The sequence below is a fragment of the Juglans regia genome, chromosome 16, assembly GCF_001411555.2.
Source record: "Juglans regia cultivar Chandler chromosome 16, Walnut 2.0, whole genome shotgun sequence".
Classification (NCBI taxonomy): domain Eukaryota; kingdom Viridiplantae; phylum Streptophyta; class Magnoliopsida; order Fagales; family Juglandaceae; genus Juglans; species Juglans regia.
The window spans coordinates 12,832,510-12,904,598 of record NC_049916.1 but is presented as its reverse complement, the minus strand read 5'-3'; the positions used below and the strand labels follow the sequence as shown (position 1 = coordinate 12,904,598).

The 72,089-nt window shown below is 35.3% G+C and overlaps 1 protein-coding gene across 1 annotated transcript; it reads left to right on the top strand.

Moving 5' to 3' along the window:
• The first annotated feature begins 15,546 nt into the window (after positions 1–15,546).
• LOC108997261 (myosin-1-like) lies at positions 15,547–58,938 on the top strand. The gene is made up of 24 exons (XM_018973453.2): positions 15,547–15,877; positions 16,697–17,066; positions 19,386–19,487; positions 19,567–19,710; positions 19,816–19,966; positions 20,072–20,099; positions 20,718–20,883; positions 21,073–21,136; positions 21,262–21,275; positions 21,358–21,442; positions 21,826–21,929; positions 22,065–22,203; positions 27,282–27,400; positions 29,726–29,878; positions 29,971–30,060; positions 30,527–30,604; positions 32,094–32,252; positions 32,752–32,958; positions 34,616–34,821; positions 34,956–35,091; positions 43,107–43,236; positions 43,338–43,484; positions 57,463–57,530; positions 57,970–58,938. The coding sequence occupies exons 2-24, from the start codon at positions 16,701–16,703 to the stop codon at positions 58,621–58,623; spliced, it is 3,510 nt and encodes a 1,169-aa protein (XP_018828998.1). The 5' UTR covers positions 15,547–15,877; positions 16,697–16,700; the 3' UTR covers positions 58,624–58,938.
• Positions 58,939–72,089: the final 13,151 nt, after the last annotated feature.

Sequence of the window (72,089 nt, the reverse complement as noted above, 5' to 3'; positions counted from 1 at the left end):
AAGTCCTTCAGTAGCTACTGTCAGCTTCTGAGTAGTCAGGGATGGTCTCTTCCATTCCTCCTTCACTAAGTGCAAACATTCCTCCCTTAGAGCTGAATTAGCTTCATACCTTAATGGCTTTTCTCTATTAATGGCAGTTTGCTTTTGTGAGGTCATAGAAATTGAAATAGGCATGTGATTTAAAGTTTGATTTGCTTCAACATGGACAGAAAAATAAGCAAACATGTCAATCCAGATTTGATTCCCAAAGGGTCGATCCAACCTTTCTTTAGTAAATTGTCCCCCTTCTCTATTATTACTCCAACTGAATAAGTCCCCCTCACAGCCTAAATCACTCAGGCCACTATCCTTGGTTGCAATTCAGAGCTCTTCCATCTGTCTATAAGACCTCAATGTTGCATCATATTTCTCATGCTGGTGTAATATCTCGTTGAAATATCCCATACACAGTCAAGCTACACCTGGATGAGGTTTGAGAGCTTTCAGGAGCTTCCAGCTATCAGACCTTTTGGCTATCAGTGAATGTCCATAAAAACCAATTAGAATCCAATCTTTCTCTAGAGATGGATGAGTAACTTTCAATGAGATATGGCTTCTGGTGTATGATTCCAACTTCACATCATTAACCCCTTTTCCACAAGAAAGCAATACCTCCACTAAGGCCTTTGCTGTCAATTAGGGGTGTCAAATAGTATTAACAGGTCATGTTCGTGTCGTGTCAATGTATGTACATTACACTTAATGGGTCAACACGAACACGACCCGTTAAGGGTTTCGTGTCAAAATTTCAAACCCGAACACGACACAGTAAGATAATGGGTTGACACGACAAGACCCATTAATGAATAAAAAATAAATTGACACGACCGACTCGTTTCAATCTGTTTACATTAATTGGTTGAACAGACACGATAGTGACCCGTTTGACCTGATTGATTTTATATAAATATTAAAATATAAATTATATCTATAAAAAATAAAAAACTAATTACAAGTCTAAAATTACAATCCAAACAATATCCCAACAATACTAAACATGATAAACACACAAATACGATCCACACACATTGTAATAATATTAAAATTACAACCCAAATATAATAAACAAAACACACAAAACATATTAATATTACAATTCCAAATATAATAAAAGCACATATATAAACAAATTTTGAACTTGAAGAAGGAAGTGAAGCGTCCTCATTGCCCTTGTTGATCTCTAATTCCATTATATTTTCGGTTAACTCATCCAATTTAACTTCTTGTATTTTTATTAAAAAAACATCAGTAAAGTTTTATATCAAATAATATTTCAGTTTTTACAAATTTAAAAATGTAAATAGCTAAAATACAACGTCTAATGAAAAACATAGAACGCTTCAAGAAAACTGTCAAAACCAAGCAACAGACAACATAGAAGATGTCACCAGGGGAACTTCAAATACGTTATAGACAACCCCCATTTGCTTTCATTCTTAAGTCTCATATAGTCAGCTACAGTACACCAGCAGATAAAGCAATGAAATCATGCAAATAAATCTCAACGAAGCAGAGTTCATCAGAACACAATAAGGTGACCAAACGAATCTACACTTCCCAATATTAAGTAGCCAGAGCCTAAAAATTAAAATTATACAGACGAGCATTTAAAGAAGCAGTATGGAGTCACATGCATCCGACATGTCAAGTAATATCAAGCCTATATGAAGATGGCCAATAGCAAATGATTTCATACCTGTGTATGCACAGGGATCAGAAGGCTTTCCTTTCCTTTGCTCACAAAAGTATCTTCCAAATGTATCTAAAAAAAATATCAATAATAAATAAATTCCATAACAATCATTGTTAGAAGAGCTTCCCTACTCGACACATCAAAATTCCAAATGAAAGAAATTACTTGGAACATATCCATCAAATAATCCTTAAGGTTCCTCGTCCAATGACAAATATCCAGTCCAATGGCCTCGTGTTTCCATCAACAGAGACTCACAGCTCCTCTGCAGAATATATTACTGATATTAGAACGAAAGGCATGCCTCAGAAACTAAATATCCAATAAATCAACATAATAGCTCTCAATCGAACATAGCAACTAAAAATTATTAGCCCCTGTGCCAATTCAGGAGTATTTGCCGGTTATCCACCATGTATTTTCTATCATTATATTCTTTCACGTAATGTAACACCTTTGAAAAAGTAAGATTTTGGGGAAACAAAATGCTACGCTTACAGTTTAATTGATAGATTCTTCAAATCCTAATGATTGATTGTCATGCGTACTTTCATCATTTATCACTTAGGTGGAAGCATGTAAAAGACTAAGAAATAGATTGAACCAATCAAGATTAAATAGCAGATAAAGAAACCCAACAGAAAATGAACCAAGAAAAAGTAAACCAAAAAAAAAAAAACATAAGAAACGATTTCTAGGTTAAAGAGGGGCAGCGTCGCTATGAGAAGAGATTTTGATTTATGAGAGGATTTGAGGAAACAAACCCCCAATGAAGTATCTTCAAGATCTGTTTGGATAAGTAAACTCCAAAGCTCCCAATCCCTCTTTCAAAATTTAAAATCTCAAAAACTAAAAAAAAGAAAAGAAGAGAAGAGAAAGAAATTTGATCACCTTTGGGCTTCGTGTGGCGGAGCCGTGGGCGACGGGGTACTAGGCTGAAGTCAACGAGGGGCGACGTTGGGGGCGCAGTGTGAGATGAGAACTGAGGGCGGAGGGAGTCGCTGCAGGGCCATGGGTTGAAGACGAAGAGATGAGGGGGGCGCGGCATGACTGTGAGGAAAAGAAAAGTTAGAAAACTAAGGGAGGCGGCGTGCGTAGTTTAGGGTTTTTTGAATTTTAGGTCTAACGGTATAAAGGTAAATTCAATTTTCTCAACGGATTATAATGAGTTATAACGGGTTGACCCATTAGTGACCTGTTAAGCAATCGTGTCTTAACGGGTCAACCAGTTTTCCCGTTTTGACCCGAACCCTTTAAAACTAAATCCTAACTCGCTTTTATCATGTCGTGTTCGTGTTGGGTTAACAGGTCGTGTCATATATTGCCACCCCTACTGTCAATCACAAAACTGCAGTCATAACCTGTAACGGCCCGTTCCCGGAGGTCCAGAGAGTTAACTCTTAGTACTTAAAATTAACTTAAATAACACAACTATAAACTCCAGAAAATCCCATAAAATATTAATACACTTAATCAAACCAAAAATCTAAGTTCCTCCATGGCGACAATAAAGAAAATCCCAATAACATAAATTAGAAATTCTCCAAAAACTCGAAAACATCCTCAACTCATCAAATTAAATACCCGAAAAATAAATCAGTTTACTAACTACGACTCTCAAATAAGCATTTGTACCCTCAGGCACTTATTCCACTACGATCATCACACCTTGCTAAACTTTCTACTCTTGCTCTCTAGCTGAACCATCAAAATTATCTGAAAAAAAATACGGAGATAAGGGGTGAGTTATCAAAAACTCAGTAAGCAGAGAACATATACCAGTGTATAAACATGAGCATTTATAGAAATCAGAATGTAGAACAAAATATTTTCATTTTCAGAGTGCGGAAGCAGAACATGTTATCAAAATATTAAAGCGAAGATTTAGAAATAATTTCAATCAAAATACTTTTTGGCATAGCATAAATGATCATCATCATCATCAGAATATCATATCAGAACAGAGGCCATGTATAACCTCCGTGGTAGGGTTGTGCATCTACGGATAGCCAAGTAGAACATAAAACACTCTGTCACCAAAGTGTGCACTCAAAACAGAGACCACTATTATTACCCGTGGTTGGGCCGTATCCACTATTATTACCTGTGGTTGGGCCGTATCCACTATTATAACCCGTGATTGGGCCGTATGCCACTATTATCACCCGTGGCAGGGCCGTAACTGAACAGAACGGAAACAGAATCAAATTCAGAATCAGAGAGTCATGCCAAAGGTTTTCAAAAATCACGTCTTATCCAAACAAAGCACTGAACAAAATCTTCGGTACAGAACAAAATCATATCACAACATAATTTATGCACAAATTTCATATTCGCTCTCATTTTCAAAGTTCAGAAACAGAATGTCAAAAATAAGCTTATGTCTACACCAGTCATGACAGAAAATACTTTTTCTTAAACAGAATCTCATGAGTAATGCAGAACAAATAACTGAGGTAGTTCAAATTTCTTTTCTTCACAAAACATGCATATTTTCCAAAAAGGACATCAGTTCATTTTATTTAATGCAAAGTCTAGCATAGGAACCCCGCTTACCTGGACTTCTTAACTTTTTCGAAATTCCTCAAAACGTCGAACAATAATTAATCGTCACCTATAAAATAATCACGTAATTCTCATAAATTTTCAATTAATCACGTATTTCGATATTTAATCCTAAGCTTATAAAATAACCTATTTAATTCCTCAAAACCTAAAATTACCAATCATCACTTTCTAAAATCGTCAATGCTAATTTAATATTATGACTAAAACATTTAAAAGTCAGATCTATTTACTAATGAAAACAACTTATGAAGCTTAATACTAAGTAATATAATTATCCCAAAATATTTTAAAATAAACCATAACTATTATTAAAAAGACTAAAATATATCTAAAATGTAGAAATAACAATACACCAATATTGTTTACTCTTAAAATAAACATTTACTTAATAACATGTTAAAATACTTAAACGATTTAAGGTAAGTACAAGTAAAAATTTCGTTAAATAATAATAAACAAAAAGCTTTAATTGTAATTTAAAAGTTTAAAAAAAAAATTCACAATTACTAAAATAATTTGCTACCAAAGTACAAATTGAAAATCCTATTTATTGTATGCAAACTTTTCTTATACCACCCGTATAAACCACGTAGAAACATACCAAAATATATCAACTTGAACACATTCTAAAACTAAGGGTAAACTGTAATTCATTTTCAAATACCATGCAAAAATATAAGTTACGTAAACTGCAAATGCATTCACGCAGTCTCGGTGCAAAAACCGTAAGAACAGGGGCGCGAGGCACTCACCGCCAAGGGAGGAGCTGTGCACGACGCGGCGAAGAAGGTGGCACTGTGAGAGAGAGAGAGAGAGAGAGATGAGTGAGAGACCTCACGCAGAAAGAGAAAGGGACAGAGAGAGAGCTCGGCGTGAAAGGGGACGAAAACTCACCGTGGGGCAGCGAGGCTTGCGACGGTCTGGGGGCTAGGCGTCAACCTGGCAGTGTCCGAAGGTGGAGGCTTGTCCTCCGGCATCTTTTGATGGCAGTGGCGTCGAAGTTGAGGGGCTGACGACGTGGCTTACAGTGGGGATGCTTCCCCTGTTTCGGCGTGCAAAAACAGAGTCCTCCACGTCCCAATGTATCAGCGGCTTGGTGCGGAGGTTCAGGGCAGAGCAGCATCAAACATGGTGGTTTCCATCGTGCGAGATGTGATTCGAGTGTTTCAGGTTGGGATGCAGCGCGGTTGCCTTCGCGTTGCACTACGGTGCAGTGGTGATCTGTGCAGCGGCGCCACGGATTAAACCGTGTTGCGATACGGGCTTGGTTCGTTTGGGGCAGTGGTTCAGGCTTACAGTTTCGCGTGGGAAGGCAGCGGCGTGAGCTTTCTTCGTATGTATATATATAGACGATTGAACAAGAAAAGAAAACCCTAGAGAGCCGAGAGAGAGACGTGCACGCGGATGTGCCATGTGTGTGCATGGAGTGGGCGAAAGGAAAACTACGGGAGTAAAGAGAAAAAAAAAAGACGGAAATGAGAAGAAAACAAACAAAAACAAAAAAAAAAAAATAATTAAACATGCGGGGAGAATAAAAATAAATAAACGGCCAAGATCTTCAAATTAAAAGAAAATCACTACTCAAGTTCGTAAAATAAAAACTTAAAAAAATATCAAGCTCCAATAAATAAATAAATAAAAATCTAAAGTCCAACTATACCAATTTTGGGTCCGGGTGTTACATAATCCAGTCTTGTTCTTATCTTTTCAACTTTCTCTCTATTACACTTGTTTTTTATAAGGAAAATAAAGCTTGGGCTCTTGTTCTTCACCAAAAGATGAAGCTCTCTAACTGTCTGAGGGTTCCTAAACCTTTGGCAGTTCCAGCTAAGGCAGATCATGATTGTTGGTGGGGCTGCCTAGCAACCTCCACCTTAGAGTCCTAGTTATCATTCCCTCCAGGTAAGTTTTCGCCTTCTTAGAACTACCTCCATCTTCCTTTCCCTCTTCCAATTCTCCCCCCTCCCTCCCTCCCTCCCTCCACTCACCACATTACTCTTATTGTCATTATTAGAAAACGCACAAGCTTGAAAGAATTTATCACGAGCTTTTCTCTTCCAACTGGCTTGTTTCTTATTCTGTGCTAATGTTTGAATCTAGGCAGTGAGGAAATGATCCATGAAACTTACATGATCCGAGATGGACAGATCTTGTTTGGTACTATCAAAAAAGGAAATCAATTACATCCAAGCCTTGCCTTCACTGGGTGTCCATAGGATCTTCCTTAGTAACGTCCGTCTTCTCCTCCAATTTTGGTTTGTCCTTATTAAAAGTAGTATCAGTTAAGGAAATGTCTTCGTGTACAGGCATTGACACCTCTTCATTAAGGAAAGATTCTATTTTGGAATTGTGCTCTTTCCAAAGTAACTGTTGTCCTCTTGAATTGCCATTGAGACTTTTTCTGGCCGCTTAGGAGAGATGCTTGAACTTCAGAACTTTCCAAATTGGATTTCTCGCCAGACTTTGCCTGTTGGTGTGTTCCTGATATGGCTGTTGGACTCTTCTTCCTCCATACTTTCTAAGGGAATCCCCATCCATCTTGGTTGGATTAGCACAAAGCCATGAACTAGACTAAGGTTGATTAACCTCTGATGAAACAAGACCATCACTTTCCACAGAGTAGCCTTTCTTTGCATGTTTGATAATTCCACACTAAAAACAAAATAGAAGGGATCTTTCATATTTAACAGGAAGCCATATATGTCATCCTTCAATGGACAAGAATCTCCTATAATGGATGAAGCATGCTTTCACACCATAAAAACTTTAGTAGCTGCTTGGATTTTGGTTTTATTTTATTATTTTATTATTTTTTGGAAAATCACACTTTTTCTCTCAAAACTACCATTTCTTAAGCAAAACAAGAAGTGTCACTTAAACGTAAAGGTATTTACTTTTCGATTGAAATTGATGAAAAATAGATGATATAACATAATCTTTAGCGGTCGAATTTTGGATGAACAAGATTGCAAAAGATGAGATATTTCAAGGGTAAGATGATAACTTAGTTTTCACTTAATAATTTTATCAAACAAACAATAATGATACTTATATTGATTAGCAAGACACCAATTCATAATCAACATAATTGATTGACCAATATTACATGAAGGAGATTGTTTTTAAAATAATATTTTGTCGAAAGAATAAGCCTGGTTTGGATGGCAAGATATTCTCATCTCATCACATCTTGCTTCATCTCATCTGAGTCATCTCAATATCCAAACAGCACAAACACAAACACTTATTAATTTCAATTTTTCATTTAATCATTACCTAATCATTATAACTTTCTTAAACTTCTAAAAGAAATATAAAAAACAAGTCAAAAGTTATATTCTAACAATATTTTAATTTTATAATATTTTTATTCAACTTTTTCTCTATCATTTTTCAAAATCTCATAAACATCTAAACTCAAATCATTTCATTACTATTCACAAATAATTTCACTATTATTTACATCTCATCTCATCTCACTATCTAAACGAGGCCTAAAAGCATGGCTGTGGAAATAACACATACTTTCAACTATTTTGAAAGATGATTTCTTTTTAGTTTATAATGAGAAAGAAATGAACATATAAAGTAGGTCTCATAATATTTATTGAGTATTTAATATCGTTCAAGTTACTAATGCAGAGAATAAGAAATACAATGAGACGTATTTTACGTGTATAAAGTATCTCGTTCAAGTTACTAATGCAGAGAATAAGAAATTGAGACGTAACGTGTTTATCTTTCTCTCATTCTAAGTTTGAGAGTTATGAAAGGAGGAACTATAAGTTATCGAAATTCATGTTTTTACTTTATTAGTCTCTTACTAATAAGCTAGGCAGTTTCTTATATATAGAACTTAGGTCATGCAAAGTATCTCAAGGAAGATTAAAGAGAATGATGAAGATTGGACCCAACTTAATTATCTTCGACAGCAAGTATGGCCTAAAGCTGTTTGTTGGGTCATTGGGCCACCCATTAAGGTTGGTGCAGAGGAAATTTAGTTTAGTTTTCATGCTACCTGCAAATAGATAGACATGCCAACAAATATTCAGTCCTTTTTATTTTTATTTTTTTAAATTGTTTTGGTGCATGGAGGTTCACATCATCTACGTTGTCACATCTATGAAACCCACTAATTATGAAGTCTGACCACACCATCCAAGCTATGGAATTAGAAAATTTCAAACATATACAGCCATTCAGAAAAGCCAATAGAGCCACTGTGCTTCACATGATTGGTTCAATCATGTCGGTACAAAAATAGGGCAGACAGATCATTCATGTTGGGGCATATGTAGCTAGCATGTGGGTTTATATATAAATATATATATATATATATATATAATTAAGTTGATTTTCTGAGGCTCCTCTGTGTTCACAATATATATATATATATATATATATATAATTAAGTTGATTTTCTGAGGCTCCTCTGTGTTTGACTATTTATGTGTAGGTGAGGAGGTTGGTAAGGAAAAAATTAAAAATAGGCATATTTTGGTGTAATATTACCATTACAAGCTGTTGCTGCATCTAATCTTTCCTTTTTCTTTGATGCTTCACTAGAGTGCATCTGATGATAGGGAGGTTTTTTTATCTGAAAATTTTATTTTCATGTTGGCATGGATGACTACTCTCTATTGGTCTCGTTTGTTTTCGTAAATGAGATAAGATGAATTGAAATAAAAATTAAAAATTGAATAAAATATTGTTAGAATATTTTTTTAATATTATTTTTGTTTTAAGATTTAAAAATATAGAATTTTTAATATTATTTTTTTAATATCATAATTAGCGATGGAATGACTTTTCTCTTTGACATATATTTATTGGTGGTTGTATTTGGCAATGTTGTAATAATCTCAAAAATCTTTTCTCCTTTTTTTTTTCAGTATAAGTTAATAATATTATATCAAGTAATACTACTCATTACTATAAAATATTTATAATCCTCTCGTTATCTCATGACATGGCATTCAACGGTTGAAAAACTATTTATTTAGTTTTATATGTCTACTAATTATTTGATTTTCTTGTAAAACAATATTGAAAGGATAATAGTTAAAAGAACCATTTGTTCTCATCTAGATTTTATGAACTAAAGGTCTAATGTAATTATGTAAATGACTGATCTCCCATAAATCAGAATGATGTTGAAGTTGCAATCCTTGTCAACATTTATATTTCTGGTTGTTGATTGTCTATTGGAGAATTGATTGCTTTGCATTTGGCGCATGGAATATGCATGCTTCCATATTAAATTGAAGATAAATTATGTATTTACAGTCTCTTTATTAAATGAAAAAAAATATCATTTTAAAAGAGATAATTTTATAATTTTTAAAAATTTTAAAAATAAAATTAGCTAAACTTACATTGTAATTTCTAAATGGAGACTGTAACTCACATTACTATAAATTGTAAGGTCAAGAGGCCACCTTGGAAGGTAATAATTAATATTTCATGATAACTAGACCTATAAATTTAAAGGGTAGAGTGGGAAATCATTGCAAAAAAAAGTATTATCTACTTTTTGTCTACAATTTTCTTATTCAGTATTCCAGATGGTTGTTGTTGTTGTTTTTTTTTTTTTTAATTTTTTATTTATTTAGTGATTAATGAGGTATTTTTTAATGATGTTTTGAATTATTTTAAAAAAATATATATTTAAAGGTGTTAAAAAAATACATAAGAAAAAAAGTAAAAATATAAAAAAAAATGAAATACACTTATCGGACCCAAATTGGGTCCTGATGTTGTAGTGCCGCCCAAAATATTAATATAGAACATATTTACTACGACCAATCAAGAGAGGATACTTATCATATTTATAGACAATCAGCATTTAAAAAATTAATAAAACACAATATCATGTTAGAATAATTATAAAAAATCATAGACTAAAAAAGCCCCTACAGTGCAGCACTTAGGAGTTGGGCCACCACAGTGACCGCCCTTAATTATCTGTGAAATTATTATATAGAGAAATGATTTGTACAAATCTCAAATAGACAAGTCGCATATAAACATTTTGTAAAAAAGTAGATTTCATTTAAAAAAGTGTAAAATGAAATTATTCTTTATTAGTGGGATTCACTTTTTTACAAATGACTTGTATAAGATTTGTCTATTTAAAATTTGTACCTAACATTACTCGTATGTATATATTTTTTAGAAAATATAATATGTTTTTAGCTAGTAAAATTATTTGTTTGGTGTCGTGGAAAACTTTATTATACTAACAATGTGCCACGTAGTTACCCTCCATTTAAAATATAGTTGTAAAAAGAATTATAAACAGCATTGTTATGTGTATCATTGCTTAAATAAATTGTTACTTCTTAGGTGTGAACTATCCAACCTCCACAACTTGAGTTTTAATTTGTCAATTTTTTTATGATGATCCAAAAATGATAAATATTATCAAATTTATGAAATAAAACGATAAAATTAAACTTTCAAAGAATCCTATAAAAAGAAAATGATGGTCCAAAAATGCTACTTCTAGTTAAGAAGAGGTAAGATACTATTGATCCAAGATTTCAAATGATTGGGACCTTTAACTTTGAAAATGCCCTTTTAACAAAATTTGGGCTGTATTAAATGGAAGAGGAGGTGGCATTGTTAATGATGGCTAATGTATAACTGTCAGATATGGAGCGTGGGGATTAATAATGGCTAATATATAACAACTTTCAATGGAAAATCATATACTCCACACTCATATTTCACTTTTATCTCACTATGACGAGATAACATTGTTCATCAATTTTCATATTTCTTGTTTAAAAAAATAAAATATCATTCAATGGTGAAAAAAGTGGTACATTTTTTTATATAATAAGATGAAATTGAGATAAAAGTGTAGTGTATAACATTATTCTATTTAAATTATGATGAGCTATATCTTTCACTTTATTGGTATCTCACCACTAGGACCTTTGGCTTTATCAACCTTCTTATAAAAGAAAAATGATCGTTTTTAAGTGTGAGAGATAAACACATTAAGTAGATTCTATACGAAAAATAGATAGAATCAATTTAATATAAAATAATGGATATTTTAGTAATTTAATTAATATAGAATCAATTTTTTTATTAAGTGATTAAAGAAGTATTTTTTAATGATATTATAAATTTTAAAAAAATATATTTAAAAGTATAAGAAAATAATAAAAAAATAAAATAAAAAATTATTTTACTCTTACCGGGACCATGTCGTGCCGGTCCTACAACCTCGTGCACTGCTCAAATTATTTACACGCAGGCAACATTAATTATTTTCCTGCTTTTTCGGAGGGGTATTGCATCAAAAGTTCTGTGATTGGCAGGCCTAGTATAAGGAACAATAAGACCGAAACATTGGATTTCAACCCTGTTGGATACGACAAACGAAGAGAGTGACAGCAAACAATTGCCGGCCAAAGGTTTGAACTTGAGGCGCCATAATCGCATGCTCTCGCTTCCACGTGTTCCTCACCTCCGGTAGGCCAATCGCTATCCACTTTTTTAAACGTCTTTGACTTCATCCAAAGGCTTTTGTCCTTTTGTTTCTGTCAATTTCGTCAAGCCAATCATTAAGCGTAATTATTTTTTTGAAAACAATTACAATTTTTTTAATTTTTAATATAAAATAAAATAAAAAATTTAATTTTTTTAAATTTTAAAATAAAAATAATATTAAAAAATATATTCTAACAATATTTTATTTAAATTTTTAACTTTAATTTCAATTTATTTCATCTCATTTTATTTTATCTCTAAAAAAAATATATTTAGTAAATGACTAATTTGTACATCTAAGTCCCACTCGTTACTTTTTTTTTTTTGTCCTTTTAATTTTTTTTAAAATTTTTTAATGCATCCAAGCTTTCATTTTGCTCCGTCTCCCTTTTTATTTTTTTAATAAATGAGCTGTTTTTATGGCACAATTCAAAAAATGAATAGATAAAATACCGTACAATATATAGGCCTAATTTGATTATATTCAATAAGATGAGATGAAAATTAAAAATTAAATAAAATATTATTATAATATAAATTTTTAATATTATTTTTATTTAAAAATTTTAAAAAATAATTTATTTATTATAATTTATATAAAAATTTGAAAGAATTGTAATACCAAATTAAACCAGGCCATAGTGATGTTGGTGCAAGAGTTTGAACAATGTGAACTCCACATGATGTTTGAGATTTTGGTGCAGTTTGGATAGTGAGATGAGAATAGATGATTTTAGATGAAAATTGAATAAAATATTGATAGAATATTATTTTTTAATATTATTATTGTTTTGAAAATTTGAAAAAATTGAATTGTTTATTATATATTGTGTAAAAATTTAAAAAAGTTATAATGATGAGATAAGATGAAACACTTTTACTATCTAAATGAGATCAAATGTCTAATTGGTTTCACATCTTTTAAGGAAGGAGGTTTGCGTTCACTATTAAGTGTTTTTTTTTTTTTTGTACAATAATGAGGAAATATGTAACAAAATATTTCATGTATTTCGTTATCTATATATTTAGAATAATACTATATACAGTCGTGAAATATACAAATATCGTATGGTCGTTTTGAAAAAAAGTGGGATTCATTATTAAAAAAATAATTTTCTTTTTATATGAGTCTCGTATTTATTCAATTTATTCAAAGTGATTGTGTAGTACTTACATATTTACGACTGCAACTATTATTTCTCATATATTTTTATTGAGCGTGGTGGACGAAATATGTAATAAAAGAATCAAATTTAAGTTTATTATAGCACGTGGGTTATTTTTAAACAAATAAAATTACATAGGGATCAAATTTTAGGCCTCGTTTGATTACACAGATGAGATGATATAAGATAAAAATTAAAAGTTAAATAAAAATTATTAGAATATAATTTTTTAATATAATTTTTATTTTTAAAATTTAAAAAAATTAAATTATTTATTATATTTTATATAAAAATTAAAAAAAATTATAATAATTATATTAGATACACCTTAATTACCAAACCAAGCATCAATCGAGACAACGCACATGAGTAATATATGAAAAGTAAATGCCAAAAATGATTGCCACGAGTGAAATATATGCACTCCATAAAATCAGTGCATATATATATATATTTTTAATATTTTTAATTTAATTTCTACTATTACCTTCAAAACTAATGGATATATTGTTATGATCAGATCAACATCAAACTAAATTTAAAATAAATAAAAAGTGGAGGAACATTCCTTCGATTCTAGCCGCCACATAAGATAATCCCCCCATCCAGATTGCCGTACGAGCCACCCTTTACGAAGTCAAAGTTCATGGGGTTATTTTGTCTTTTCACTTTTTTTTTTTTTTTTATTTAAAGAAGATGCCTATGTGACAAAAATCTATTTACAAATGTGATGATATGCTCATTAGCATTTTAGAGATTTATTTACATGGAAAGATTAAATAAACAAAAATTCTATGTATGGTCATTTTTGTATATTTTTTGCACATTATTTCATTAATATGATCGACTGTATATTTTTTTAATATAAAATAACTGTTTTGATTAATCAAATCAATAGAATATATAATAAATACGTAAAAATGATTGTATGTAGTATAATTCATAAATAAATATATCCAAAAAGTATAAATATCAACTTTTTTAAACAAATTTAAAATCGATTTTTTTTTTATTCTTACGATAAAAATGACAAACCATAGTGAATATTTTAGAATTTCACCTCGAAACATAAAAAAAAAAAAATGAAAAATATATATGAATTATCAATCAAACAATCCATACATAAGCCTCTGCTAGATAAGGTGTCAAAATCAAATTGCTTTGTACTGGAAGGCTTAATTTTAGCTTTGTGTTTTTTAAGTTTTCAGCTAAAAGGAATTTTCTATTTATTTTTTCTTTTCTTTCCTATTAAAGCCATCATCAATTTGTGTATATAGGCTCCGTTTGAATACAGAAACACTTTCAACTTATTTCATTTCATTATAATTTTATCAAATTCTTATATAAAATATAATAAACAATTCAATTTTTTCAAATCTTAAAATAATAATAATATTAAAAAATAATATTATAATAATAGTTTATTCAACTCATCTAAAACTATGTCAACTCATCTCATATCATTTAATAATATTTTTTTAAAACCACTTGAGTTTGTAACCTTTTTTTTTTTTTTAACTTTTAAATTTCTCTTTATAATCTAGAGATTTACATAAGAAGTCTTTACTACTATACAGCTACAAAGCCAATCTCCCACTTCCTTGTAATTAAATCTAAAAAATTAAAATTTCGTTTGAATTCAAAACTCACTTTAATTAATTTTATCTCATCATTATAATTTTTTTAAATTTTTACACAAAATATAATAAATAATTCAATATTTTCAAATTATAAAATAATTCTTCTAAATTTTCACACAAAATAAAATAAATAATTCAACTTTTATTCTACTATTCATAAATAATTTCAACTCATTTATGAATCCAAACCATTCTTAGAGTGAAAGAACATAATCTTGTCAATATATTCGTGAGAGAGTCGTGCTATTAGCTACATTCATATCGACTATATTAATAGAATTTTGTCTATTAACTATTGAAGTTTTTCTTTAATCCGTATATATTAATTTTAAACGAGCACGAATTATAGATATGTTAATTATTGATATGTTAAAAATTATGAAATTTAAAATTTAAAATTTAAATTTTTAAAAAATAATAATAAAATAAGTGTTATAAATAAGATATTAAGTAAATTATAAATATATATAGTCCTACTCGTATAAAAAAATGCTTATTGTGTACACTTGTGTAGAGAGAGAATTTAGATGGCACAAATATTAAAATATAAAAAATATTACTTATCATCTTCACATCACATACCTGATATCACACGTAATTTTTTGATTTTTGATTTTTTTCTTATAAAATGTGTAGTGTATAGATGATGAGTAAAAAAATTTAATTACTTTAAGAAGAATAAAATAAAAAATCTAAAAAATAAAAAATATAAATAAATATAGTATATAATATCTGATATGTGATGACGATGATGCATAGTAAAATTTTAAAATATATAATAAAGTTAAAACCAAGGATCCTTTTATTTTTTATTTTTAATTCTTTAGCCATTCAAAATTTTAATTAAGAAAAAGCAGTTATCTCTAACAGTAGCATTTTCCTAAAACGAAAATGATTCAAAAACAAAAATGCAGTCTCATACAGTCGTAGCCTGTGTGTGCAGCGGAGAAAAAAGGCAAAAGGCAGAGAAAAGCTGCATCCTCTCCTCACGCCTCGAATTTTTTTAATTTCTTTCATTTTCTCTCCCACGCTTTTTTGGAATCTAAACCAACATCCCTTCGTCAGAGACCCATCGTGATCATCTTCATTGTGCTTCGTCTTTCTCTGCACGCTTCCAAGATTTCACCTTTGTGAGCCGTCACTTCCACGTTCTTTATCAAAGTTCACATTTTTGTGAACTTGTTTCGTTGAGTTCTTTCGGGTTTCTTTTTGGTTTTCTATCGGAGCTTGGAGTGAAAATCTGCAGTGACTTTGACATCTTTTTGGAGGTAAGTACAAGATCGGTTTATGGTTTAGGAGAATTTACGTTCTTTTCAGCTTGAGCTCCCTGTTTCCTCGCGGATAAAATGACGGAGCGGAAAAGAACCTGATTATCGGGGTTCTGTGAGGTTTTTTTTTTTGGCGCTAGTTATAATTTTAACTCCCATTTTGGCTGCTGTGTAAAATGAGTCTCAAGATAAGCAATTTAGAATCTTGTTTTCATGGGTAGTTTCTTTTTGTTTTATTTTTTGGTTTGAAGAATTTGCTCTCTTGAAGAGGCTTTTCTTTTGGTTTCGTAGATAATGAAAACTTTCTAAATCGATTTCTCCACATTTTGTCACACGTCAAGTGTTATTTTCTTTGATTTACGTACTTGTTCTAGGCAAAAGAATGATGCACTAAACTGAAAAGATCTGTTTGTACAAAAGGGCATTGCCAAATAAGGTTAAGTTTGGTTATCGATTTGGCTGTCAAGGATTCCGGGTTTTTTTGTTTTTGTTATCCTAATTGTATTAACCACTTCGAAGTGTTTGGACTCCAATATTTGACTGAATCATACTGCCGGAGATCCGTAGAGTTAATTGAAAATTTAAGAATTTCTCGGGATATTGAAAATGTCTATGGTTACTGAAAACTCAGGAGCACTAGAGTCTGTATCTTAATCCATGGTCCATTATGTTCGTTGGATAAGTCACTGAATGGGACCTTGTTAAAGTTTAATTGGCCTTCTAGTTTGAAAGTAAGCCTTTTGATCTCTTTTTTCAATCCCAATTCTTCCAATAATCTCAAACTCTTGAGTGTTTTTTTTGGTTGAATAAAATTGGCAGGAAGATGTCGCTGAACTCTCGGGTCCCGCCTTCTTTCCCCTCTATCAATTCCTTGCCTGGGGATTTTCGATTCATGGGTTCTCCAGCTTCTGATCAACTTGAAAAATCAGATGATGGGGATTTGGGAAACGATTATGTGAAGCCATTGACTATTTCTGAAAATGGTGATTTAGGGGCTAAGGCTGTCGAGGGTCCTGTGGGTGACATCGATCAGGTTGTTGAGGATTCACCCTATGGTGGGAATGCAGTTGAATACAGGCCTTCAATGGGTGATGGAGAATTGGATTCAGTAGCTTCACATTTACCTTCAATCTCGGCATCTCGTCGAGAACATAGGTGGGATGACACCACCTCCTTTGCTGCAAAAAAGGTATTTTGTGACATCTAGTTAATATCTTCTTTTCCAGCTGAGCTCATATATCTCTTAAAGAAACATGGTATTATTATATTTTATTTGCTTGATCAATTGAGTTTTTTTAATTTCTAGGAAAGGATGTCATAGAAATTCTTGTTATTCTGTGCTGTCTTCATTGCTAAATTCTCAGTTTTTTGCTTAGTCTAGCTTGCCCATTGTGTTATACAATACATTCGTGTAACAATGTATTTCTGAAGGAAATAACTGTCTATGATAAGGGGCATTTGACATGCTAAAACAGATTGCTAATGAAAACTAAAAGAAAACGAGATGCATTTGTGGCCTAAGATGGTAATGTTTTTGATGCATTGTTTTTATTGGTTTGAAAAATAGAAGCTTTAGTGAAAATTGTCTTCTGTCTTTGAAGGTAGTATTTGTAAAATTTTTCCATTAATTTAGAATGTAGGAAGCAACATGAATAGTCTCACCCCTTGAATGAAGAGCAATCATTAATTTATTTCTTACGCGTTAGTGATAAGTAGCAGTTGGCTTGTTGCAAATGTTTAATTTGATCCTACCATCCTATCTCAAAAGTGGCTTTGAGAGTCATTGATTTTGTAAGGGGGATCAGCATCTTGGGGAGTTTTCTAACAAGACCATAATATAACTTATAGGGATACCACTCTATCTAAAAGCTTAAGCCTTTGGGTTTTGGCCGAACTATGTATTTTTCACTTGCTTTTGTGACATCTTTCCAATGTGGGACTTAACCTTTTTACAATAATACTTCCATACTCAAAACCTGTCTTTGTTCCCTTATTTTTATTTGTTACATAGAGACGTTAAAATTGGGCAAAAACTCTGACATTAAGTGTTAGATACATAACTTCCAGATACAATGAAACTTAGTTTGATTATAGAATAGGATGGAAACGACAGCGCTGGTAGTGTGTATTTTTCTCTGAAGGAACAGTGGAGTTAACAAACAATGAATTGCTTTGAGCTTGGTTGCCACAACTAATTAAGTAATTTTTGTGGTGTTTTTCAAAGAATCACGGGGTTGGCACAGCTACTTTTCTCTTGTGCACCTCTATGTGGTTGTCAAAGAATCATGTGGGACAGATATATGGAAACTGTCTATATGTGCTTGCGGTGGGCTTACTGCTTAGAGTCATGGGAGTTCGTGGATAGGGTATAGAATTTTAGAAGGAAGGGTTATGTTTCAAAGATTCACTAGGGTTTTTAAAAGATAGGGAAAAAGAGTAAGAGCATTGTTCTTTTTTTGGGTAAGTAAAATGAAAAGAGCATTGTTTCTTGAAGCAGACAGTTCCCTAGAGAATTCCAGACAGTGACTGTGTTTGGGTACTCATTGCTGGTTTTATAGGCTATTTGGTACAGAAGAATGTGGGGTTTATTTGGGGTTGGAAATCAGAGAAGAAAAGAACAAAGTTTGTATGTTCCGGGGAGTACCCGTGAACAGTATTGTACACAGTAAAGAAGAAGAAGACCATGCTAGGCACTTTTAGAAACACTCAAAAACTCAAAATTCTATCATCAATGTCTTTTTTTCATACTCTAATGAAGCCTGAACATATAGGATTATCATCCATTTCATAGCCTACTAGAACTAGGACTCTTGATTTGAGTAATGAACTATATCTCTAGTTAAAGACATCATACTATTAGAAAATCTAATATAATCAAGACCAAACATACGCAAAAATGGAAATATGTACAGGAACTTCAAGAAATATCAGACCTGTCTTTGCACATAAAAATACCCATCATTCATGAACTGATTTTTACATTCAAAAACTGTTTTAACCTTAAGAAAACACTTATTATAATCTTTAAAATCATATAGGTCTTTCTCTAAGTGGTTGGCTCATCATTGCTAAATGCACAAAAAGTTCTTTGGTTGCTGAAACTGAAAATCATTCTAAAGGCAGCAACTAGACCTTTTATTCCATGTCTGCTTCATTCTTCATTAGTTAGAGAAAATCTTGCCCTCAATTTTCAAAATATTGGATTATAGGACTCTTATACTTGGAGTTTAGAAAAAAGAGTGATAATTTTGATGCTGATCTTTGATATTAGGATTTCTTCTTCTTCTTATTCTTTTCTTCTAATGTTTAGGTGTTTCTATTGTATACATCTTGTGTACTTGGATACCACCACTTTTGGTGATTGTATAAAATTACATTTATTTATCAAAAAAAGTTTTTTTTTTTTCTTTTTCCTCCAAATTATAGTTAATTTGAGATTTTGAGCTGACATTTTCAACATCCTATTTGCCATATTACCTGATGTGATGTTGAAGTTTTACTGTTACAGAAGCTTCAATCATGGATTCAACTTCCAAATGGAAATTGGGAGCTTGGAAAGATTTTATCAACCTCTGCAACTGAGTCTATTATTTCATTGCCTGATGGGAAAGTAAGAGAACTTTTGGGGATTGAGAATTATATCCTTTATGTATTGCAATCAGATGTTCACTTCATATTTTCTTTTGTAGGTTTTAAACGTAAAAACTGAAAGCTTGGTACAAGCAAATCCTGATATACTTGATGGTGTAGATGATCTGATGCAGCTAAGTTATTTAAATGAACCTTCAGTGTTATACAATCTTCAGTATAGATACAATCAAGATCTGATATATGTAAGGATTTATATGTTTTTCTTTTGAATATGTTTGTATTTGTTTTCTGCTTCTAATGTTCTATCTTTATGGTATGGATTTTTGGGTAAAATTTTGTGCTTACAGACAAAAGCAGGCCCTGTTTTGGTTGCTATAAATCCCTTTAAGAAAGTTCCTTTATACGAAAATGATTACATTGAAGCATATAAGCGTAAATCTATTGAGAGCCCACATGTGTATGCCATTACTGACACGGCTATCCGGGAAATGATACGAGGTAATTCTGCTTATAAAAAACTTAACAAGATTCTATTTACAGCATTTAAGTCCTCTGGAAATTGTTTTAGTGTATGGTTTTCTTACTTCTGATCTATTTCCTCAGATGAAGTAAATCAATCCATCATCATAAGGTCAGTAGATTTTACTTACTTCTTGCGATTCCTGTTAGTCATTTTTTTTTTTGCAGATGACTTAATCTTATGTTTACAGCTTTAACAGGAGAATTGCCACTTTTTATTATGTTTTGTATTTGTTCAATTTTGTTTCTTTTTGTAGATATAGGCTTTGGTACTTATCTTATACCATTGTGCATGTGTTTGCATTTGCTAAAGTATGGGATTGACCACTTTTCTTTATCTCCCTTTATGTTGAAATCATACTTTGTAGTGGTTGAATAGAAGTAGCCCCAAAGAATAATTTCATGGGTATGTTGTATCAAGGAATTTGCAAGTTTAAACATCAATTCCAATCAGCTTCAGTTTGGTATTATGGACTTACCTACGATTTCCAATTGCTTGCTGTCTGAAGGACCCCTGTATCTGTCTGTGGTTAAATTGATTTTCCTTTATTTTTCACTTTTTACGGTCAATTCCATCATACCATGTTAGTGGGTTCGAAATTTAGGTAGCGCATCTATTCATCATGATACAAAATGAGAAAATGAATATACTAGTAGGGATACTTTGAATTTTTGCTGCTTTAATATATCTAAATATTCCTTCATTGTAATTGTTTATTTAATTGTTCAGTGGTGAAAGTGGAGCTGGGAAAACTGAGACAGCAAAGATAGCGATGCAATATTTGGCTGCTCTTGGTGGTGGAAGTGGAATAGAATATGAAATATTGAAGACTAATCCGATTCTAGAAGCTTTTGGTAATGCAAAAACATTGAGAAATGACAATTCAAGTCGTTTTGTAAGTCCCTTGTTTTCCCCACGAGCTACTTTAGCGTACTTACAATTAGGGTTAATAGTAACTAATCAACCCTACGACTAGGGTTAATTAGTAATGACTATTCAAAAGTGAAGGTGTTGAAGTTATGACCTTCTCCTCTGAAACTTTTTGAAATTCACTGCAGTGATAATCTTAGTGAAAATGTCACAGGGAAAGCTGATTGAAATTCACTTCAGTGAAACTGGAAAAATATCTGGTGCCAATATTCAAACTTGTAAGTTCCCATGTATTGCTGAACTCCCTCAATTAAATTTTAGCTTATTCATTTGTTTTTTTTTCCATGAAAGTGCAAAACTGACCTTAATTTTAATCTATCTTTTGCTTGTTTTATTGTGACAGTTTTGCTCGAAAAGGTAATTCTTTATTCCTCTGATATATTGTTTTGGCTCATTTGCTTTTCATTTAACTCATGTATTCATACTTCCATACCGACAGTCTAGAGTCGTCCAATGCACCGAGGGAGAAAGGTCATATCATATCTTTTATCAGCTCTGTGCTGGGGCTCCTACTGCTCTACGAGGTAATGTTGTCAGTTATTTCATTACATCATTTTCAAGATATATCTTCACATAATGTGTTCTGAAAAATAATATAACGTTCACCGTCTCCTGACCTCAAAACTAAGAAAACAAATATAGGCATATTACTAAATTCTTAAAATCACAAGGATAAGTTATGGGCAATACTTATCATCAACCCATTAAAAAATATCCAAGTGTCCTCTCATGCAATTTCCATGAAATTTATTCAGCAATTTTTCATAAAAGGGCATAAAAAATCTAGGATTAATGTAAAATTGTCTTGATCAGCATTCTGCTTTGGTTAGTTTGCATACCTGTAGTCTGTATTTGTTGATATGTTCTTTTCCCTTATATGTTTTTGTCAATCTTGATTTTGAAACAGAGAAAATAAACTTGAAGAGTGCAGATGAGTATAAATATCTAAGGCTGAGCAATTGTTATTCAATTGGTGGGGTTAATGATACTGAACAATTTCGCATTGTTGTGGTAATTTTCTCTATCATGAATTAAAACAAATTTAGCCTTAATGTGACTTTTTCTTCTGAGGGAAGAAAATTTAGTCTTTAGAAGTCTAAGAGTGATTGTAACTGAATTTGCTATATAATTGTTACCATTTTCTAGGAAGCTTTGGATGTTGTCCATATTAGCAAAGAAGATCAACAGAGTGTATTTGCAATGCTTGCTGCTGTCTTGTGGCTTGGAAACATCTCATTTACCGTGATTGACAATGAAAATCATGTTGAAGCTGTGACAGATGAAGGTAAGAAGCTTCTGGAACTTTACATTTTTGTATTGTAATCATTTCCCAATGAGGATGTTATATGGAGCCCAGATATTGGCGCGATATGCAAATTGGATATACCAACATGTCAAATTCTTGGATAAGTAGGGTATGGTATAGTCAGGATATGTCAATACATCTGCTAACAGAGATACTTTCAGTTAAACCACTTAGAGAATGAATTGAATTTCTTGTTATGGAATAGCATAAATGCAGTCTACAAAAACATTGAGGTTGTGAAATAGTCATTGAATTGCTATGGTCCTCTTGAGTGTCACTATGCAATGAGACAGGCTATGAAATTACAGAAACTATAGTTTTTTTCTTATGCTTTTAGCAGATTTAGAAGTCACAAGAGTTAAAAGGGATAAAAGGTTGTAGATAGCCAATTCGGCTAAGAGATTGTAACCACTAGAAAAATGAGACATTTATTGAGGTAAAGAAGCATTTTCTGGAACTCTTTGATGAGAAACTAAGTGTTAGAAGTTTTTAATAACCTTAGAGGTGAGAGGAGAAGAGAAAAGGGAAGAGTCCAAGATGGAAAGAGAACATATTTTTCGGTGGTATATGATAAGGGCTCTGGCAAAGTTACTTGGAATTTAGTATGTTGGATTTATGGTACTGTAAGGGGACAACTATGCTCCTAGATTTAGTATGCTTAACATTGAGGGCCAGGCATAGTTGGCCTGCCATCTGAGGCATGGTTTGCAAATGCTTGTTTGGGTTGCTTTGGTATGGCTTGTATAATGTGCATAGATACATCCTCAAATATATATGCCAGTAATGATCCAACCTGTTGGCCCCCCATCCTCCAAATAGGGCTGTCCATGCCCGTTGATATTCTGATCCAACCTGCACTGATGGCTTTCAACACATGGTGGAACCATTTTCTCTTTGGAATTGGACTAAGGGATTGTCTTTTGACTTCTGAGCTATATATAGATATGTGTGTGCGCGTGTGGATTTCAGGAGGTCAACTTCCTCTAGCTTCTTGTCATCATCATCTGCAAAAAAAATGGCTCTTAAGTTTGATTTGAAGTTTGAAGTTTGAAGGAGCAATAGCCAAGGCGAGAGGGACTCTTGAGTTGGATTTGAAGGAAAAGATGGCTCCGTGGCTATCCTCCGAGCTAAACGTTGAATATGGAAAGAGTCTTTTCATCTTGGGAATGGGAATAAGAGAGTGGCTGATAAAAAAATGAGAGAGAGAGAGAGAGAGAGTTCTAATTAGTAAAAGAGTTATTTTCAATTTCTTATAACTATATGCCCTACTAACAGCGTAGTAGGATTAAAAAAAATTAGGGCAGGCCTGTGTAGGTCAGCATTACAATAAATCAAGAAAAGTTCATAATATAAGAGTAAAAAGTATTTTCCCAAATGCACGGCTTCTTTATATGAGAAAGTGATTACATTTGGATAAAAGTGCTGATGAACTAACCAATAAGGGCCAGTCAAAATTCTTAGAAAATTTGTCGAAAGCAACACTCGAAATTCTATTGTAAAAGAAATTGGATTTTTTAGGATCTCAAAGCCGCTCTTCAAAGCTTCATTCATGGCAATTTGAAGAGGACACATTTTGGAGCTAAACGACCTCTGGAAGGCTTCATGGTCAATGACTTCTCAATTAAACTTCGGAAGTAGGATCGAGTTGAAATATTAAAAGATCATGAGGAACTTGGAACGGAGAATTATCTTCAGACTATGATTGAGTTGGAAGTTGGGAGAGCTGATTTCCACCAGGATTGGGTCGGAAGTACACCCTTACCCTCAAAGATATTTATTTTTTTAGATATTTTTTATTGGGGTTTGTGAAAGTGGGAGGGTAGATTTGGAAAATTTTCTGGAAAAATTTATGTGAATGTTGTATTATTAGGTATTTGTTAAAATTGTTTTGATGTTGTGTTTTTTTTATAGAAACCTAGGCAAATGATTAGATAAAAGGGTTTTTGAGAAATAGATTTTTTTGGGATTAAAAAATGTATGGATTGAAGTTGGAAAATTTTCTGGAAAAATTTATGTGAATGTTGTATTATTAGGTATTTGTTAAAATTGTTTTGATGTTGTGTTTTTTTTTATAGAAACCTAGGCAAATGATTAGATAAAAGGGTTTTTGAGAAATAGATTTTTTTGGGATTAAAAAAATGGATTGAAGTTGAACAATTTTGAAAAACATTAAACCAACCAAACATAGACTAAGAGGGATTTCCAAGATCCATTTCAACATTGCCATGGAGAATACATTGGTAACAATCGACTTAGAACTCTTAAATGACTCTCCTCAATGGGAAGTGGAGTTTGTTTGTAACGCCCATCCTTGTGGTGGGACGCAAGAGAGTTTTAGAAAATAAGATGAGAAGTACTAAACTTTTTAAAACTTTTCATTTCTTCCCAAGGATATAAAAGATTCTATAGTTAAAAATTCAAACATGCTTTGTAAATTAAAAAGAGAGTTTGCAGCGAAATTCATTAAATTAAATTAGAAAGTCATTTTTACAAAATGAGTTCATACGTTACATAAAATTTGCCTAGGCTTTTGTCACCTTTTCCTTGAGCCATGTTTGTCCTGACGCTTCGTCTTCATTTCATTATTGGGAGGACCATACAATAAAAACAAAATGAGTTGAATACTCAGTAAGCATACTTCATACTGTAAACATATACTAACATAGGTTTTCATTCATACATTCTTTATTCCTCTACCTACATTATGCAATACATTTATTCCTTTGAAAACATTACAAGGTGAGGTTTTTTCTTTAAAAAAGGTTTTCATTCCTCATAAAAACCTTTTCCACATCTTGTACATTCCGTCATAAAGAGTTAAACGATTTCACAACATTCAATCAAACTGTTATCACTTTTTATTGGCTGGTACATACTGTTATGCCCCGTGTGTTAGGGTTAGCGGCCTTTTGGACCTACTCCGCTTGTGGCCACAGGTTGAGAATCCTTTTTAGTTAAGAGGCAGCACTAGGTGCACTATCAGTACTACTCATTGGGCTGAAGTTAGTTCAGATTGAAATTGCCGCACGAGTTGGCTTTGGTATAAAAGTGGTGACTTTCAGCCCGATTGGGTCCCCTAGGCTCATGTCATATGTCCCTCTAACATTTGATTCCCATTCTTTAAAGAAGTACTCGTCTATCTTATCTTGCATATCCCTTGTGCCTCCATTTTGTATTTCTATCTATTCGGAATAGATGTAATATGGATACAAGGATCCTTTATAATCTGAATGCTTTGTTCGAGTTGCATAATTTCCTTGAATAAAATGTTCTAGTGATCAAATATTTTTTAGATTTGATTTTATTCTTGGTGGGCTGTAATATAGAGGAAGCTTTGGGTCGGATGAAATTTGATATTTTTACCATGTCTAGAAATAATTTATTAGTAAATTCCTTTCATTTGAAGGCGTAGAGGGGGCACAATCCTAGCACACAACATGTATACAAGAGATAACCTCTTGCATGAATAAAACAAAAAACCATACTTAGCAATCTCGCAATTGAGGTAAAGAGGTAAATGGGGCCGGCAGTGTTGGATTTTGGAAACACATTAGGCGTGGGTGGGGGGATTTCAGTAGACACGCTAAATTGGTGTTGGGAAGGGGTTCTTGTATTAAGTTCTGGATGGATATATGGTATGGGGAAGAGATCCTAAAAGATGCATTTCCAGCAGTTTTCCGAGTGGCATGCAACCAGGAAGCCTCAATAGAGGATCTTATGATTTTATCAGGGGACCAAGTGCAGTGGAATGTCACGTTTAGTAGAGAGGCACAAGACTGGGAAGTGGATATCTTTGAGGCTTTTTTCAGTTTGGTTTATTCTGTAAAGCCAGACAGACAACAGGCTGATAAGATGTGGTGGACTCCTGCGAGTAAGGGCATTTTCTCAGTTCGATCATACTATAAGTCCCTTTCCCAACTTGTTAATATTTCGTTCCGATGGAGGAGACTTTGGCGAAATAAGGTGCCCTCGAAAGCGATTTTCTTTACATGGACAGCAGCGTGGGGGAAGATTCTGACTATCGACAATTTGAGGAAGTGTCGGATAGTTATAGTAGACTGGTGTTGCATGTGCAAGAGATCTGGCGAGTCAGTGGAACATCTCTTGCTACATTGCGAGACAGTTAGAGCCTTGTGGATGGAAGTCTTTAGCCGGATAGAGTTATCTTTTGTTATGCTTGAAACTGTGATAGATCTACTGGCCAGTTGGACACTCCCAAGAGGAGTCCAACAAATCAAGGCGGTGTGGAAAATGATCCCGATCTGTATTATGTGGTGAATATGGCAAGATCCCAAATATCGGACTTTTGAAAACAAGGAGCGGTCTTTGGAGGAACTTAGAACCCTATTTTTCCTTACTTTATGCTTATGGGCCATTGCTCTAGACTTTAATGGCCTGAATTTTCATGACTTTTTAGTTTCTCTTACTTCGACCTAGATAGGTCTTTTCTCTTGTATATCATCTTGGGTACTTGGGTTTTGCCTATCTCTATTTATATATATCGATTACTGATAAAAAAAAAAAAATCATCTTTGCTGGATATGAATTGAAATGTTGTTTATCTTATTGTACAAAGCATAGTGATATCACATTGAACTTCTGTGGGTTTAGTTTGATTTCTCTGTAGCTATTGCACATGAGGTGACTTCTGTTTCAACATTTGTATTTGTCGCAGCGGCCGAGGCACATACTTGCTGTGGACATTTTTCAATTTTTTGAGAGTATGATAGGACGAAAAGGGGCTTTCAAAGCTTCATTTATTTCTTGTTTCAGGCATTTCCGCTGCATATTTTCTTGGGCATCATTGGCTACGGATTCTGCTACATTTTAGAATCCTATGGTGCCTCGAACCAGTTTCTTTGTCAGACATGTATTTAATGATCTTTTGGTCCTTTGTTTTTCTTATTCCATCATTCCAGTGATTTTGCATCTTCTTCAAACATTAAATCCTGGAAGAAACTATACATCTATGAATCTAACCTTCATGATTATTTACCCGCCCACAGTTTATTTTTCTAAAATGTTGTCAATGTGAAGTTGATTTGTTTTACTTTCAGGTCTAGATAATGCTGCTAAATTAATTGGATGTGATGTTGGGGAGCTTAAGTTAGCTTTGTCAACTCGCAAGATGAGGGTTGGGAGTGATAATATCGTCCAAAAGCTAACTCTATCGCAGGTAAAAAGACAGATCGTAAATTATAAGTCCGAGTGTTGATTGTTAACATTGTATATTTGGCATAAAAATATAGGCAGAGATGGCATGACTTCCCGAGATTGAGTGACAGTCTTTAGATTGTTAAACATTTCTTTGCATTTCTTTGATGTTATTAACTAGCTGTATCTTCATTATGTTGTAGTTCTCTTCCAATGGATTTTGGACATTACGTCAAAGTCCACTTTCATTATGTAAAGACTGCTCAGATTCGATGTCAGCTGCTTGATCAGGCTGAACTTTGAATTGAAAATAGTCATTAAGTAAAATTTTTAGCTGTTTACAGATACGAGTATAATGTTGGGGTGGGATCATGGTTCAAAACCTAAGACTTGTGAGACTTCTGTCAAATGTCCGGTTCATCACTCCGGCACTAAAGTCCTCCATGTCTCACATGAGGCACATTCCAAATCTTTCTTTATTATTAAAGATTTTGGTGGAGTGTTTTGAGTTGCCAAGATGAGGGTCTAGTATCAAAACTCTCTCTCTCTCTCTCTATCTCCCACCCCTTATTTTGAAGAGAAAGATCTCATTGTGGGAATATTTGTTTCATAAGCTCAAAAGGCACATTTGTTTTTGGCTGCTGTCCATAGCAGTGGTCGGCATATATTTGGTCAAGTATAAAATAGAATCTTGAATTTAAGAATATAGCATTGGGTAGAATATGATACTGATAAGAAAATATTTTGAGCAGTTACAGATGACGATGGCTGGCTACTGTAAGTTTCAGAAAATTCTTTAAGACTTGAACATAAAATTTTCATAAATCTGCCTTTTCTAGAAGTTTATTTTCCCTTTCTTCAAGGCAGCCCAAATTATGCTTTGGAGTGTATACGAAAGGCCCTGAAAGTTGATTTAGGAACCTGGAACAAGGAAACTTTGGAGATGCAGGGTGATGGAAACTGCTGCTTTTGAATGAGTTAAATGTCTTAGATGCCTTTGAAAAAGGGAGACTTTTGACCAATTAGCCTCATAAGTGGTGTCTACAAAATCTTGGCCAAGGTACTTGTTAATAGGCTACAAATTGGGCTCTAAAAGATTATCTCCAAATCACAATATACTTTTATCGGTCTCGTTTAAAACTTTAGGGGAAAAGGATGCTTCGACGGCTGACAATTCGTGGAATTGAAATGGATCTAGTCACTTGGAAGTGGATTTTAATTGAGTAGTGCACATTTGGGAGTTAGACATCCTGGCCTCTTTCTTTGTCCAGGTGTACCAGATGAATACAATATAATTTGGGCCCTATCCAGGGGGAGTTTGACATGAAATTGTTATACAAGCCATTGTATCCTCATGATTGGTCTCCTTTCCCAAGGAAAAGTGTTTGGAGTAAAGCCTGTTTAGAATGACGTATTTTCTTGGGAGGCTGCTCTAGGGAAATTCCTCACTCTGGTAACTTGAGGAAGCAACAGAAATAATCATAAATTGGTGCTGCATGTGTGTGGGGGATGAGGAGACAATTTTACTACAGTGTGAAGTAGCTAGTGCATTTTGACTGGCTGTTTTCAGTCTTTTTTGGACTGAGATGGGTACTATCATGGCAGGTGGTGGATCTCTTTCTTTACTGGGAAGTTCAGTTTGGTAGCTCGCATAGTGAATGATCCCAATTTGTTACTATGGTGCTTTTGGATTTAGAGGACTGGTAGTAGTTTTGAGAATTCAGAGAACAACATGGAGGAGTTAGAGGATTTCATTTTTAAATCTATATCTTTTTGCTCTTTCTACCTTGGTGTCTCTCATATACACTTCCTATATACTTGGTACCACCTTTTGCTCAATATAATTATCTTGTAAAAATTCAAGAAGTAAATTTTTTATCGAAATTGTTGTTTGTATATGCAAATATAGCTAATAGTCTTTGGACCAAACACCATCCTTCTCTCTTTATGAAAGAGACTGAAGGGTGCTGTCGCAGACTCACAGGTTAAATGCCACATGAGTGTGCCAGTTAGATTACCTATTAAACAAAGAGAAAACAGTATAAGTAAGGGTAGTTGTGTTTGTCTTTGATGCTTTGAAATATATTTTTTTGCACAATCTTTTTTTTTTCTTTGGTTAAGTTCTATGCATATGCAAAGTTATTCCCTACTTTAACATTGGGAAACACTCATATTCTAGAGTTGGAATCAATTTTGGAAGTTTGTGGAATCTTTCCTTTTTTATAAGTACAGTTTGTAGAATCTTAGACGTTTTATACATGTCAAGCTATAGAAATGATGTAGACTGGTTTTGAGTCTGATCACTATTAATGGCTCGATGATTGAAAAACTGGGTTGTTTCTTTCAGGCTATTGACACAAGAGACGCCTTAGCAAAGTCAATTTATGCTTGTTTGTTTGAGTGGCTTGTAGAACAGATCAACAAATCTCTTGCTGTAGGCAAAAGGCGTACTGGCAGATCCATCAGCATTCTTGATATCTATGGCTTTGAATCATTTGATGTATGCTTCTTTTGTAACTCTCTCTAATCCCCCCTCCCCCTGTCTCTTTTCTCTCATGTTGTAATTATTATGCTATATAATTGCTTCTCCAGAGGAATAGCTTTGAACAGTTCTGCATAAATTATGCAAATGAGAGATTGCAGCAACACTTTAATCGTCATCTATTCAAGTTGGAACAAGAGGTATTATCTTATATTTTCTTTGTATAAGTACGAAAAGGATGCAAGCATAAAACCAAACAGAGTTGATCAACCCTTGATTCCTTTGGCTTTCATGGAATTCAGATGAGCTGTTTCAAATATTTGCACAAGCCAAACTGGAATACTTATTGTTAAAGCCTAGTTTAAAACCAAATTTCCATTCTGATTTCTTGTATTATCTTTAGTAAACACAGGACGAAGTTTTTTCTTTTCTTTTTTTTCCTCCCAATGTTTTGTATTGACATGTTAAGATAACTGTTCAGAAAATGTATGAGAAAAGAAAGCAAAAAGTAAAATATTTGACCTCTATAATCTGAAAGTGCTCTTCTGCAGAAGCATAAAACTCTATGATCTCTATAAAAACAATTTTGAGCATTGAACATGAAGTTGTGACGTATGTTAACAGAAAGCTTGCTTGCTTCTAGTGATTATCCATGTTCTTTCTCAGGAATATATCCAAGATGGCATTGACTGGGCAAAAGTTGATTTCGAAGACAACCAAGATTGTCTTAGTCTTTTTGAAAAGGTACAGAACTTGATACATCATATCTGGTGTATGCATTATTTCACAATTCCTACTATAGAATGTAATTAGTAATTTTCATGTTACTGTTCTGTAGAGATGATTTCATTAGGAAAGTCGGGGTTTCCTTGCTTTCAGAAATTGTAGAAATATTGTGGGTGGGGGTTTCCTTGCTTTCAGAAATTGTAGAAATATTGTGGGTGGATGTGATTTTGTCCTCGTATTTTATTTGGTCACATGTCCCCAGAGAAAGATGAGTTAGTTCACTAGATGTTTACGTATTTATGAAATCTTCTTACTTATATAAAAAAATAGATGTTTATCTTTTGTTAAAAAAGAAAACTTCAATAAATATTTGTCTGCAAATATTCTATGTTACCTGTTGGGGTTTGCCATTACTAAGCCATTTTGGCTGTATGAGAAATTAAGTGAACGAGTTGGGAAAGATATTCTCTGAAATTGTAATCATATTTGTTTATCATAAGTTCCAGAGATCCTGGTTGCCTTTTTGGGTTTGAAGTATGATTGATTAATTTTTGTTACATGCCATTATTGATGGTTTTATAGCATTAAAAAATGGGAAATACTCATTAAGAATAAGGGGCTTATAAAACATGTAGATGGAATCCAAAAGAGTTAAGTTGCCCGGCAAAAAATCTTGTGGATAATTTCTATGGCTATTCCCTCTTGTGACACTGGTAAAAGTTCTTGACTTTATTGGCATTTCCAATGTTATATTCTAGAATTTCCAATGTTAGTAATGGGGGACTCTTTTGTTCCAGTAATGGGATAGTTTTTCGTTCTCAACTGGGATCTTTTGAAGTGTCGATCCTTGCTTGGAAATCTCGCATCAAGATTCAGCCTGCTGCTAACTTTTTTGATGTTAGTAAAGTAATACTTGGGAATGTTGCTATCCATTAAAATATAATTTAGTTCTCGCAAGGTTTGGCAACAGAGCAAAATCCCTACCATGTCTACATCTTTTTTCAGTTATGCTTAAGTAAATACTATATGTTAATTACATTTATTAATAACAAGCCTTGATACAGCATGATCCTAGTGCTTTTGTCAAACTCAGGTGAAAATCTTGCTCACAGAGAAATCTTCTCACTCTCATATAACCAGAACAACACCATTTTCTTTTAGTTATCGTTCTCATGAATCTTGATCTGCCTGCTGGCATTGATAGCAATTGATTGAACAGAGCCCTTGTAGTCTTTAATTGTTCTAATTTATGAACAGAGGAAAAGGCAGTTTTCCTAGTACATAGGGAATATTGAAGAGAGGCTGCAATTGAACTGAGCCATGCAGAACTTATAGTTTTTCCTTTCTTTTCCTGTCTGTGTTAAATGAAATATTAATATGAAAAGTAAAAAAAATATGATCATTAATGATAACTGATATTCTAATGCCTTTGGGAATAATGCCTTTATCATTTGCAAAATAAATTTATAAATTACATCTCTTGAAATGGTTTCAATCTTATATGCAGAAACCATTGGGGTTATTATCCCTGTTAGATGAGGAGTCAACTTTCCCAAATGGCACGGATTTGACCTTTGCCAACAAACTGAAGCAGCATCTGAATTCAAATTCTAGTTTCAGAGGAGAACGAGGAAAAGCCTTTTCCGTTTGTCACTATGCAGGGGAGGTATTTCTTTGTCCTTGATTGATCATTTTCTCAACTTCAGTAATGTCTCAATCGGTACCACTTATCATCAAATGATCTGATCTAGCGACCTGATTCTTTTTTATTTTATTTTAGAATAAGTAAATCATTTGTCTGACCCTGTTTATGTCACATTTGAACCAATGTCCGTTGCTTTTATGATTGCGATGTTTTCAGAATGTCAAGTACTGAATATTCTTTCTGTTGACAAAAAGGCCAATTCAAAAAAGAGTCATTCTATTCTAAAGCCGGTGTACAGAGCACACCATCCACATTACTTAGATGGTAAAATTTGATTTGTAAGATTCAAATTTTAAAATTTATCTTCCAAATCAAATTATGCCATGTAAGCACTTTACTAGGCATGCTCTACACACGGCTTGAGAATAAAATTTTTCTTAAAAGAAAAACTTTAATTCTTTTGGTTGATTTTGTCCTTGCTACCTGACTATTAGATGGTTCAACTTTCCCCTCCACTCAGGTTATGTATGACACCACTGGATTCCTGGAGAAGAACAGGGATTTATTGCATCTTGATTCAATTCAACTTTTGTCGTCATGCTCTTGCCGCCTTCCTCAGATATTTGCTTCCAGTATGCTTGCACAATCTGAGAAACCTGCTGTTGGTCCTTCATATAAATCAGGTGGAGCAGATTCCCAAAAGCTAAGTGTCACGACAAAATTTAAGGTACACTAATTTTGATTTGTGAATATTTCTGTACTTGATTTGGATTTGAAATCTGCAATAAACTCAGTTGAAATTATTATGAAATTTATGGTTTTGTGGAAGGCTAGTTTATTTGTGTTGATATTGATGAGTGGGCAACATTAAGAAGTCTTTAATCTATATTTCTTGAGATTTGATTATATTCCAATATATCCATCAATGAGTGGGATTTCTTTGCACAATGTTCAGGATTATCTAGTTGCACAATGATATTGAAAATAGTCTTCAGCAACTTGTATTTACGGTACTAATAATGTAACTAACCTTCAGTTGCTTGTTTTGAAGCAAATGAAGACTTTGCTCCCCGTCATGATTCAATTTTTATTTTTGTACCTTTTTTCTAGCCAAAGCATAGTGTATTGGTTTATGTGGTAGAAGCCATCTGAACTGTCTGTCATACATGTTCTCACTTCATGCATTGTTTTCACGCTCAGTTTTGAGACATCCTTTATAAACTTTGGCATAAATATGGGATTAGGCCTTGTTTGTTTTCAGGAAACTTCTCAACTCATCTCATCTCATCTAATTATTATAACTTTCCCAAGTTTTTATACAAAATAAAATGAACAATTCAACTTTTTCAAATCCCAAAACAAAAATAATATTAAAAAAATATATTCTAACAATATTTTATTCAACTATCAACTTTTATCTCAACTCATCTCATCTGTGAAAACAAACGAGGCCTTAGGCTTTGAACTTGGCTAAAATGCCATAAAAGTGGCATGTTCATGTTGATGGTTTATGCAATGTAAATGAACAAGCCAGAACATTAAGTGTTGGTGAAGTATGTAAACTTCTTGTAGTTGAACTTTTGTCACTGTTCCCAGAGGTGGTTACAGAAGCTCAAATACAAGTTCAATGACCCTGATCCTCCCACAATTGAACTGAAATGCTTGTTCCTGATATCTTGACTTTTGGTAGTATACACTTTTTCTTTTTTTCCTTTTTAACGGGTTTTAACTTTAGATTGTCTTTAGGAGATAACTTTTGTATATACCATGTACATAATGTTTCTACTTTTTCTAAAACGTTTTTTTATGACATAGGAAAGAAAATGTTTTCACCCAGAAGTGGGGAACTATTCTGCTGGAGTTTGACACTGCTTGCATTTCTTTTATCTCATTGTTCTAATAAGAATCTATATGGTCTTATTCTTTGTTTTTTTCATGGGGTTTGCCAGTCATTCCATTAGTATGTGGAGACATGTCTCACTCAGTTGACTAAGATGGCAGTTTTTAGGATGCAATGGTCTTATTAAATCACCAATTGTCTGAAAAGTTTAAGTTGATGGAAGAGATGAGGTTTAATTATTTAATTTATATTCTAAAGCTTCATCGTATGTCTGGGCTAGATTCCCTTTTAATAAGTGGGCTTTACATGTGGAATACTAAAATTGGGATAGAATAGTTCGCGACCACTGCTTTGATACTAAGTTAAATCATTAATTATCTCAAAAGTTTAAACTGTGGGAAGAGATAAATTTAATTGTGTAATTCATACTCTAATAGGTCTTAGGTTTGAAAGCATTTGTGCTAGGAAGATCATTTTCTTTTCAGCACAGTTTATTCTTCTGCTCACTTTGTTTCTTTTATACACTTTTTTTTCTTGTATTTAGGGTCAATTATTCCAGTTGATGCAACGCCTAGAGAGCACGACCCCTCATTTCATTCGTTGTATTAAGGCCAATAACTTCCAGTCTCCTGGATTGTTTGAGCAAGGACTTGTTCTGCAGCAGTTAAGATGTTGCGGAGTCCTAGAAGTAGTTCGAATATCAAGATCTGGCTTTCCCACGAGAATGTCCCACCAGAAGTTTGCCCGGAGGTAATAATGATCTTATTTTATCTTCAGTTACAACTTTACAAATTCTTATATATTTCATGGTTGGTTACTAAATTTATCTTATTCATTTTTTTTTTTTGGGGGGGGGGGGGGGGGGTATTTCAATCTTATGCCAGATATGGGTTTCTTCTGCTGGAGAATGTTGCATACCAGGATCCACTTAGTGTTTCAGTTGCAATTCTTCATCAGTTCAATATCTTGCCCGAAATGTATCAAGTGGGCTATACGAAGTTGTTCTTTCGTACTGGACAGGTAACTTCCATATTACATTGGTTGTTGAGTAAATTATTTTCATTTAGGGTTGTTTTTGGGGGGGGGGGGGGGGATGGTGGTGGTGCTTGGAGTTCATAAGAAGTGCTAAATCCATAAAGAGATCTCACAAAAGTAAACTCACAAATTGACATGGCTTGATGTGATGCATTAGATCTGCTTTACAGTTAAAATAACTTCACAAAATTTTTGGAAGCATTTCTCTCCGTTAATCCATGTGTAGATTTTTTGGAAGATGAAGTTGCATAGGTTCATAAAGCTATTCAGGTCCTGCCTTCCATTGGGATTACAAGTTGCACCTCCACAATAGGTGCAATGGGTTTTACGTTGCTGATTCTCAATTTGGATTAATTACATTTAATTCCATGAACTATCATAGCTCTCGCTTACACATATATCTAAGTGTAACTTACGTCCCATTTTAAGATTTTGGTATTAGTTTGCCCCATCCATTGAAAACCATCATTAATTTGTAGAGTAATTAATGGGAAAAACTATCCTTAACATTATAATTAAACCTTTATATGTGCCATGAAGGTTAATTTTCTTTCTCTTATGTATTTTTGGTTGACTCAACATCAGTTTTTGAGGAGGGCTTAGCTGACAAAAAATTCAAATTAGCTTTTGAGTTGATTGAGTAAAATTTTATGTATCAAGTTAAAAACTGACGTGGTAGTTCATGGGGAGTAATGTACTTAATCTTTTCTTTTAATTGTAAGTTCTCAACAAGAGTTGAAAATATGGTAGAAATTAGGGGTGAAATTATGTGACACGACCCATTAACCTAATACGAACACGATACGATAAAAGCCGGTTAGGGTTTAGACTTAACGGGTTCGGGTCAAAATGAGTTGATCTGTTAAGACATGATTGCTTAACGGGTTGACCCTTATAATGGGTCAACCCGTTAAGAAAGCTAAAGTTATAATTATACCTTTATACCTAAAAATAAAATTGTTGGGATTTTAATTTCGATATTTATATTCTTTGGATTGTAATTTTGGACTTGTAGTTAGTTTTATATTTTTTATAGATATTGTGATTTTAACATTTATATAAGATTATGCTAAACTTAACTAGGTCAAATGAGTTAATTTCGGATCTGTTCAACCCATTTACATAAATAGGTTGACACGACACAACCTGTTATGTTAATGAGTCGTGTTAGGTTTTGAGATTTTGACAGGATAAGCTTAACGAGTCAGGTTAGGGTTGACCCATATAGTATAATATACATGTCTTGACACCATACGAACATGACCCGTTAACACAATTTGACACCCCTAGTAGAAATCATGAGAAAGATCTTGTTGAATAGGGAAATAGCATACATTATTTTATAAAGATCAAAATGGCATAACAGAAGCTTTGTAAAATCATCTAAATTCTTTTGTTTTATACTTGTGACTTGCATATTCCCTTTATTGCAATTTTATTTGGAATCTAAAGTGTGAACACATTTATGTGTTCTAATACATGATGCATCTCAAAAGCATTTTGGGGAAGTGGCTTTGGTGGTTTTAGAATGAGTGAGGCCTTATAAAGAACTTTAGTAGATTGTAAGTATGGATATCACTGGGCGGGTGGTGTTCTAACTAGGTCCAAAGGCCTCATGGGGTGGGATTATGGAAGAACTCAAGAAAAGGTTGAAGAAAGTTTGTAAACCATGTTATATTTAAGGTGTGGGGCGTGTAACACTCCCTTTCTCTAGTGTTAGAGATGCTACTAATATTATCACTCCATGAGCCAGGTATAAGAGAATTCCATAAACATAAGAAACATTTTGAAAATTTATTAATAAAATTTAATAATAGTAGTAGTTGCAAAACCCATAAGCTTATAAGTTCTCATAAATTATTGAATCGAGAGAGAACCCCATCGTCATCCTTCACTCAAACCCTAAGGCATTGACTCGACGGCCTCCAGTGACTCCTTTTTGAGGGCACTATGGCGTCAATCCTCCCTTTGGCGACGGAGATTTTCTCAGGAAACCATTCCTTTGATTTCGTCGGTGTAGATCTGGTGTAGTTTAAGCTTAATAAGCCTCAAACCTGCATCAGATTTGCATTTTATTCTCGTATAACATTTTTTCTTCTTGAGATGACGAAGCGAGATGATCCTATGATTTGGGATTAGAGGATGACGATGCGCAACACGAAATTATCTCAGATGGAAGGTGAGAGGTGGTTGAAGGTGGAATAAAAAACTTTCGTTTTTACGAAAGATGGAGGAAATAGCTTTTGCATCTCTAAACGTAGTAAAAGGATGGCTAAGTTCATGTGTTTATGTGGGTCGGCGGGTTCATCGGTTGCTAAGGGAGAACTCCTCTGTAATAACGGATTCTTCAGGGAACTAAGGATGGGCAATGGAGTTCTCATCATTCAACATTATATTAATGCAAGGGACAGTTTTCTGCAACTCTCAGAATTCCAGAATGGAAGGAGAAAATGTTTGTTGGTGATCCTTGAAGGCGCAAATGACATCAAATGGAAAGGTTTTCTGCACATTCAATTCGAAGCGTCACTGGGTCCAAAGCCCTTGTTTTGGAGCATGCAAACAGAGGGGAGTTTGTTGATGGAAAGGCAGTGGGAAGGCCTTTCTCGGTCAAAGGTGCCTCGTACGCCTCGGTGTTAAGGTCACCAGCATGTATTTCGGCTGAGAATAGCTCCGCGACAGAAGGAAAGGTAAGGCACTTGTAGGAGACAAAGACTGTCAGGTGACATTGGGAGAAGTGGAGGGTAAGCACACTCCTTATGTGTTGCATGGTGGAATGGGTGCCTCTGCTGGGTGTTTGAGGGTGGGAGAAGTGGAGGAGGTCTTGTGGGCTGTCAGAGCATGTGAGAGATCTTATAATTAAAGTGGATAAGGGGCTGGACCTGGTTATGGGTTTGGGTGGTGGGTCAAAAATGGACGTGGGGGTGGGGGGTCAATCCTACGGGTTTGAAGGCCTCAAATTTATCAGCCAAGGGCACCTTGATGCCGTCACAGATAGGGTTGTCGGATGCCGGCATCACTATTCACACTGGTGTCACTCAAGTCATCGGCAGCTTGCCGTCTGACTGCCCTCAGTCACCAGTTGCAAGTGGGGTTGGTACTTTTTTCCAAGGTTCACTTTCAGTTGAAGATGGGGTCCTTCCAGGGTTTTGAGTACTTTGAAAGAAGCAGATAAGTCTCTTTTAGAAGATGAAAATGGGATAACAAAAGGTAGTGCTTCCTCCTCTCTTTGTTCGATGCCTCCTGAGGGAGTTGTAGGGTCTGACGAAGTGGCATAGAAAGGGTCATCGAGGGATGGCGCACCTACAAACAATGTTCTCGTCGATGGAACGACGACACCTATGCCAGAGGTGAAGGAACCTCCAATAGTGACAGCAACAATGGACAACAATATATAACTATTGAGGAGGTTTGAGATTTGGATGCAAAAAATGGTGGGGAGGAAATTATGGGTTTGTCGTTAGTGCCTTGTGAGGAGGAATGTTTAGGGTTGGGTGTGCAGATGGAAACTGTGTCTGTGGAAAATATTGTTCCCCTGGTTTCTCTTCCTCCAATAAACAATATAGCGGGTTCATCATCGGATTGAGTTATGGATAATGTTAACGAGATTCAGCAATGTGGGGGAATTTCTTATGAATGATGTGAAGACCAATTTACAACACTACTTACTGCGGTTGAGGCGGGCCACTCGCTTGAAACCAAATCAAGATTTAAGGAAAGCAAGGAGTTAAAGCGTCTTTCTTGGGCAATCATCTACGACACCATGGGAAGTTCAAGTTGATGGAAGACTAAAGGGAGGGCATTATGGAGTTGTCCTCATCAAGAGAGTTTTAGGTACGGGAAACAAGGGGTTAGGGTTGGGGAGGTGTGTTCTATTCCCATTTGGGCTTGGTGTGTTTTGGATTTCTAATTTTCATGGGCTTATTGGTTATTAGGGGCTCTCTAGTACGAGCTAGGTGTTTTCTTGTATATGCCTAGTGTACTTGGTTACTGATATTAATATATATAATATTTTTACTTATAAAAAAAAATTATTGAAGCTATCAAAAGACATCATAAATGAAACTCTCTAATGATAGTAAAACCAAGTCTTGATCTCCATGAGTTAAGCCTAACCTGCAGACCCATCATCAAACTCCTTGTCACCTGAGATTGCTAAAACATAAAAACAGTCAGTGAATCGAATACTTAGTAAGCAAATATATCACATAGTACTCATAAAAAAATATCACACTGTAAACAATATGATAAACTAAGTTTTCACTTTCAACTAACATGCACAATTTGAACATTATACATACACACCACATGCAGTCCTTTAATTTTAGGTGGCCAACACACAATCATGTCAAAAAGGGGATGGAAATCACTTGATAAACTCAGGTGCACTCAAGTGAGCCCGTACTGGCATCACAGTCTGCCGCTCATCCTCTGGTACTGCTAATCCTCAACAGTCAAAAGGCCAACATGCAATACAATTATTCATGCAGCCACCTTCTTTTCTTTCCTATGTTATATTTTCCTCTCTCTCTTCATCTTCTTGCTTTTTTTTTTCCCCCCCCCTCTATTCATCATTTAACATGTAAACACACACACACCACATAGCAGAAGCTTACTTATAAGACATTTACATTCACAGAATTTCATACTATGGGGATGCATCAAATGGGCTGTGAAAGAAACAAGTTTTTCATGATAATAATCAAACACAATTTAGAAAAGAAAAATTTAATTGATATTGAACAAAACAAGGGCACGATCATATTTACTTATCTCTCTCATATAGCTTCACAAAATCAAAAGCATGTCACTTAGCAATATAAACCATCATACAACATAGTACTATAATAATTTTAAAAACCTTTCTACCCATCAAAAAAATAATTCTACAAACGTTCCTAAATGTTACTCTCTAGACTAAGAAGTAGAATGGATTTCTCCTCCTTTTAGGACATTTTAATAATATTTCAATTGTCTTTTCTTCCTAAAAAGCTTAAACAATGCGTGCATAACGTAACTCTACTCCAAGTCATGAAATTGAAATCTTTTTCATGTTTTCTAAAGTCTAGGTCAGCCCATACTATGGTTTCTACTAGCTCACTGTTAAGGTCATAAAACAGCCTTAATGGCAGCAACTTTAACATGCAATTATCTTCCTAAGATGCCATGGCATCACAAGTTTAGACTTTTAGAAAAACTTCACAATGATGCTTGGTTTTAATATCAGTTGTGTTGTGTTTTGCCTTGGTGAGGATCCTACAGTCACCTTTTCTTTGTAGAATGCTTGGTCTACAAAGATATCTTACAAAAGTAAATTTACAAACTGATGCGACTTAATATGATACGCCAGCTTGTAAAGCTCATTTTATTGTAAAGTAGATCTTATGTCTCGCATTGAGTCATATCAGTTTGTAAGTTTGCTTTTGTAAGACCCCTTGGTAGATGTAGCACTTCTCTTCTTGGTATTGTGGTGCTGTCAAATATGGCAGCAACTTTAACATGTAATTATCACCCTACAAGGCCATGAAACCCTCCTATCAAGTCATAATACATGCTGTGATTGTGCTTGAACATAGATATTCACGTGTTCATTCTTTTCAACCTTTGATCATGTCATTCAAGGGGAGAAATCATGTTTTAGTGGTTCATTGGGTTTCTGGCAGCTACCTTTTCATGTGCTTCATTGTAAACCATGAGACTTTTCATCTATTTCATCTTAGCCGTGAGTTGGAAGAGTCTTCCTTACCAAAGATCAACTAAACCCTGCTTGAATTACGGATTTTAAGAAAATGACAAAGGAGTATTTTCTAGGGTCTTGTGAAATGAATTCTAAGGCTTTTGAGGAGACTTTTACCCACAAATTCTTGGGTTGATCTTTCGGTAGCAAGGAGTTGCCTTTTGACTTTTTTCTTAAACGTGTAAGATATGGACAGTGACATCTATTAAGAGGCACAACCATAGAGGGTTTTAAGTGTGTACCCAACACACTAGTAGAAATAAGAGTGGATTTTTTAATGTTTTTCTTACCTATGATTAGCAGGCTTGGAGACTTTTTCCAGTACTTCCTTTATGATTTGATGCAACACCCTTCCTGGAATTTTCTAGGTCATTTCTGGGCCTTAAATGAGATTGAGGTTTTCCTGATTTACTCTGGTCCTTTATAAGAGTGGCAGATGCCTTTCCTGCATTCTTTAATCTATCATATTCCACTAGTTTGAGATGAGGAAGTGAAGAAAAGTTTCTTTGCGACCTCCTAGAGAGGGATGTTAAACGTTTGTCCTTTCTAATGTCCTCGTTCCTCATGATGACAGCCATTTTTAAAAGCTGTGTAAAAGTAGTGGTGAGTTCATTGACAATCTTTTATTTCATTATGAGAGTGCTATTGCAAGACTTTTTCAATTGACTTGGCTTGGCTTGGCTTTGGTTATGCCCAAAAGAATGGTGGACCTTTTTTGCCCCTCAGAGAAAGTTAGGTTGTAGCCCACAAACCTCAACAATTTGGAAGATGGTTCCTATTTGCCTTGTATGGTGTACTTGGAGGGAAAAGAACGATAGAATTTTTATGAGTTGTAGATTGTATACTTCCAGTGTACCTGGGCTATGTCTATTTTCTTTATCAATAAAATAATTTATTACTTATAAAAAAAAAACTTTAATGATTGTTTTGTATCTTTTTCTCCCCCTAGATAAACTTCGCTCTTTTATCCATCTTGTGTACATGGATTTCACCTTTTGTGCTTCTTATTGAAGTTATATATTTTACAAAATAAATACATCTCAAAACATGTTGGAAAAGCTTGATTGCTTGAAGTCACACCATCTTGATTAGATAATTGAGTCATCTCAAGCTTGTCTTTCAACTTGATCTTCGATCTAGGCTTGAAGTGCCTCCTCCCCTTAGGATCAGTCATCCCCATCAGCTTATTTTCCTTCACCACAACAAGTACCAGAATTAAGTCAGTTATTGCCTCCATACTTTACTTACCAAAAAAGATCTGTTATTGCCTCCTTTTTTAGATCATTTAGACAAAGCTACTTGGGTGGATGATAGAAAATGCGGTTTAGGAACATATCTTGGTGAACTTGGCAGATGTGGCATGGATTACCATTACCATGAACTAGATAGATACATTACATGCCAAGGTTTTATGAATTCTGTCACCATCTCACTAACTCAAGGAGGAAAATCCTATCCCAAAAAACCGCTTGTTGAAATGGTTTGCCAGCTGCCCAGCGGAGAGTGAGAGAAAAAGAGGAATGAGAAATGCACCTCACCAAAAGCACTACTAGGTTTTTCAAACTACCCCACAATTTAATAATATAGTTACATCATTGAAGGAAAGTCCAGACTGCATAAAACTGGTATAAAAATGGATCGAGTAGTTCACTTGGGATATCAAAACCAAGAGTATCAATAAGAATAGTTATCTGGTTCAGCTTCATCTCTTATATTTCAAATAGAGGGTAAAACAATGAGAGGTTGTTATGTTGGATTTTTGCTTCTACTTGGACTCTTTATTGCGGCAACAGAAATCATTTAGTTTCAATTTGCATGATTAAAGTCAGATGCATAGTGTAAGAAGAACAAGCACTCCTCCAATTCAAACAACACCTTGTAGATCATTCCCATTGGTTGTCTTCTTGGGACAATACGAAGATTGTTGCAAGTGGGAAGGAATTAAATTCAGCAACAGGTCATGTTGTCACCCTTGATCTCTGGGCAGATAGGTTTCTTAAACACCCTAAATATCTAGAAGGTGAGATAAGTTATTCATTACTTGGATAATATGAAGGTGAGATTTCATGCAGCCAATTCTGATGAATTCCATTAATACTTAAAATGATTCATGAAGCCGACTTGAATTAATTAAAAATTAATTTTAGTTATCATTAGCTGGTATTGAAGGGTTGACTTCAACATTGGCTTGGTTGGTACGATATTGTGAAAATGAATCCATGTATATACTGTTTACAATATGACAATTTTGTGGATAATGCTGCAGATTGGGGTGTTGGAGGACACGAGAAACCGTACCCTCCATGGCATTTTACGGGTTCAAAGCTGCTTCAGAGGGCACCAAGCACGCCGATACATTAAGGAACTTGGGAGAGGAATAGCCACTCTTCAGTCATGTAGTCCCTTTTCCATACTCTGCTTCTCTGAAATGATTCATCTGTTTAGCAGAAACTTGAAGTGCTTGTTAGAATTGATATTGCTACATCTATCAATGCAGTTGTTCGTGGAGACAAAAGCAGAAAGGAATATGCAGTATTGCTTCAGAGACACAGAGCTGCTATTTTAATACAAAAGCAGTTGAAAGCAAAGATTGGTAGGAGGAAATTGAAGAGTATGCATGATGCTTCAATTGTGATACAATCAGGTAAGAATATTAGAGTTCTTAATTTGTCAAACCAATTCCTTTAATGAATGATATTATGATCAGGGCTTACCAAATCAGAGAGGAATAGTTACCCTTCTACCTTCCGGGGTTGAATTGTATAGATTGCAAAAGTAATGCAATAGACTATTATGTCCTTTAGGGCGTGCTTCATTGCAACAAGGCATATAAGTCCACTCTCTAGTTGGAGCATAAATATCATATAAGTCCAACTTGGAAAAAAAAAAAATATCTTACCAATTATGATCCAAAATCTTTATGAACATATTTACGATTTGGTCTTTAAACTTAGCAATTAGTGTATAAATATCTTTGCTTAGTATCCTATCTAGAATGAAGTGAAAATCGACTCAATATCCTTGGTCCTAATGAAAAAAAGGCTTGACGGCAATATGAATAGCTGCTTGGTTATGAAAGAATAATCATATAGGAGTTGTAGCTAAGAACAAGCTCCTAAAAAATTAGGTTCTGAGCTTCTGAAAATTCCTGTCATTCCTTTCCCTTCAAATGCATCATACTAGGCAAGTGGGAACCATCTTCTACATTATTTTAATTTGTGGGCATTCTCCTAATCATCTGCTTTAGTGAAGGAAGGCCCACTACTCTTCTGGGTATAATACAAGCCAAACCAAACCCGTCTGAAGGAGTCACTACCCAAAGCATTAACCATCTTGGATAGATTAAAAGATGGTGAAAAGATTCCCCACTCCTTTTGCATATACATCACCAATCAATCACCACAATGCATCTCTTCCTTAGATTATCTACGTGAGAATCTTCCTTGTCAAATTGGTCTGAATACCCTTTCCATAGGGATTGCTTTCATTATATAGAAGGAAATTTACAAGGTAAGTATCTATACAAGGTAAGTATTTACACGATTACGTATATATCTAGCTAGAAAGGAAAGTATCGAACTAGAAAGGAAAATGTTACAATAATCATATCAAGTCATATCTCTGTGACATTCCTAGAGTTAATGTCCATGCAAACAATGCTGCTCTTCTCTAAGGGGCCTTAGTCCACTAAATAGTTTTCAAAGGAAAGGGATGGTTATCATGGGGGATGAGGATGTTGTAGAAAGAACAGACTGAAACTTCTTTAGGCTCTTTCCAAGAGAAGGATGTTCAATGTTCAACTCCTCGTCCCAAGCAAGTGGAATGCAACTGATTAAAACATCAATAAAGGCATGTATCTCCCAGTCTTGAGCTCTCATAATGATCCGTTGGAGAAGCATCATTGGTACGAACAACATTATATATGAGCACAAACGTTTTCTTGAGAATCCTATCTGCATGCCACCAATCATGCCAAAATCTATTCTTGGATCCGTTTCCTACCTCCCAGTCTCTTCATAAACCAGTTCTTTGAGATCCATGGATTTTGTTAGAACACCATTCACCCCACATGTATCCGTACCTAGAATCTATTACAATGTTCCACATGGCCTTTTTCTCATTCTGATAGTGCCAAAACCACTTACCCAAGAGTGCACGATTAGACAGGAGCAGGTCTTGCACTCCCAATCCACACTCATGGACCAGAGAACATACCTTAATTTATAGGTAAAATTTGACCTCTTCATTTAACCCGCTCCACAATATGTCTCTTTGTAGTTTCTCTTGGTCTTTTGTCTTGAATGTAGCTCCCAAAGTAATGCCTTGGTACTTTATGGTAAAGAGGAGACCTGCACCCTAGATACCTTCAACCTGGATACTACTTTGGAACACAAGAGTAAACCATGCACATAGCGTAGGTGATTTGGGTTAACCCCACAAGACAACAAATTATCATTTTTAAACTGAAGATTTGATATGTCAAGGGCACAAATTTCTGAGCACCCACAAAAAGATCCAATAAAAAATATAACGACCTAGGAAAATGCTAATCTGATAACCACATTTGCATTATAACCCCCAAAAAGACACTTCAATTGAAATTTCCCTATAATTACTTATAGGGAAATTTATCCTTTCTTATCACGCTTTATTAGTAGATGGTGATCTGAAATAGAGCAGCTCATTCTATTTCAATGTTTGAAGTATTTATAGTGTCTTTTCCTTTTGCTAACCTAGGTGGATCTCTTGTATACTTCCTATGTACTAGGTTAACACCCATTTTTCATATTCATACAAAATTATCTTATAAAAGAAGTAGTCAATGTGAGACTTATCACCCTTACCTTTCTAACTTACCCACCATATGTGAGTTATGCTTTCCCAATTTGGGAATGCATTGTTACAAACATCCATCAATACAAGTGGACAGCATCTTTCCAAGCTCCTTTATGACAATAACTAAAAGCAAAGGTGACAGGATCTCTCTACCGCAAAACAGAAGAGTTACTGATTAAAAGGGATGGGGTTCCATTCACCAAAACCGGAGTCGCACTGTAGAGAGAGGAGCTATCCAAGATCACCATTTTTTCCCAAAAACAATATCTCCTCAGCAAGTATAAAATGAAACACCAATTGACATGATCGTAGGCTTTTTCAATGTTTACTTTGTAAAGCACCCCTTGTTCTCTAGATCTAAGCCTACTGTCCAGGTTCTCGTGAGCTATAAGAACATAATCTAGGATTTTTCTTCTTGTAACAATGGTAATTTTAGGATTTGAGACAATCTTCTCTCCACCATACCCATCTATTAGCAAGAACTTCAGAAATGATCATGTAAGCCACTCACTTAGCTAATAGGCTTGTGATCTTTACCGTCCACCACCCCTGGTTTCTTGGGAATGAGAGCAATGAAGGTGGCACCAATACTTTTTTCAAACTTGCAATTTTTATGAAGATCATGAAACACCCACATAATGTCTACCTTAATCACCTCCTAGCAAACTCGAAAGAAAGCCATAGAGAACCCATTCGGACACAATGCCTTTTTCACTGTTCAACGCTTCCACAACTTTCAGAATCTCCATTTCCTCAAAAGGCCTTTCAAGCCAGGATGCCTCCAATGCCCCAATGGAATCAAAATCTAAGCCTTCATGCAAATTGTTCAGAAAATGTTTGTCGTAGAATTGTGCAAAATGATTCCGAATTTTAGTTTGGTCGGTAGAGATATATTCATCAGCCAAAAGCATCTCAATAGAGTTGTTTCTCCTACTCATGTTAGCCACTCAGTGGAAAAACTCATTCATTACAAGTCTCAAAGGTAAAATGGTCTCTTAGAAGTAGTTTTTTGAGTAAACTGATGCATTTAAAAGTTGATCGTATTTTTTTTTCCTCACAAATCGATACAATTATGTACCTTGAAAATATAGAACCAAAATCAGAATTGCAAACTCGTTCATTAAAACTTGAAGTAGCACATATATCACCCTCTTGTAACCAAAGGGCCCTTGACTTTTGCCTTCAACACATTCTTTGATAATGTAGTCCGTTTCATTTTTTTTGATAAGTAAGAGATAAACTTTGTTGATGTGAATGAAATAGGCAAGTACCAAGTACACAGGAAGTATACAATAGAACACCTAAATACATTCTAAGAGCGAAGAACTAAGGATAAGAATTCATGAATATCATCCCCATTTAATACAATAGCTGAAAACCAAAGTAATAAAGTATGTAGAAAAAAATTCTTCAGCTCCACCATTGTTCGTTCCTTGTCTTCAAAATAGCGCGCATTCCTTTCCGTCCAAATACACCACAATGGAATCATTCTCCAAACTGCTGCCATTTGATGACTGCTCTGCAATTTTCTCCAACAACCCATCAAATCCACCACCCTCATAGGCATTACCCAAGCCACACCAACCCTTCGAGAAATCTTATCCCACAGCCCCTTCGCTACATCACAATGTAGTAAAAGATGATTTGCCGATTCTCCATTCTTTTTACACATGTAACACCAATCCAACACTACACATCCTCTCTTCCTTAAGTTGTCCGTGGTCAAGATCTTCCCAAGGACGGCATTCCAAACAAAGAAAGCAACTCTAGAGGGCACACGAGACCTCCAAATGTTCTTCCAAGGGAATGAGGTGTGATCTTGTGTAATCAAGAGTTTATAATACTCATTTACTGTGCATTTCTTTTGATCCTGAAACCTCCATTTCAAGCTATCATGCTGTGCCATAGTAGTCCCTAAGGAGTGTAGCAAACTGAAAAAATATGAAACCATAGATAATTCCCAATCATGAATATCCCTATTAAACAGAATATTCCACTGATGGGAACCATGAACCAATAACCGCACATCTGCCACTGAAGCCTCCTTATTAACTGCAATACGATATAAAGTCGGAAACACCCTTTCCAATGCATGATCTCCACATCACACGTCCCGCCAAAAACTGATTTGGTTGCCCTCACCTGCGACAAAGCGAATATGATTTACAAAGCTTGTCCACCCCTTCCTTATAAACTTCCATAGCCCCACTCCATGCCCCCCTCTCACTTCTTTGGAACACCAACCACCCCAAGCAACACCATATCTAGCATCTATAGTTTCCTTCCACAAAGATCCCTCTTCCAAATGATATCTCCAAAGCCATTTCCCCAATAACGCTTTATTAAAAGTTCTCAAATTACAAACACCTAACCCCTCATACACAACTGGGGCACATATTGTCTTCCAATTAACCAAATGAAATTTCTTCTCCTCCCCTATGCCTCCCCATAAAAAAGCCTTAAAAAGTTTGTCAATCCTATTCACCACCCATGCAGGCATAGGAAAGAGAAATAAAAAATAAGTGGGAAGGTTAGTGAGGGTGCTCTTGATAAGAGTGAGACGACTCTCTTTCGATAAATACACCATTTTCCATCCAGCCAACATTTTCTCTATATTCTCTACTACCCCATCCCATATTGCTATACTCTTAAAAGTTGCACCTAACGGAAGGCCCAAATATTTCATTGGGAAAGAGGACACTCTGCAATCCAGAAGACTTGCTAGACTGCGTATATTAGGAACGACACCCATCGGAACCATTTTAGACTTGCCAAGGTTCACCTTAAGCCCTAACACTGCTTCAAAACAAAGTAATAATGCACGTAAAGTTTGGACTTGACTCCTATCCGCTTCACAGAAAATCAGAGTGTCATCTGCGAAAAGGAGATGTGAAATGATACAAGGGCTACTAGAGCCATTCTCCACCTGAAAACCAGATAAAAAACCCCCACCAACAGTAGCCTGAACCATCCTACTCAACGCCTCCATAACTATGACAAAAAGAAGAGGAGATAACGGATCCCCCTAACGCAAACCCCTCGAGCTATAAAAAAAACCAGTAGGAGTGCCGTTAACTAGCACTGAAAAACGGGCCGTTGAAATACAATTACGCATCCAAGAAATCCACCTATCTCCAAAGCTACACCTCTTAAGCATATACAAAAGGAATTCCCAGTTCACATGATCATAAGCCTTCTCCATGTCTAGCTTGCAAAGAATACCTGGGCTTCCCTCCTGCAATCTAGCATCTAGGCTCTCATTTGCAATGAGCATCGAATCAAGTATATATCTCCCTAGAATAAAAGCATTCTGAGGCTTTGAAATAATATTTTCCAAAACTGGACTAAGCCGGTTAGCAAGAACCTTTGAAATAATCTTATAGACACTACTAACCAAACTTATTGGACGAAAATCCTCAATACTCGAAGCCCCATGTTTCTTGGGAATGAGCGCAATAAAAGTCGCATTAAGTGATTTTTCAAACTTTTGAAAAGTGTGAAATTCATTGAACACCCGCAAGACATCACCTTTCAACACATTCCAACAAGTTTGGAAGAAACCCATTGAGAAACCATCCGGACCCGGCGCTTTGTCCTTAGCCATACTAGAGATGACCTTGAAAATCTCATCTTCTTCAAAAGGTGTCTCCAAGACACTCACAAGTTGTGGATCAATTTCCTCAAACGATAAGTCATCAAGCTTCGGCCTCCAAGTTACCGATTTGGTAAGAAGAGTCTCATAATAATGTGCAATATGACTTTCTAGTTCAGCGGAAGAGGATAGCACCTGAGTACCTGAATGGAGTGACTCAATCGCATTAATATGTTGATGAGAAGTAGCCACTTTGTGAAAGAACTTCGTACACCTATCACCCTCTTTCAACTAAAGGGCTTTGGAGTTTTGGCGCCAAGATGTCTCCTCTGACAACAAAACTCTTTCCAACACTGCCACAATCGTGGCTTTCCTCAATAACTCCTCCTCAAAGGCCCCTCCCAATAATTCCTTACCCTCTAACTCTTGCAATTTCTCCAACAAAGTGGACTTTTGATTGTCAGTGTGACCAAAAACTTCCAAGTTCCACTTATTCAGATCTTGTTTTAGTGCCTTCAACTTACCTGCAAGAATGAAACTCGGAGTACCACTAAATTGGTATGATGCCCACCAAGTACTTACCAACTCTACAAACCTGTTCACTTTAAGCCACATATTCTCAAACTTGAAATACCGGTGACCCCCGTGAATGCCTCCATAATCTAAGAGAATGCGAAAATGGTCTGAGCTGACTGGAGCTAACCTTTTCTGACTTACTTCTGGATAGTGGGCTTCCCATAACGGTGAGACAAGGAATCTATCCAATTTCGACCAAGCACGACCGTTAGACCATGTGTACTCACCACCTACCAAGGGAAGGTCCATAAGGTCCATATCAAAGATGAACTCAGAGAATTCCGCCATGGCTAGAGTGTGCCGATGATGTCCCGATTGTTCACTAGAAAAACGAGTAATGTTAAAATCACCCTCCATACACCACGACACATCCCATAAAGAGTATATTCCCGCCAACTCCTCCCACAACTTTCGCCTATCTCTATTCATGTTGGGACCATAGGACCTTGCAAAAGCCTAATCCCACCCATCGCTCACATTTTTTGAATAACATCGAAACTGAAAACTCACCAACACACTCCTCAATCGTCTCAACCACTCTTTTATCCCACATTAATAACACTCCACCTGATGCTCCCCGAGAGGCCAAATAGGACCAACCCACATACGAACATCCCCATAAACTACGCACAAATCTTCTATCAATCAAACCCAACTTTGTTTCTTGCAAACATATCACATCACCTTTCCACAACCTCATGAAGACGTTTATTGCTATCATTGAGACCTGTACATTCCATGATACAATCTTAGACTTCATTAAAACTTAACTTTCCCCTCCCTTTCGGTCCAACCCTTCCGCTACTCCCATCCTTAATATCATAATTGATGGAGCATGTTAAATGTTTAAGTTCCCTGTCTTGTTTTGTAGTTGATTTCGAACTACTAGCTTCAATAGCCACAAGAAGGGCCATAAATTGATCCTCATAACCTCCAAAAGAGACCCCAAAGATATTTTGTAACTCCTCTACCTTTTTAAAAATCCAATTCGACGAGCAACTCCCATAATCTGAACTGGGAGGGAGTGTACACAGAGGACTGAGAGCCCCCTCCTCACCAACACTGTTATTGGGAATCTAAAGCAGTTCCGAGCCACCCAAACTATTTGGTTCACCACTTGAAACCATATTTTTTAGAGGAATGCCATCCCCATAAATTATCCCACCAAGAACACTCAATTCCATTGGTGAGGAACCAAACGGATATTCAGACTGCACCTGCTCAGCCTCACCCCGAAATGAAATCCCACTTTCCAGCGAAACAGATTGCACCTGCACAGCCTCAGATCCTTCGACCACCACGCACGGATCAGAATGCCCATTCTCCACTAACATCCCTATTGACGAGGACGCGAAAGCATTTCTCAAACTCTCCTGCACTAACGGCTCCACCGAAATCTCCCCTTCTTCTAAATCCTCCCGTCGGAGCACCTGTATCATGGTCGACGGAGGTCGTCGGCAGTTTCTGTGCCGGTAGGGTTGCCGGTAAGATGCATATCGGCGCCACAGGAGCTTGACGCAGGTCCTGGTCCGATATCTCGGACCCGAAAGCCTGCCCCAAAACATCTGTTGCCACTGCCCTCCAGGCCTTCTTTGGGCCTGAGGCCTGACCCATACGATGGCCTAACACAAGACCCGTAGAACAAGGCCCACCACTCTTACGGCCCACGAAATCCTTCAGTTTAAGAAACTGATTTCGTCTAACACGATGCCCACTTTTTCCTCCAAGCCAACTAACATCCTCAATACACTTTCCTCATTTAACCCCAACAGTCTGCTGTCTTCTCCACCATACCTGTGCATATCCTCAAAACTGATTGTGCCTGGCACCACGTCTCTCACAGCACAAGGCGGTACCTTCTTCAGCACCTCACTGTACGACCTTGCACCTCCTGCCCATGACGATGGGGCACCTCCCTCTCCTCTGTTCTTCTTTGCAAAAACTGCCTGGGATGTGCTCGAAACAGAGGATGAAAACAGCTCCATTAAAGTATCTCCAAAGTTTCTCCACCCCTCCCCCTTCCTCCTTTCCGGAATCACAAGCAAACCTCTCCTCTTATCGCGACCAAATTCTGAGAGGGAGATGAAACTGCCATTGAGATTATGCCCCTTCCTCACTATTAACATAGTGTCTCCTTTTCTACGAGTTCTCAAAAACTCATGAGAGCCCAGTGTTACTGCACATTCCTTCACCATAGAACCCAGCCAACCCAGTGTTTCAAAATCTACTGAAATGTATTTCACTACACGGCGACTACTTTCTATAATCCTCCACCACCTTGCTTTCTTCTTTCTGAACTCAAAAAGCTTCTGGTCAATGAACACCTCATTACACAACCCCATCTGAACCAACCCACAATCAATACAACCTTAAAGTTTCCGTGATACGCTAATCCCCTCAAGAAGGAAAAGCCATTAATGAATCACTACCAGCAGTAAGGAAAAAGCCACAACGAAAACTGAAACTGTACGGAGAGAAAATAAGGGCAGCAGAACACCTCATTATCACTTATCGCTAGGGTTTTCCTCATCTTCTCTTCAGCACTAACTCTTGCTTCTTCCACACTATCAATTGCTTGCAGCTCTTCCATAAAGTAATTTATTTATTTATTTGATAAGTAAGAAAATTTTATTCATCGAATGAAATAGGCGAAGCCCATGTACACATGAAGTATACAAAAGAAACGCCTAATTACATTCTAGGATCATGAAAAGAAAACAAAAACTCATGAACAATCCCTCCATTAAGTACACCTAATATCAAAGGAATTTATTTGATATTCTACATTGCCAAAATTATGTTCATACCAAAATAACTTTTAGTTTATAAGTATGTTCATACCAAAATAATCCAATGAAGAATTCTACATTTTTTTTTGTAGAGAAGAGGGACGGTACACCCAATTTTATTGATAGCCCTCACTTTTGGTGGAGGAATACCATGTACAATAGAAAGCTTGGGGGTCACAAAAATCCCAAAACTACGGCTTTAAAAAAGTAAACTATCTAAATGTAAAAAACTACAAGTTCATATTTACAAACATCAATCAGGTATTATAGATTGTATACAGCTTAGAAAACTATATGAAACAAAATGTATTTAATGTCTAAAGTGAGGGAAGCACATGTAATCCATCCTAAACTCACCCAATGCAGCCTTAGGAAGTTGGAAGCTAGGAAATAAGTTTCTGAAATACCTGCAGCCCCTATTTAGCCAAAACCCCTGAGTTATTTTCTCTATGTGATCCCATATGCTATGGTACTTCTAAGGAGGATAATTAGAATTTGTAAACCATTGTACAATAACTGCTAAATCTGTTTCAAAAACCACTCCCAATAGACCAAATCGTAGACGATATAATAAACCCTGTCTAAAAGCCATGTGTTAGTGCCCAAAAACCAAATTACTTGTATCAGATCTGAGAATGCCTCCACACCCTATCTTCCCAGGCGTATTATAAGCAGAACCATCTATATTAAATTTAAGCATCCCAGAAGATGGGTGCTGCCGACTGAGTAAAATAGACATTTTAACCATCACTCGTATGAAATTTAAACCCAAAGTTTGCAAGGATAGATTTGCATCAAAAGGTAAAACCTTGGGTGGTTTTATCAACATATTCAACTCAGATATCTATCGACAGACCTTGTGAATAACTACATCAGCCATTGTTTCCTTTTTATTGTGATAATGATCATTTCTAGCTATCCAAATCTCCCACAAAATGAGCATAAGGGATAGATGCTAGAATTGACAGTTGGTCCTTTCTTCTTGATGCCAGCGCCATCTTGATAATATCTGGTATTGATCATAAGAATAGGCAAAAGCCAGAAAATTTTACAGTGAACTTCCCTTCCTTGGAGTGATGCCAGAAAATCTTGTTATCAACTTCCCTCTTCATGCGAGTGGAATATATGAGATCTTAAAACTCCGATAGTGCCGATTTCCCAATCATGTGCGTTTCTTAAGAAAGTGACGTTCCATTGAGGAGCACCATTTGAGTGTCCTGTCGCCACACCATATGTCATGCGAAGATTTGATTTTGAATTCGTCACCCACCTCAAACCAAGTATTTCTAAAGTATGCAACCCATCCTCTTCTTATGTGCTTGCAAAGCCCCACCCTGTATGGCCCACTTACCTCATTTGAACACCAACCTTCTCATGCTTCAATATACTTTGATTCTATTATATTTCTCCACAAGTTCCCCCGTTCTTGATTGTATCTCCACAACCATTTGCCCAACAAAGCCTTATTAAAAACTTGCAAATTCTTGATACCCTGACCTCATTCTGAGATGGGAGAGTATACTGTGCCCCATTTTACCAAATGAAAATTAAACTCATCATTCATATCCCCCTCCACGCGCACACACAAGAAATCTTGCTGAAGTTTCGCAATGCTTTGGGCCACCTTGGTAGGAAGCGGGAATAGTGATAAGAAATAAGTCGGCAAGTTGGATAGAGTACTTTTAATTAAAGTTATCCTACCACCCTTGGATAGGTACATCATCTTCCAACTAGCCAGTTTCCGTTCTATTTTCTTTAATACATCATCCCAAATTGATTTCGACTTGAATGGTGCACTCAAGGGGAGGCCAAATATTTCATCAGCAAATGAGATTTCTTGCATCCCAAGATGGAAGTCATACTGTCCTTGTTAGTAACATCTCCCACCGGAACTACTTTTGATTTGGTCAAGTTCACCTTCAATCCCAAAGTAGCTTCAAAGCAAAGAAGAAAGGCCCTCAAAGCATGAATATGATCATTTTTGGCCCCACAAATATTAGTGTGTCGTCGACAAATAGTAGGTGAGATATACTTTCCTCCCCCGCTGAAAATCCACAAAGGAAACTGGTCTTCACAAAACTCCTAATATCATCTTGCTAAATGTTTCCATTACAAAAACAAATAGTAGCAGAGAAAGAGGATCTCCTTGTCTTAAACCCCATGAGCTTTAAAGGAATCTCATGGGGGTTCCATTCACCAAGATAGAGAAACAAGCAATTGAGATGCAATGAATAATCCATGAACATCATTTTGAACCAAAGTCGCATCGGAGCATGTAAAGCAAAAGCTCCAATTGACCTGGTCATAAGCTTTTTCCATGTCTAGTTTGCACAAAAGTCTTGGCTCTCCTGACTTGAGTCTACTATCCAAACAATTCATTTGTGATAAGTGCCAAGTCAAAAATTTGCCTACCTCTAACAAAGGCATGTTGAGACTTGGATATTAGCTTCTCCATCGCCAAGCTCAATCTATTTGCCAACACCTTCGACATGATCTTGTACATCCCACTCACCAAGCTAATGAGTAATCTTTTACTCTCACCACACTGGGTTTTTTTTTGGGAATGAGAGCAATAAAAGTTCCATTGAGTCTTTTTCAAACCTTCCATTTTAATGAAATTCATGAAAGACGCTCATAATGTTGTCTTTGATCACTTTCCAACAAGTTGGAAAAAAAAGCCATAGAGAAACCGACTGAACCTTTAGATTTGTCACCCACCATACTTTTTACTGCTTTTCGGATCTCCATCTCTTTGAAGGGTCGCTTAAACCCTACTAGTTCTTGCTACTCGAAAGCATCAAATGTAAGTCCTTCTAATTTCAGCTTCCAAGAAAATTCTTCGAAAGCAATTGCTCATAGTACTTTACAATATGGCTCGTGATTGTTTATTGATTTGAAGTGGCCTTCCCATTCACCAACAATGTCTCGATGGTATTGTTCCTTGTATGTGAATTTGCCACCTGGTGGAAACATTTGGTACATTTGTCCCTCTCTTTCAACCACAAAGCTCTTGATTTGTGTTTCCAAGATATTTCCTCCAATAATGAAACTCTTTCAAGTTCTGTAGACACTTGGGCTTTACGAGCTCTCTCCTCTTCGGATAGTTCCCTAACCTCCTCCACACCCTCCAATCCCTCCCTTGAGTTCTTCAAACAGAGTATGCTTTTGGCCTCCACATTGCCAAACACCTGCTCATTCCAAGCCTTTAGGTCTTTTTTTGAAGCCTTCAATTTGCTTTCCATGACATAGCTTGGGTGTCTCTGAAATTGGTATGAAGACCACCACTGTCAGACTCTCTTAATGAATCCCTCTGATTTCAGCCACATATTTTCAAACTAAAGTACCTTGGGCCTCCAGGATTACCTCCTTGTCCAGGATTACCTCCACACTCAAGGAGGATGGGAAAATGGTTGGAGCAAAGCCTGGATAGTCTCTTCTATATAAGGTTTTGGTGGTGTGCTTCCCATTCAGGTGATACCAAGAATCGATCGAGCCTTGACCAAGGGGGTGTTCTTGGTTGTTCGACCAAGTGTCGGAGCCACCTGCAAGAGGAAGACCAAGTGTAGGACCAAGTGTTCGACCAAGTTTGAGAATTCTACCATTGCCGAATTGAGACTAGAGCCACCCAATCTCTCACTCAGAAACATTGTTATGTTGAAGTTACCATCAATACACCAAGGTAGGTCCCATATGCTGTTTACACCAGCCAGCTCATCCCATGATAACTCTCTTGCATGGTCTATATTAGGACAATAAACACCTGCAATGGCCCATTGGAATCCATCCACAACCTTCTTGAATGAACAAGCTACCATTAAGGCCCCCACACAATCTTCCATCTTCTCCACCACCCTTTGATCCCACATCACTAAGATGCCTCCCGAGGCTCCATTGGATGGCAAGTGAAGCCACCCCACTTGACTACATCCCCACAAACTTCTAACTGTATTTAATGTGACGAGTTTTAATTTCGTTTCTTGTAAACATACAATGTCTACTTTCCATTTCCGAAGCTGGTTTCTGATTTTGAGGCACTTTTAATCTCATTCAGTCACATTACGTTCCACGAAATGATTTTTGGCTTCATAAAACTACATCCGTTGCCCTTCCCTTCGATCTTGCACAGCCCGAACATCTCTCTCAAGCTTTGTAATTAACTGTCCAGTTGAGTCTTTTTAGTTCTCTTGCTCTTTTCTTTGCTGAATTGAACTCATTTTCTGAGTTTGTTTGACCAGACTCTATGGCTGTAAGAAGAGCCATAAATTGGTCCTCGAAGCCATAACTGATCGCATTTACATAGATAACCTATGTTTTGGGCTTTTCCTTTTATGATATAAACTTTGTTTATGTTAAATCAAGGACCTGTGCTTTTAAACCCCACAAAAACATGAAATTAATCTATAACGCTTCCATTGAAAAATTTAGAAAAATAGAAGTACAAAAACTTACATTTATACCTCCGCATGCTCTGACTTCATCGGGGTTGGAGATGCAGGCCCGAGCAAGGAAGAATCTACCCTGCTGCATGGGTGTGTTTCAGTAATGCAATCCATTTTACGTTCTCAATCATGGTGATAGCGTTCTTATTAGAGAAGTATCTAATGGGTTCAATTTAGGTAGTTAATCTGGTCTAAGTTGGTTGGGAGTACCTTATTATATTCGAAATTAATAACTGTAGCGGAGTCTGCTCTACTGTGTTTGTCAATTCAATTGAAAGTTGAACCCCGTTTTAGCCTCTACTGGCTTGAGTTGTGGCTTCTAAATTTCAACTGCCATATATATTCAATATTACCATAAGATTATTCATGCTTTTGTTGATCATGTGGCAGTTATTCGTGGCTGGCTGGTCAGAAGATGCTCAAGAGATTCAGGATTACCAAAATCGGGGGGGATGAAGGTACTCCTTACTCATTGACTCTCTTCTCTTTCTGAACTATATTTATAACTTCTCTGCTCTAGTGGACCGGTTTGCCAGAATTAGAATCATTACTCTTTTTTTCCCTGACAAAACAAAAAATCACTGGACACTGTATTTGCCATTCTTTATCTCCCTTTATGCTACCAAGTTGTTCCCCAAAGGAAATACTTGATAGTAAGATCCCATTTATATGGATCAATTTTTGATCCCTATGAAAGAAAATCACATGGAATCAATTTTTGATGGTGATCCCATTTATACTTGATACTCTCCGCATAAAATTGTTTGCTAATCTTGTATGGACAGCTTGGCTCTTGATGGTGTTCTAGTTTAATATAAGACTTTGCATGAAATGCTTTTTGGAGTACCCCATGTTTTTTTCTTAATTCAAGAGTTTACAAGTATGAATCCGAAACAGGATAACGAGTCAGATGAGGTGCTGGTGAAGTCTTCTTTCCTTGCTGAATTGCAGCGTCGAGTTCTTAAGGCCGAGGCTGCTCTAAGAGAAAAAGAAGAGGAGAATGACATCCTTCACCAGCGTCTCCAACAGTATGAGAGTCGGTGGTCTGAATATGAGTTGAAAATGAAATCCATGGAAGAAGTGTGGCAGAAGCAAATGAGATCCCTACAATCTAGCATCTCCATTGCAAAGAGGAGCCTAGTCATTGATGATTCTGGAAGAAACTCCGATGCGTCTGTAAATGCAAGTGATGACAGAGACTACAGCTCGGAAATGGGTAGTAATCATAAGCAAGTTGAGAGCAATGGGCTGAGGCCAATGAGTGCCAGTTTAAGTGTAATAAGCCGGTTGTCTGAAGAATTTGATCAGAGGAGTCAAGTATTTGGTGATGATGCCAAGTTCTTGGTGGAGGTAAAATCTGGTCAAGTCGATGCAAATTTGAATCCAGACCGGGAGCTTAGGAGGTTGAAGCAGATGTTTGAAGCTTGGAAGAAGGATTATGGAGCAAGACTAAGGGAGACAAAGGTAATTTTGCATAAGCTTGGAAATGAAGATGGCACTGTCTTGAAAAGAAAGTGGTGGGGAAGAAGAAACAGCTCAAGGATGAGTTAGATGGGTTAGAGTTAATCTCAATACTTTTTGGGTCCTTTTCTGTTTTCCTTCTTTGGAAATCGTGATGGTAATGTTAACAACGTGAGAAGTGTGGAAGAGAAGGAAAAGCTCAATGGTAATCTTAATTTTTGTGTAAAGGGTTTTCTTGTCTCCTCGTCTTTTGGCAGCTCTTTTATATTTATGATTGTGAGCTGTTGAATACCGAGATTGTGAAGAGCATTGGTGTTACCAACAATTTGGCACCACACACAGCCTGCCTTAGTAATTAGATCATGTATATCAAATTGAATATAGTTCCAAGGTATTTTAATGAAATACGAATTGTCTGGCCATATAATTGCAACTTGCATTTTACAATGTAGGTCGTGAAATATCTCACTTTATCCTAATAGCCTAATTATTTATTTACAGCCCCAAGGGCAAAACTTAGTAATGGATGAGAGAAGTAAAACATACCAAATTAAGGGAAAGCATATTAGGGTTGGGCCTTGCATCCGATGGAGTCGGAACCTCCAACTTCGACCTTCGACTCTAATTAGAGCTGGAAGTCATATTGGACTTCCATCAGGAGCCCACACTGACTCCAAGTACGAGCCCGACTCGATTCCAAAGCGTCAAAGCTGGAGTTGAAGTTGATATTTCGTAATGAGGTTGGAGCCCAACTAGGAGTTTCTCTTTTCTTAACAAGTTTTTTGACCTTGGTGTATCTCTTTTTTGTAACTCGATCTGTATTGTTTTTAGGCCTCATTTGTATTATATTTCAACATTTTTAATTTCTTTTACCAAATACCAAATTATTACACAAAATAATCTAAATTCCTCAAAGACATACACAATTCATTAGTCCATAACCATCGAAGATATTCTAACTTATTACACCCACTAACACACTATTTATGGTTGAATATAACAAATGATCAAATGGACCATTTGACAATAGACCATTTAGACCATTTGCCTGCTATCAGACTCCAACAACAAATCAACTTGACAACTTTGACTAACCTCCACATAGCCCACAACTAGACTGTAAATCACTAAACCACTAAACAGTCCACAATCAAACGACAATCCACCACATAGTCACTGTACACAACCAAGTAAAAAAAAACTACGAAAGTATCATAATTAAGCAATTTAAAGTTAAACTACCACAACTAGTAACTCTATAAGATAGGTCATCTTCACTTTCCCAAGTTAAAAAAAAAAAAAAAAAAAAAACCCAATTAGAGAATACACCACCAATGAACTCCGATAAGCATCCAACACACGATCTTGATGCTAAATACCAACTTGGAGGCAACTGTAGTGAAGGAATGACAAACACATCCTAGGCTACTTGGGAAAGGACTAAAAATTTGGTGGAATGAACCTTCTGCTAAATTAAGATATTAAATATATCGCTTGGTGCCTCAACACCTCTATAAAATATCATTTAATATCATATTTACACTTCATGATATTCTCTGATGCTCAGATTAGATGATATCTTCGCATCAAAACTAATGATCTCAAGGTATGTGTGTCATCTAATGAAGTAGGTTTGGTTGCTCCACCAACACTTGGGGGGCTCATAAAGCTCCGATGGCTTCTCAAAGTATAAATTGTCAGTACAATATAAAATAATTCCAAAAACAAAACACCTCACATTGTCCCAATTATGAAAGTTTGGCATTCTGAGCCATCTTCTCCCGGTATGTCCTCAAACAAGGTATGATAGAGTTGTCCATCTTCCTTTTCCATCCTCTAGAAGGCTCTCTAATATTTTTTCACCACATCCAACATAGTGTATGTCAAGTCCCATCTAGTATGAATGCCCAAAGATAACATACGATCACAAAGAATTTTTAGTTGCTCGACATACAACTTAAACTTGTCAAACCTTTGGGGGGAAGACTTGATGTACTTGACAATATTGTGGACCTTGATGATGAACTCATCAACTTCTTTCAAACCCTTGTTGACTAGGAGTTTGATAATGTGAGAAAAACACCTAACATGTATAAGTTAGTGATCACAAATTGTATCTTCATTGACCATTCGATTCCTCTTCAACCATTCAATTGTGGTGTCATTGACACTCAAATTGTTGATTGTGATGGTAAGAAATTTTGTAATCCCCCACTCGCTCATGCAATCATCCATTTCCTTCCAATACGTAATAGTGATCTTGAAATCATTAAAATGAGAGAATTCGTTTATGCATCGTCCAGTCATTGCCCGTAAAATGGGTTGTGAAACAATTTATCTTAAATTCTAAATTGAGATCCATGTATTAGTAGTAAAAGAAGCTCTTTATCCTCTCGGCATAAACATATCCTTCATATGGGCCTTCTCATTTGCTTGTGTCTTCAAACAATTTGGTATGGCTGTATACTATGAAGGCATGAAAAATTGAGACTCAAGATTTTCTATTAAATTATGAAATCATTTTTCTCAATTGGAAAGAGAATCTCATCAGATAAAATCATAGTTGCAATAAACTCGCTCACTCTCTTCTCACTGTATTGAGCGGTTGCTAGCCTCTTAGTTTTCGTACTATCTTCCATAGTCGTTGTTCACAACTCAATTTTTTTTGATCACTATTCACCAAGTCCTTACTAATCTTACGTTGCACACAACTGTTCAACTATGCATTCTCTCTCTATATGTGTGTGTGTGTGTGCGCGTGCGTGCAAGCGTGCCACAAACATAAAACCTCTAAACCCTAAAAATCAAACCCTAGGCTATTGTAACTAACATATGCTCATTTAATAAAATAAAGTAGAGAAATTGACTAATTGTGTAAGTTAGTAACTAAGTTTAGGAGTCTACCTATTGCTTGATTAGTTTGATGATTAAACTAGGGGTCTCAAGTCGGAGTAGCTGTTTGAATGATTTTATTGAGATTGAAGCTGCATGGCTACTTGAAGGCATCACGAGACTGACGACGAAAAGGAATATAGGGTGCATAGTTGCTTAGGCACGAAACTCAAGGGTGCGGTTAGGTGGGTAGCGACAAAAGCGAGAGGGGAAGGGAAGAGGGAAGTTGGGGCCGAAGGTTAGTGTGATGTGCTTAGATTCAACTTGTGATCAACTGGAATCTGAAGCGTCGAGACATGCAACATAAGGTTACCTGCCCCCGTTCATGAAAAATAAAGATGCAATGCACCTAGCATGCATATAATAATATATAATATTTGGAGCGGATACCTTTTTTTTTCTTTGAGCAATACTATCTACCAGATAAGATATATCCCAAATGTCCAAACATATTTCATAATCTTAAGATAACAGACGTTTCAAAAGTTACAGTGTATGTCCAAAAGATCTGTAACATCATGAGTACTGGAGATAACGCTCCTTAAGTACTTACAAAGACTAATATAACTACATCAAGCAGCTTGCGCAACTCGGCCAAAGTAGTCAAAAGCTTATCGATAAAATGGAACATTGAAGCAATGAGCTTCGAGTTGTTGCATTGCTGCCTAGTTGACCTCCTCTAGTCAACCCTCTGTCGCATCTCCTGATCCTGACACATGATCTACTATTCCAGAGAAATGGTAGTTAGGACTACTAAGTGAGATTTGATTATAATCTCAGCAAGTTAAAAATTAACTTAAATTGACAGTATAAGGATGCATGCATAATAATGAAAGTATAAATGCTAACGTGAATATGAATAAACGTGACGTGACTTGGCAGATAGTATGACATGTGCTGACATAACTTGACTTAACTGAATTGACATGAACTGAACTGTACATGAAATAACGTGACATGAAAACTGAACATGAAACTGAGACTTGAAGATGAACTTGCACATGAACTGAACATGAACTTAGAATCTTGTTTATATATAACTGATTAATTAAACATGTATATATAACTGATTAATTAAACATGAATTGTAGATGCTACATAGGTCCCCTTGAGCTGCGTGGCCCTGTCAATACCGCATCACATCACAGGTACCTGCACCAATTGTGAGTACAATAACATACGCATCACACCACTAGTATCTGCACCTTCTCTCAATACGTAATGTACGCATCTCATAACAGGTATCTTGAGTATGTATAACATGAACGTGAACTGTGGTTGACACCATTGATGTTGCTGCTTGACTTCGCTCTGACGACTAGTTACTTAGGCCCCATTCAAGCCTATTGACAGTATTTTATCAACCCAGAGAAGTTCACACTAGTTTAAACACTCAAGCATGAACAATGGAGTTCTATTAGGATATTATCCTATTCTAGCACTTGGGGTCTTGACAAATGCAAAAGACTTGACTGACTTGGAAATACTATTTTCGCGACATACTCTATACTCGAGACATGACGTGATATGAAATGAAACGACAGATAACATAGCTTGACAAGGTGTGACGTGTACATGAGAATAGTGATTTGAGATAACGATGCGTAATAAATAAATATGGCATAATCGTGACTAGCAATAGTTAAGCATGACACAACGTGGCATAACGTGCAATAGATAATATGTATGGTAAGTAAATCATAGCATGACCTAACGTAATTTGTAAATATGCATAAATAACATAAATAATGGTTTCTCTTACCACTATACACATATAGATACCCTGAAAGTAAGTTAGAGGCTAACTTAACAGTGATTATAGCGTGACATAATAAAGCATGAAATAACAGGAACTGTAAAGAAATATTTATAAATTTTAGAAACTCCTCACTAACATACTTAGAAATAAAAAATCACTAGCTAATGGAAAAATGATCATTTTACCTCACTATATGTGAGAAATGACTATTTTGCCCATAATTTAAGGATTTTGTATCCTAACCAGTCCGGTATAGACGAAATTTTTCGTTTCGGCCGTCCGGCCGGTACAGGTACTATATCTGTCCCGTACCGGCCGGTACCGTCCATTCCGGATTAAATTTCGGCCTGTACCGGCCTATATTTCGGCCGGTACCGGACGATATTTCGGCCAGGATTTTTTTTTTTTTTCATTTTTTCAAACTACAAACTTATTTTTTAACTCCTAATTCACACTAGACTATTTATAATTTATATATATATATGTATTTATATATAATTTATTTATATATAGACTATTATTTTAGAATATAATTTATATATATATTTATATATATAATTTATTTATATATCGATTATCCCGAAACGTTATCCCGAAACGCTATCCCGAAACGGTATCGGTACCGAAATATTTCGTTCCAGCGCCTTGACCGGTACGACGTCCAGTACGGTATTCAAAACATTGATCCTAATTCCAACACTCACCAAAATTTACATTCCTGATGAAAATCTTGTCCTAAATCCAAATATCTAATTAGAAAAATTTAAAATACAACATAACGATAAGAACCAAGCATAGGCCGAAACATACAAATGTTAAAATCTTTGATTCTTGTTATAATTCTTTCAAACTCTAACTTTCAAACTAAAACTGAATCATGCAACATACAAAAACCACAACCTATACTTTAATATCATGTTAGGACATTAAAAAAACACATATCATAAATATCACAATTTCCTTCATGTTGAAATATCAAGTTTTTTGACTACAAAGAATAACTCTTGATGTTCTTGGTCTATCCTTTTTCATATCAACTCCAAGAGCTTCAAAATTTTTAAAACATACTCTGGACATGTTCATAAATCAATCCTAACGATTACCATGCTTGAAAAAATTAATTAAAAACCACAAAAGTAACAAAATATCATCCAACATAATCCGTTTGCACATTTACTCCAAAATCGAGTACTACATATTTTGATTTTTGACCAAACCAATAGATTTGGATTTTTCATGAATTAAATCATCAAGAAAAAACATAATATGCTTTATATTCAAATCCTGAAATTTATGTAAGTATTAAATTCAAGATGACATGAAAAAAATTGCATACAAACACAACCCAATTCGTGAACCTCAAGTTTGTGTACCAACCAGACCTTAGCATGCATAAAAATTAGTTTTCTCAAGATCACAACCATAAATCTTCAAAATAACATTCTAACATAGATCAAAATTTTAAGAGCAACATTTGTGAATATCAAAACCATAGGAGCATGCTTCCATAACAAACGATCCAAGCTTTCTCAAAATAGAAACTATTTTTACATCTCCAGTTTACAACTTTTCTAGATTCATACAAAACTCCTACTAAAAAATTTCAACATGTAACAAATCCATATGAAACTTGCATGTTAACATGATAAATTTAAATCATAAAAAGATCGGACCAATATCCTGCCAAGAACTTCATAAAAAATATCAAAGAAGCACACACTATACAGATTATCGTCCAGTAAGACATTTGCATGCTTAGATAGACTTTTCACCAATCAAATGCCCACAAAAAATCACATAAAATATATCAGTGGAAACTATACCTTAAAGAGGAACAACTTATATGTAGAGAGTTTTGTGAGAACTAATTGAGTTGAATTCCTGCATATTTTATACATCTAGAACCAATATATTTCAATTATTTCATGACATTATTATTGGTTTCAGATAAAAAAATGATTAAGAGGTATAAATCCAAGTTGTGATTTAAATTGATTGACAGCATGATTTATGCTTAATTTTATAACTTGTGATTTAATTGGGTAATATTTCTTCACATGCACAACACATCTTTGTTATTTTATTCTTTCTTTTAATTTTTTTTTTCGATTCCTACTTTTCATATAGGCCAAGAAATGCACTGATGTAAAGGGGGAGAAAAAGAAAAGCTCACGCCGCTAGAACCAAAACGCACGCACGTAGAAGGAAGAAAAACCCACGCACGTGGGTTGGAAGAATAACTCACATATGAAAAATGCACGTGGGCCGGAACCAAAAAGGTGGCACTCGAAAAGAAAAAAAGGGAACTCACGTGGAAACAAAAAAAGTGGAACTGACGCACATGAAATAAAGGAGATGAACGACTCTGGGAAAAAAAACACGTAGATGGAAGGGAAAAAAAGAGGTTGCACCGCCAGCTTGAAGAGCTCCTCGATGGGTCCAAACCACCGTTGTCCAACCTTCCTTCACCGTCTGCCGTCTCTATCTCCAACCATCTTGCTTGCTCTTCCCATTCCTTAACTTTCTATTTAGTTTTAGTTTGAATCTTATCGTGTATTTTTGAGATTTTTAGCTTAGAATCATTCGATTTTGGGTATTCTATTCCATGCTTGTTTGACTTTGATGTTAGTTGTTTTCTATGCTCCTTTAAGCTTCCGTTTGATAGGTATTACAATTGTTATGGATTGATTTTGAGAATTTTGTGATCTGAATACAGAGATGAATCCTAGAATATTGATTTAGGGCTTTTCAATTTCCAGCTCGTATTTTATTAATTATTTTCTAATCTAGCTTAGTTCTTAGCTTACTTTTATTAATCTCTTAGTTCTATTAGACATTAGATTGATTAAGTATTAATTAGAGATTAATTAATTTCAGTTTTGGTAATTAATTTTTTGTTAATTAAGACTTTTTAGCTTAGTTTCCTAATTGTTTAATTTCAATTTGTTAGATTTAGTTGTTAATTTTGAGTCTTGCAGTTAGTTTGGCAATTTTCATTTCTTAGTAGGTGGGTAATTTAGATTGAACTTTTTGTTTTGCCTCATTAGTTGATTAGTGCTAGATTAGTTAGCTTGCTTTTCAATTTGATGTTTAATTAGTTTCGGATTTAATGTTTAATGTGCTATTAATTAAATTAGTTCAGTAAGTTGCTTCTTGGTTAATTAATTTCAACAAGTTTAGTTTAGTTATTAGTTTAATGTTTTGCATATTAGTCTTTTACTTTTCCTTGGAACATTTAAAAATCTAAAAATATGAATCTGGTCCATGATCAGTGCCCTTTTTATTCTCGTTGCACTCTTCCATTCATTACACATATCACCACTTTTATTTTCTCTTTGTGAATACTTTTACCATTTTACACGAGTTTGATTTTAAGCAACTTTTCCTAAAGAGACAATTTAAGAATTTTATTCCTAATTATTATGCGACACCCTCCTGCACTTGGGATAGCCTTTGTGTTGCTTATTTTTGAGTGAGTTAAAAACCTACTTACAATGGCTTCAAAAAATTAAGCAAAAATGGCCATAAAAACTGTTTGAAGTCTCTCATTGAGTTCTCTCCAAGAAAGTGAATCAAAAGTAACAAAAGCCTAAGGGAAAAGCCATGGATGATTCATATAATGAAAGAGGGGCTCCGAGGGGATGTGAGGGTGACATTTAATGATGTGTTGTCAACCAAAACCATGGTCTATACAACACTCGGTTTTCAGCCTTGAAGCTGCCGTGTGGTGGGGTGGTCGTGAGGTCGCTGACTGCCTTCCCTAAAATGCCATCATTTTCCAAATCCATCAATATCCACTTAATATACTTAATCTAATTTCAATACAAACCCCAGTCCATTTAATAAATCAAACCTAATCCACCTAAAATAATGAAAAGTCGTTGTAATAAAATATTACTTGGCCAAAAATAATTTAAAATCGGAGCCCAACCCAAAAATATTTAACTTCAAAATAACTTAACTCAACCTAGTCCATGTGATATTGGAGCCCCATTATTGCCTATCCCAAGGCGCATTTCTTGGAGTAGGCAATTATATACTATAATATATATAGCATATTATATATATATATATGTATATATATTATATACCGAAAAAACTGGATTGAACTGATAAAACAGGAAGTACCAATATAGGGGTGTAATCAGTGCGGTATCGATTTTTCAAATCTCAAAATTGGTGTATACCGGTTCGGTTTTAAAATATATCCAAAATCGGACCAGTTACCTCCTAGTTGGGCCTTATGAGGCACATGAGTACTCAATAAGGATTAAGAGCTGATTTGAAGGGTAAGAAGTATTCAAAATGTAACCAAATTCGCTAGGAAGATGACAAATAATTAGTATGGTGAACATATTGGAGTTTACCTCTATATTTATCTTTATCGATTTTATTACAAGTTTTTTTGTGACGCTCCCAAATTCCGCTTGGGATCGGACGGACATCCGAAGCGTCGGGACATGCAACACAAGGTTACCTGCCCCCCCATTCATGACAAATAAGATGCAATATTCTTAACACGCATTTAGCATTAAGCAATATTGGCAGAGGATAGTTGTTTTTTGAACAATACTATGCACCAAACTTGAAACTTGTAATATCCCTAATAGTTAAAACATAATCCATGCATACTTCACAAAATAAACATTCATGATTACAGCACGGGTCTCAGAAAACTGTAATTTCAAAACAACGGAAACCTGACTCCATAATTATATTGCCAAAATACACTATTAGGCTAGTTCGTTGAGTAACTCGCGTGACTCGACTAATGATGCCGGAATACTATTCGAAGACCTAACTATGGAGGCTGCAAGTTTCGTGTTGTGTCTAAGGCGTTTAGTCAACCTCCTCTAGTTTGCCAGTGTCTGCTCCCTACTCTGATCCTGACACTCCGCTTACTATTCGGGTGGAATGATAGATGAGACTATTACGGCGAGATTTGATTACAAATTTCAACAAGTTAGCATGAAACTTCCACACAAGTTAATGATGCATGCATGACAATAAAAACTTGAATGCATAATCAAAGTTGTAAGTAAGCATAACATAACTTGACATTTAACATGGCATAAATGACATAACTTGAACTGATATTGAAAATTAGCTTGACGTGACATGACATGTACGCGAACTTAAAACATAACATGGACTAGCAACATAGTATGAACATGAACTTGAAACATAACATGGACTTGGAACATAGCGTGAACGTGAACATACATAATTTGAACATGAATTTGAACATAACATGAACCTAAGCATAATATAACACAAACGTGAACTAGAAACATAACGTGAACGTGAACATGCCATAACATAAACTTGAAACATAATGTGAACGTGAACATGACATAATATAAACATGAACATAACCTGACATGAACGAGACCTTAAAACATAATATGGAGTTGAAACATAGCATGAACGTGAATATACATAACATGAACGTGAATTTGAACGTAACATGAACCTGGACATAACATGACATAAACATGAACTTGAAACATATTCTTGTCTCATGGGGTCACTATGATAGAGTAGTCTTATTTCATGGGGTTACCATGATTGGGTAATCTTATCTCATAGGGTTACCATGATTGTGTATTTTTATCTTATGAGGTTACCATGATTGCGTATTTTTATCTCATAGGATTATCATGATTGAGTATTCTTATCTCATAGGGTTACCATGATTTAACAATAATCATAAACTGAACAAGAACTTAATTATACGAAGACGTACATGAACGCAAGTCGAAAGACATGACGTACTTGACAAAAAATATTTTGTAGCTTGACATAACATGTGACAAACAACATTTCATAACCTAGCATAACATGTAATAGTTAATATTACGTGACATGACATATATGTAATAGTGAACATTATGTGACATGGCATCCATATAACAAATGACATAATGTAACATGATATACTTGCAACTTATAGCGATACGTGACAGAATAGATGGTGTAATAGATAAACAATGATATGGCATGACGTGACATATATAACAACATACGAACATAAATTGTAGTTTCTTTACCCATCATACATACATAGTAAACTGATAGTAAGTAAAGCGCTAACTTACCTCAATCCTCGTATTCTACGAGAATAAAGCGCGAAACACGAGAAACTGAAAATAGCGATTCTAAACTTTAGAAATTTAATTACTAAAAATTAGAAGCATGAAACAAGCTAGCTTAAAGTAAAATTACCATTTAACCCCCTAAATGTGGAAAAATGACTATTTTACCCTTAATTTAAGAATTTCACATCCTAACTCCAAAAATTTCTAAAATTTATATTCCTCATGTAAATTTTGTCCTAAACTCAAATATCAACTTAAAAAAAATTTAAAACAATTCACAACTATAGAAAACACACTATGGCCGAGACATCCATAGGATTTTTCCCTTGATTTTTGTCGCACTAGTTTTTGCAACAAAGATCTTTCTATTTTAAGTTTAAAAACATACTTAAAACATCCAACAAGAACTTACTAATCATCAACCCAAAAATTTTTAGTAAAAATTACCAAACTTTTTAACTAAAAACAAACATTTGAATCACAAGTTTTGATCTTATTCAAAACATCTCCAAGAGTTCCAAAAAATCAAATCTTACTTCTAATATATTCATAACGTCATTCTAAGATCAACCATGCTTTAATTGATCAAATAAAAATCAGCAAAAATCACAAATTAACACTTGGAGTTTTTGGTTTTACACTTAGTCCAAAAACATAAACTTTTCTCTCAACTAACTTTGATCAATCTCTTGATCCATAGCTTAAAGATATGTGATTTTCAAACTAAAACATCACATGGTTTAAAGATGTGTGTTAAAGAAGATCCAACCGTCAAATTTAAAATCACATTTCTAAAACTCAATAAAACATGGATCTAACCTAAAACATCAAATTTTAGGCCTAACCAAAATCCTCTTGCATAGAAAAATTATATCTTTAAAACTAATATTAAATTTCTTCAAAATAACATCCTAACATGTATATAAAAGGCTTAGGATCATTACATGAAAATATCAAAGTCTTTGGAGTAAGATTAAATCACGAAATATTTAAACTTTCTCAAAATAAAAATTATTTTTCTACTTCCAGTTTTCAAGTTTATAGATCTAAGGAAATCTATAGTCAAAAACTTTAGTCATGAAATAAAACCTCAATTAACATTCATAAACAATGTTAACAACACTCCATTAAATTTTCGGACCAAGATATGTCCATTGGCTTAGTCAAAAATTTCAAAATATAACATATTCTCCAGTTTCACTCCTAGAATGACCTTTCCATGGTTAAAGATACTTTTGATAGATCCAATGAGCATGTAATGAGACTAATAAGATATTTACGGAAACTAAACTCAAAGAAGAACAACTTTTGTGAAGGATTAATCATACGAAAATACTTACAAATGGTCTAAAATCACCACGCAAAAAGACCTAGAAACCTACTCGAGAGAGCTTTTTTGAGTTTGTCTCTAAGAACGGGGTGAAGAAGTGATTAAAGGGAGTGAAATGTGTCTTGCACGAATTTAGAATTCTGAAGGGGGAAATTACGGGCTTGAATGACCCTTGATTGGAGGTGGTTATGTGACATAAAATGGAGAATAGTGAGAAGCAAGGACTGCCTGTAGCAACTGTGAGGTATGGAGGTTGATGAGGTGGATTTCTCCTTCACATCAAGGCATTATTAGGTGTAACCAATGGTAGTGGATGGTCTGCTCTGTGGGGGAGAAAACTCTTCAAGAAACTTCGCCAAGGTGGCCAAATTCGTTGGCCTTGGTTGGCCCCAACCAAGTGGGCTTCAATTTGAGATTTAAATGTGGTTTGGTTAGGGTTTGGGATGTTATCAAGTCCAAATCAATTTTTCTTAACCCAATCAAATTTTCAAAGTTATAAAAGTTGGATAATAATGTCATAACAAAGATTTGATTAATTAATAGCATGTGGAAGTGATTTAATCAAGTGATTAAACATATTGCTATAAATCAGATTGAAAAGGGTTTGGAGGCTAACTTTTGGGTTTGGGAAACCGTTTAGGGTTTCAATTTCAACCAAACTTTTGGGATTTCAATTGGATTCCAACCATTTAGGGTTTCACTAGGATTGAAACCCTCTTTGGTCTGACATAATTTGATTGATCAGATGAAACAAAGTTTTGCTTAGGTGAAATGATCTCACACCTTGATTTCCTTCACAAATCCATTTAATGATTCCTCATGGTGCCAAGTGTCTAATACTATTCACTATGTGTGACTAAGATCTTGACAAGTATCTAAATAAAACTTTTCTAACCTAATTTGGACATTCTACATTGTGATTTGAAAATACTGCATTTGATGTGCTTATCGAGGTTACTATTAACTAAAAAATGCATAATAAACTTAGTACTGAAAAATTATAAATATTCATATTAACCTATAGTGAAAATCATTTACTGAAATTCAATCCCGAAATATCCTTAAAAATAATTTCACAATTTCGAATATGCGTTTCGTCGAAAATTATGAAAATGAGTTATTGCAACATAAAATCCTAAATAATCAATTGAGTTTAATTGCGTAAACCGAAACACATTTTGACACTTCTAACTACCTCAAATAATTAAACTCATATTTTCAGCACCATAGTGAGTGATAACACTGGCTTTGTTGACAGACTAAAACTTGTACGATTAGTTGATTCGTAAAAACTTATGCAATTTTCACGAAGTTTCTAAAGTCAATAGAAATTCCACCAGTGAATTTCTAGTGGACTGTTATATTTTTAGACTGTATGAATCAAATTCTTATTTTATTTTATTCTCCACATCAGAAAATAGAATAGGTGAGTTTTCTTTGCAATGACATCAGAATAGGTGAGTTTTCTTTGCAATGA

Coding starts and splice junctions, on each gene's coding strand:
- LOC108997261 (XM_018973453.2), top strand. CDS start 16,701: ATGTCGCTGAACTCTCGGGTCCCGCCTTCTTTCCCCTCTATCAATTCC. Junction 29,879..29,970: donor ATGGCTTTGAATCATTTGAT/GTATGCTTCTTT, acceptor TTGCTTCTCCAG/AGGAATAGCTTTGAACAGTT. Junction 30,605..32,093: donor GTCTTAGTCTTTTTGAAAAG/GTACAGAACTTG, acceptor TCTTATATGCAG/AAACCATTGGGGTTATTATC.